The sequence below is a fragment of the Aristolochia californica genome, unplaced genomic scaffold, assembly GCF_029961685.1.
Source record: "Aristolochia californica isolate CCGP_79_NKW_82.1479 unplaced genomic scaffold, dmAriCali1.0.hap1 SCAF_16, whole genome shotgun sequence".
In the NCBI taxonomy this organism is placed as follows: Eukaryota; Viridiplantae; Streptophyta; class Magnoliopsida; order Piperales; family Aristolochiaceae; genus Aristolochia; species Aristolochia californica.
In genome coordinates this window covers 3688235-3756480 of record NW_027181837.1, presented here as the reverse complement: position 1 = coordinate 3756480, position 68246 = coordinate 3688235, and the positions used below count along the sequence as shown (strand labels likewise).

At 38.8% G+C, this 68246-nt stretch overlaps 7 protein-coding genes and 1 long non-coding RNA gene across 8 annotated transcripts; 5 read left to right on the top strand and 3 right to left on the bottom strand.

The window, feature by feature from the left end:
* Positions 1-12174: 12174 nt before the first annotated feature.
* LOC137953566 (cytochrome P450 81Q32-like) lies at positions 12175-13799 on the bottom strand. The gene is made up of 2 exons (XM_068800996.1): positions 12912-13799; positions 12175-12795 (listed from the first exon to the last, which is right to left on the bottom strand). The coding sequence occupies exons 1-2, from the start codon at positions 13797-13799 to the stop codon at positions 12175-12177; spliced, it is 1509 nt and encodes a 502-aa protein (XP_068657097.1).
* A 14489-nt stretch (positions 13800-28288) lies between these two features.
* Positions 28289-30220, top strand: LOC137953979 (cytochrome P450 81Q32-like). The gene is made up of 2 exons (XM_068801555.1): positions 28289-29377; positions 29479-30220. Exons 1-2 carry the CDS (start codon positions 28424-28426, stop codon positions 30097-30099), a joined length of 1575 nt encoding a protein of 524 aa, XP_068657656.1. The 5' UTR covers positions 28289-28423; the 3' UTR covers positions 30100-30220.
* A 592-nt stretch (positions 30221-30812) lies between these two features.
* Positions 30813-31772, top strand: LOC137953565 (cytosolic sulfotransferase 8-like). Its single transcript, XM_068800995.1, has one exon. The coding sequence runs from the start codon at positions 30813-30815 to the stop codon at positions 31770-31772; it is 960 nt and encodes a 319-aa protein (XP_068657096.1).
* Positions 31773-35942: 4170 nt separating this feature from the next.
* LOC137953980 (uncharacterized) lies at positions 35943-36811 on the bottom strand. Its single transcript, XR_011112460.1, has 2 exons — positions 36484-36811; positions 35943-36359 (listed from the first exon to the last, which is right to left on the bottom strand). It is a non-coding gene; the product is annotated as an uncharacterized lncRNA (long non-coding RNA).
* A 3361-nt stretch (positions 36812-40172) lies between these two features.
* On the top strand, positions 40173-41895 carry LOC137953562 (cytochrome P450 81Q32-like). Its single transcript, XM_068800992.1, has 2 exons — positions 40173-41060; positions 41162-41895. Exons 1-2 carry the CDS (start codon positions 40173-40175, stop codon positions 41780-41782), a joined length of 1509 nt encoding a protein of 502 aa, XP_068657093.1. The 3' UTR covers positions 41783-41895.
* An 11535-nt stretch (positions 41896-53430) lies between these two features.
* LOC137953560 (cytochrome P450 81Q32-like) lies at positions 53431-55285 on the top strand. The gene is made up of 2 exons (XM_068800990.1): positions 53431-54345; positions 54671-55285. The coding sequence occupies exons 1-2, from the start codon at positions 53431-53433 to the stop codon at positions 55283-55285; spliced, it is 1530 nt and encodes a 509-aa protein (XP_068657091.1).
* Positions 55286-56913: 1628 nt separating this feature from the next.
* Positions 56914-57669, bottom strand: LOC137953559 (uncharacterized). Its single transcript, XM_068800988.1, has 2 exons — positions 57646-57669; positions 56914-57465 (listed from the first exon to the last, which is right to left on the bottom strand). The coding sequence occupies exons 1-2, from the start codon at positions 57667-57669 to the stop codon at positions 56914-56916; spliced, it is 576 nt and encodes a 191-aa protein (XP_068657089.1).
* Positions 57670-60371: 2702 nt separating this feature from the next.
* Positions 60372-61178, top strand: LOC137953753 (uncharacterized). The gene has a single exon (XM_068801252.1). It carries the CDS (start codon positions 60389-60391, stop codon positions 61061-61063), a length of 675 nt encoding a protein of 224 aa, XP_068657353.1. The 5' UTR covers positions 60372-60388; the 3' UTR covers positions 61064-61178.
* The last annotated feature ends 7068 nt before the right edge of the window (positions 61179-68246 follow it).

Below are 68246 nucleotides of genomic sequence, written 5' to 3'. Positions count from 1 at the left end.
TTTTTTCACTACGACAAGGAGGATAGTTCACTTGGGGCAAGTTTGGGTTAAATATACAATCTCACAATGTTCAAAAAACTATTAGTCAGAGTTAGAAAATGATATTTTAGTCATCTAAAAAAATGGGTTAAAATAGTTCCAAAAAATATAAAAAACATGCATAAAACTATGTCACTGGCCAATTTTGGAGACCCACATCTTTTAGATTTGGGCTTAGAAGATTGGCCAACAATTTGAGTTTATGCATGAACGGGTTGGCTCATCTCCCTACGGTTGACTCCTTTTTCCTTTTCCCATTAGTTTATACATTTGTAGTGGTTGACTCGTATGCTATAGGGTTAACTCCTTATAATAGGGGTCAACTCCTTTTTTCCTTTTAAACTTTCTATTTGTTATGGTCAACTCCTTTTTCTCATCCATCTTGACAAAGAAGGTAACTCTTATACTATTGGGTCGACTCCTTTTCATCTTCAAAATTCTTTGTTTCTTTGTACTGAGCTCCTTTTCTCTCTCTACCCAAAGTGGTCAACGTCTTTTACTCATTTTTTCACCATATACTCGACTTTTTTTTTGTATTTTTACTTCAAGGTATTTTCTTTCTTACTAATGCGCTTGACTTCTATGCATGGGTTCAACTCTTTTCACCCTTGGTACTTCAACTCTTCAATGTAAACCGGAGTTGTCAAACTTCTTGCTATATAGTCAACTTCTATTGCCCATTGGATTCTTCTTGCCTCTTTTGAGCTGGCTGTTCATGTAAAAGTTTTTTGGCATGATCAACTAATTGTTTCCCTTTTTGTATTAACTGCTAGGGTGGATCATGGATGGTTAAACGAATATGCTATAAGAAAATACTTTTTAAGGGCTTTTTGAACTAGACAACATACTTAATGCACATCAATATTAACTTGAAGATTTAATAGCAATAATATAACCATCTTGTTGACACCGTTCCAAAGTAAACACATTAAGCAAGTATAAGTTTGAATTGTTCCAGAATGTTAAAAACAAGATAAAGAAAGCATTGAATGATAAAAACAAAATACCAAGGTCGTTTTTAATAGAACACCGAGAGTGACCTATGTTCAAGAAAGGTGAAATTGATGGCTTCTAAAAATTTTATATAGCTAGGCATTCCACGCTTTGATGGTCACTATGATCATTGGAGCATGCTCATGGAAAATTTTTTGAGGTCCAAAGAATATTGGACGGTTGTTGTTTCTGGAGTAGCAGAACCAGTAGTAGGAGTTGTGCTTAGAGATGTACAAAAGACAAAGCTTGAAGGGCTACAACTAAAGGATTTTAAAGCAAAAAATTATTATTCCAAGCTATTGATCGCTCAATCTTGGAAACCATTCTTTACAAAGACACAACCAAGCATATTTGGGATTCCATGAAGAAGAAGTACCAAGGTACAACAAGGGCTAAGAGGCAGCAACTTCAAGCACTTCTTTCGGAGTTCAAAATACTTCGAATGAAATCAGGAGAATCAGTTACTGACTATTTTTCAAGAATGTTGGCAATCGTTAACAAGTTGTAGATCCATGGCAACAAGACAGAGGATGTTCTCATTGTTGAGAAGATTCTTTGATCCTTAACACCATAATTTAGTTTTGTTGTTTAAGCTATAGAAGAAGCTAATGATGTTGATTTACTGTCAATTGATGAATTACAAGGTTCTTTGTTGGTTCATGAGCAAAAAATTAACCAGTAGAACAAAGAAGAACAAGCATTGAATACTTTATTAGAAAATCACTCTATATCCAGTAGAGCTGGTAGAGGACGAGGAAGAGGCAGAGGTTGTGGTAGAGGAGGCAAAAACAACAATGATCGTGGGAACCAACAACAAAATCATCATCACCAAGATAGTCAATTTCAAGGGAGAGCCAGAGGTCGTGGAGGTCACCTCTTAAGAGGCAGAGGACGTGGAGGTCACCACTTCAAAGGCAGAGGACGTGGAGGCAGTCCACAACTTATAGATCAAAGTCAGCAGACAAGTCCAATGTTGAATGTTTCAGATGTCATAGGTATGGCCATTATAAATCAGAATGTCAAACTAATTTGAATATCAACGTGGAGATCAAACTGACTTTGCAGAAAAGGAAGAAGAGGTGTCTCTTTTGATGGTGTGTCATGTGAAGGAGGAAACTCAACAAAACATGTGGTATTTAGACACTGGTTGCAGCAACCACATGTGTGGAGAGAAGGAGGTATTTTCTGACTTGGATGAATCCTTTCGTAGCTCTGTTAAGTTTGGTGACAACTCCACAATTTTTGTTAAGGGAAAAGAAAAGGTAACAATCCAAACCAAAGGAAATTCTACCCACACTATCGCTAATGTTCTTTTTGTGATAGACTTAGTATGGGTTAGTTATAAGAAAAAGGATACGAGATTGTTATCAAAGATGGAGTATGTCAGATTCAAGATGCAAAGTTGGCTTAATTGCTCAAGTGAACATGACGATGAATCGTATGTTCCCACTTTATCTCCACAACAAAGCTCATTCGTGCTTCTCAGCAAAATTAAAAGATGAGGCATGGCTATGGCACTTTCACTATGGGCATCTGAATTTTGGCGGATTGAAAACACTCCAACAAAAGCACTTGGTGATGGGGCTTCCTCAAATTACAGTCTCTTATTAAGTTTGTAAAGAATATGTTGTTAGAAAATAACACCGTAATCAATTTCCACAAGGAAAATCTTGGAGAGCGAAAAAAGCATTGGAGCTTGTTCATTCCAACATTTGTGGGCCAATAACACCACATTCTATTGGAGGAAAAAGATGACAGCGGTTAGCCAATATACCCAAAAGACCGATCTGTTAGGTGCGGAAAGCTACTACCTACAAGAGTGGACGGAACCACTCTGACACCCACCCCGCCCATTCTTGATTGCCTCTAACGGGATTCGAACGCGGGATGTGGCATGCCCAGCTCTGATACCATGATAGTGGCTAGCCAATACAACCAAAAGACTGATATGTTAGGGCGGAAAGCTACCGCCTACAAGAGTGGACGGAACCACTCTGACAAAAGATATAGCATTACTTTCATTGATGATTATAGTCGTAAGATATGGGTTTATTTTTTGCAAGAAAAATCTGAAGCCTTTGTAGCTTTTAAAAGCTATAAAGTTCTTGTTAAGAAAGAAGTTGGCAACCCAATAAAATTTCTTCACACGGATCACGGTGGAGAATATAACTCACATGAATTTGAAAATTTTTGTGAGAACCATGGAATCAGGAGACAACTTACAATAGCTTATACATCCCAACAGAATGGTGTATGAGAGAGGAAAAATCGTACAATTATAAATATGGTGTGAAACCTTTTGACTACAAGTGGCATTTCAAAAAGTTTCTGGCCTGAAGCAGTTAATTGGAGCATCCATATATTGAACAGAAGTCCCACCCTTGTTGTTCAAAATATGACACCAGAGGAAGCATGGAGCGAAGGAAACCTACTATAGATTATTTTTGGATTTTTGGGTGTATTACCTATGCCCATATTTCAGATGAGAATAGGAGGAAACTAGATAACAAAGGAAAAAAAATGCATTTTTCTTGGTGTTAGTGACAAGTCAAAAACCTATAAACTATAATCCTAGCACCATGAAAATTGTCATCAACCGTGATGTGGTATTTGATAAAAAAGACAGTTGGTCACGGAATCAACAAAATATTAAAGAAAGATTCTAATAGATTTTGATGATGATGAGAAAGGGCAGCAACCTATGGAGAATGAGCAAGAAGAGGAAGTCACTAAAAATGTTCCAACCGATCAAAACCCACTTGTAGCTGAATCACAAATGCCTCAACGTGTTCGAAGAAGACCAGCATGGATGACTGATTATGAAGTAACTGGATTTGACCAAGGTAATGACCAACTTACACATTTTTCTCTGTTTTCAGATTGTGATCCTACCAATTTTGAAGTGGCTGTCAAAGAATCAAAATGGAGAAAACCTATGGATGCTGAAATTACAATCATTGAAAAAAACGATACATGGGAGCTATGTGATCTTCCAAAAGTGCAGAAGACAATTGGTGTAAAGTGGGTTTACATTACAAAACTGAAGGAGAATGGTGAGGTTGACAAGCACAAGGCATGCTTGGTAGCTAAGGGCTACAAGCAAGAGTTTGGTATTGGTTATCAAGAAGTATTTGCTTCGGTTGCAAGGCATGATACAATCAGATTGGTGATTGCTATGGTAGCTCAAAACTCATGGTCTATCTTCCAGTTGGATGTGAAATCAACATTCCTCCATGGAGATTTGAAAGAAGAAGTATTTATCGATCAACCTCCTGGTTATGCAAAATTTGGCAACGAGCTTAAATTGTATAAGTTATAGAAAGCTCTATATGGATTAAAACAAACTCCATAGGCTTGGTATAATCATATAGAAACTTATTTTTTGAAGGAAGGATTTCAGAAATGTCCTTTTTAATATACACTTTTTATAAAAATTGAAGATGGAGGAAAGATGTGATAGAGATAGAGATAAACATAGTGATAGATATAAAGATAATGATAGAGATAAAGATAACTGGTGTTTAAATTAGAGATAGATTCAGATTGTAGAGTCCTAATCACTTACAATCTCTCTGTGTAATTCTATAAATTGTTTACACATGATCAATAATAAGAATGACAATATTATTCATCATTCCTATATTCTATATGGTATCAGAGCTTCCGATCGATTAATCAGAACCAGTCTGCCATCTCTGGAAATCCTTATCGGAAACGGCCTTCATAGCTCTAGCTCATTGCACCACCCATATATGGTATTTTATCTTCCATTTCTTCGTGCAATCTTGCCGGAGTAATTTAGAAAAAAAAAAAAAAACAGAGCCAGTCCCGGTGCCTGGCGTCGTGCCAACACCTCCCCCCCTGGCGCTTACTTAGCTTTGCTACCGCTGACACCATCCGCCGCTTCACTCTACTGTCTTCATCATCCGGCAACTCTCACGCCAATACCGCATAACCTCTCTTAGTCGACCCCGTTGCCGCTTGCTGCCATTCGACCCTCTGGCCACTCTGTGTATCTTTGTCCCTCTCTACAACCCCTCTAGTCCCACTGCTGTAGATAGTACCGAGCAACAGCCGCTGCAATCACTCGGTCACCACTCGTCGACTCTCTGTCCCACTCTATAGCCCCTCTGGTCTCGTTGCTGTAGACAGTACCGAGCTACCGCCGTCGCCGCACGCCATCACGGTGAGTCAGAGTTCCAACACTCTATTTTGACAGTCCTGTGCCCGTGTCGCCTTCAAAAATCATCGCGACAAGCTGCCGCACGCCGTTCACCCCGATGGCCATAGTGCTGACCGCCCAGTGTTCTCCCCTCCCCTTCCGCCCTCCCCGAGTGCTGAACCCGTCGTCTCTCCAACTCAATCTCCAGACACTGTCATCGTTGCGATTTAGTCTAACCGCCGCCATCACCGTCGCTGTCTTTCACCTCACCGGCCACAATGTCAACACCCCCCCCAGATGACCTAAGTTCAAGGGGGAAAAAATTATTTCCCCTTGGATGCGTCGTCCCGCGCACGCATGTGCGCAGCGTGTGAACTCGCACATGTGGAATTAAAAAAAAAAACTTCTTCATCCTATCTAGACGAAGCGATTCCGTCCGCCCTAGCCGCTGTCTTTCTACTAGACGATGCAATTATTTCCACCCCAGTCACTTGTCCACCCGCCTCCAGTTCACCTGACGATGAAATTTCGTCTGCACCAGCCGCCTCCAGTGCCGCTGCTCTTCCATCAGACGATGCAATTCTGTCCGCACCAGCCTCCTCCAGTGCCACCTGACAATGAAATTCCGTCCGCACCAACCGGCTCTAGTGCAACTGCTCTTCCCCCAAACGATGAGATTTCGTCCGCCCTAGCTGCCTTCAGTGCTGTTACTCTACCACTTAAAGATGAAATTCCGTTCGCACCAACCGCCTTGAGTGTCACTGCTCTCTCCAAACCACTTCCAAGAACATTCTTTTTGAAGATCAAGATTGGACTCTCATGTCAAAGCTCCATCTTGCAGGGGCATGATAGAGATAGAGATAAACATAGTGATAGATATAAAGATAATGATAGAGATAAAGATAACTAGTGTTTGTATTAGAGATAGACTCAGATTGTAGAGTCCTAATCACCTACAATCTCTATGTGTAATTCTATAAATAGTTTACACATGATCAATAATAAGAACGATAATATTATTCATCTTTCCTATATTCTATAAGATGCTTATTGTTTGCTTATATGTAGATGATTTAATCTACACTGGAAATAATACAACCATGTTTGGTAGTTTTAAGAAATCCATGATGGCTGAATTTGAGATGTCTGATCTTGGCTTGATGCATTATTTTCTTGGCATAGAAGTGGTGCAGTCTTCTATTGGAATTTTTATATCTCAAAAGAAGTATGTGCGAGAAATCTTGGACATGTTTTAGATGAAGGATTGTAATCCTATAAATACTCCATCTGAGTTTGGTATGAAACTACACAAAGATAATGGAGGAAAGAAGGTTGATGACACTCTTTACAAACAAATCGTGGGGAGTTTAATGTATTTGACAACAACAAGACCTAATATCATGCATGTTGTAAGTGTGATTAACAGGTACATGGAACGACCTACAGAGATTCATCTCTTGGTTGCAAAAAGAATTTTTTGTTACTTGCAAGGTACTAAGGAGTTTGGACTGTTCTACAAGAAAGGATAAAAGTCAAATCTGTTTGGCTTTAGAGATAGTGATTATGCAGAAGATTCAGATGATCGAAAAAACGCATCTGGGTATGTTTTCATGATGGGGACAGGAGTTGTTTCATGGTCATCAAAGAATCAACCTATTGTCACATTATCATCTACTGAAGTTGAATTTGTTGCTGCAACAACTTGTGCTTGTCAGATTTATTGTGACAACAGTTCAACAATAAAGCTTTCAAGAAATCCAGTTTTACATTATCGAAACAAACATATAGATGTGAAGTATCATTTCTTGAGGGATCTCATAAATGATGGAGTTAATCTTATTTTCTGTAGAAGTGAAGACCAGATTGTTGATATTCTAACCAAGCCTCTCAAGTTTCATGCATTTCAGAAGCTCAGAAGCTACTTGGTGTTAGCATTTCAAATGAATAAATTTGAGGGATGACGACTCTTATTAAATTGAATGTTATGTCTGGAACATTAGTTTAAAGGAGGAATTGTTGAGTAAATTAATAATTTCTAAATTAAAGCTAGTTGTCATAGTCTTTAAGAATGTTGTAAGTTATGATTCAATTTGTGTAGCACGTTGTATCGTGCCTTAAGTGGGAGTTTTGTTTTTGCATGTTGTATCGTGCCTATTTTTCATCAGTTATGTATCAGTGGTATCAGAGCTAGATTAGCGATTTGGAGAAAAATCCCGTTCGGAGACAATGCAGCCACATCCGCAGCTGTAGCCTTTGTCTTCCATTCGATTTCATGCGTCGCAACCGTAGAAAGAGAAAGTAGAGAGCGAGACCTCTCCAGAAAATTTATCCTCTACTTCAATGTCCCTTGGTATTTTGTTTTTATCATCCAATTGGCAGTAATAGCATTTCTCAAATCCAAACCGGTTCAATTACAATGACTTATTCCCAATTTTAAAATAAATATTACACCAATTCAATGCCTACATCGAGTGTTGTATCAGATAATACCACCCAAAATGTAATTCATCAAATCAAATTCGACGAAAACACATTCCATCTCTCACCTAAATAATCCTTAAACAGTCTTCCTCACCGGCGTACACAACAAGAGTCAGATCTCCCCATGACTTACGTTTTCACTCCACAAAATCCTCCAGCCGAATTGTCAAAGTCCCTGCTGTCGGCATTTGCTTGTCCAAATCGATGCTCCAGTAACACATTTTCATGCAAAGATGAAATTCCCTTCCAGGTGACGCCTCGATGGGGGGCACTCACACTCGAATAAAACAGCGATTGGGTAAGAATTTCGACTTTGGGAAACGATGACTTTGTGGAATCTGAATTAGGTACAAAGTCGGGGCAAAAACGGAGCAAGTTACTTGGCAGATACAGCCAAGCTAGGGGCCTAACAAAACCCTACCAACCTCTTCTCTGGTTCTGTTTCCCCATCGTAAGCTGGACGTCCAAAAGCCCTTTGAAGCTGCTCACTTACCCCTAACATCTCTTGCTTTTCCCTTCATCCATTTATAATGTTTTACAACGTCTCTGGTGTCTGCTGAGAGCTTCTTAATGGCTTGCATTGCACCGGAGTTTCAGGCATGCAGAAAGTTAACCATGGCGATTATTTGCTTCATCGTCTTCCTCGTTATCCTCTCTTCATCCTTTGTGGTGGAGGGTTCGAGACCGCTTGGCCATCTCCTTGTTGAGTTGAGGTCGCATAGAGTTTTCCCGGCAAGAAGGGCGTATGCTGGTCCCAGCAGAGGAGGTCCCGGACATTAGGTTCATTTAGTTTATGTCACACTGGTTTGTACAAATAATTCTTTGATGATGTTGCATGGTTCGCTATGGTTTAGGACGTCGATCTGGTTGTAGAATCTTCTCTGTCACGAATGCTTCAGTTGATAGGGAACAGTGAGATGTTGAGAGTGGCAGCCAACGGCTGACAATTCCATGAATGAATATATTTTTACAGATGAGATTGTTTGTTTGATGGGCCTCACCAGGACCCACGACCCTCATATTTATTTTATTTTATTTTTGTTTTTAATTCCCATTTTTTTAAAGATTTATCAAATAATGATATATCTTTTTTTTTTAAATTTCAATTTTTAATTTTTTTCCTATTTAAAGTATTGTAATTGGAATAGTGAGACATTTTTTGATGAATTAAAATTATCTTTCGTCTCTCCTTCCCAACCCTTCTCTTCTCTTTCTTCTTCTCCTCAATTCTTCTCCTCTTTCTCTTATTCTCCTCTATTCTTCCCAATTTCACCATCAACACTAATAAAAGCACACCGTTTCGCATCATCAAGCTTAGGATTTAGTACTCCCTGTGAATTCAATCCCACGAGTTTCTTATCCATTCTGATTCTATTATGGGGAGTAAGTGAAAATAGATTCGAACTGATGACTTTAATTATGGATCGAGTCGAGCTGAACTTAAACCTGCATATGTTCGAATTGGGTTTGATTTAAATATTTCAAACTTGATCTAGAGTCGAACCTAACCCCGGGCCTAAAATTGGAATTGAGCTCGAGCCTAATAATTTTAACTGAGTTCGAGCATTAATTTACATTTAAAACTTTGCATAAAATATATGTCAAATAAATTTTATATAAAATTATGCATAAATTTTATTTAAAATTGGGCATGACCACTACATAAAATTGCACACGACCTCTACATTAAACTGGGCATGAACTCTGTACATAAACCTTGCATAATATTATGCATAAACTTTATTCAATAATCAAACACAAAAATTTAAATGAGATATCAATATCAATATCAGATTTACAATCACCCAAATAAAAACGACAAATCTAGTATATTCAATAGTAACCAACAACCACGTGATACAATACACAACAACAACCAACTATCCATTGCCGAAACAAAATCCACACGAATAAAAGTTAACAAAAGATCCAAATGACCATACCCACGCAATATGTATCCGAAAGTGCATACAATTCACGAAAGTGCATAGAATTAAGATTCAACTATCACAGACTACACCATACATAATAGCCACCAAATGGAGACTTTACCATCGTCATAAAAGTATACTCATGTTAGCAGGTATTGTAATACAAATTCAGAAGTTGCAGATATATTCATGACCAACAAATGGTTCATAAATAAGACTCATCAAGGGAAAAAGAAAATCTTCAATTTCCACTTTTTTTCCTCCTTTTTCTTGTTTTCTGTATATAACTTTGCTTGAACAACATCTATTTTTGTTATCTCAGGAAATTTCTGGAGAAGATGCTCAACAGTCAAGACTTCGCCTGAGAAGAACAAGGTTTATCTGCTCCTAACCATGTGTTGGATATGTTTTTCCGGTGAAAATTAAGGAAGTGAGAGAGCAAGGAAAATGTTTTGTTGCAAACTTTGCAGCAAAAGTATCATAGGAACTGCTTGAAGCCTTGGGCCAAATATAGAGGTTTTAGCTACCTCCTTTTGCTGTCATCTTGTAAATTTGCAGATATCAGTGTTCTTCTTTGTTAAAAAATTTGAACCTACGATTCAGCGAGGTCGGGATCAGCCTTGCCCCTTTTGTTCTAGGCAAATCTCTCCTCAACTCACCTTAAATCCACCCATTAGAGTCAGAATTCCTAGCCTAACTTGGGTTTAATATGAAAAATCAGATAAATTGCTCAATTTGTTCTGAAATCCTTAAAAGCAGGGAAGGAAGTCAGGAATGAGAAATCAACATCCCTACTTTGACAAAACAAGGTTTAAAAAGAAAACCGAAAACGATAGATCAGGAGAGATAACAACAACTCATCATCAAGATTGAATAAATTACGAACAAAAATCAAGCAAAGTGCGATGAACAAACATACGCTGTTAGTCTTCCAGGCAACGGTTTGGGAAGAGAATTTCTGAGACTTTTCATGCGATCAGTCAAACATAACAGGCTTGAATTTCATGCGAGTATATATTCAATAAGATTACGTATATGGTTGAATATCTGTTATTGAAATGTTTTTTAAGATATTTCAACCCAAAGTTCATTAAATACTGAACACTAGGGTCTTCTCTCAGTAAAGAAAATGTGTATCTTTGAGTTTGACAGGGTAGGAGATAGCGTTTAGGGTTGTTTAAATAACGCCATTGAGGAGGAGTTTCAGTGGTTACTTCCTTTAATGTCAACCGAGTATCTTTCGAGACAAAGAGAAATGAATTCATGGAACATCAGAGCGATGAACATGACTGGAATTATATTAGTAATTACTCAAAATCTCTTTCTGGTACCCTGTCAAAACTGGAGATAAACATCGTTGTAATGAACTGTAACTGCTAGGAATTGGTCGAAGCTGGTCAGGTCCAGGGTTCTGGAACTTGGTATCTGTTCAAAACTTACGATAGAGTTTATCATATAATAGATAGGAAAACCACGTAACTGAGTATTTTATAATCTATATTCAGGCCAGGGTGTATGAAAGCTTGTTCAGAAACTTATTACAGAATAAAACACGAAAATGAAATAATCAAATAGCGCATAGGATGATCATAGTGTTGAAGTAACACAGAGATAATCAACTATCATTTTTTCGTTTTGAACCGCGTAAAATTAAAATAGAATCATTAGAGAAAACTGAACAAGCCACCTCCTATATAGATAGATAGATTTGGTTTACATGCCCTGATGCTGTTATTCAGGATTAGGTCCAATTGGAACTCGGATCCCGTCCAAGTATGCAGATGATCCGAACAAATCAAGTTCTTCTCCCTGTGAGAAGAGATGATGTAAATACGGTACCATTGATGTAATTCGTTTATGTTTTATGTCTCTTCTTTTCTCTTACTTGGGTGAAGGGTTTGGTCCATAACCCTAATTCTAATATTCTCCGGCCTCTTTCTCATTCTCCAAATTCATCACTCTTCTTCTCCTCTTAAACCTTTTCTCTACGACTCTTCTTCTTCTCCTCTTAAACCTTCACTCCGCAACTTTTCTTTTCTTCTCACCCATTTATCCTCTTCTACTTTTAATTATATATCATGTAATCTTAAGTTTTAATAATCCCTATTACATGAGTTTGGATCAACTCCGAATAGAGAGTGGGAGGGTTAAACTTAAAACTCTCTGTTCGGAGGTCTAAAGGGACCTGGTCCGGACTCTTGTTAAATGTCGCCTGTCTGGAAGCCAGAACACGATAATATTTTATGGCAGAATGATTGAGGAATCAGTCACCTTAAACCGTTTTGACTGTTAATTAATTTAATAGCTCTGTGTCGGCTTGATTTCGTTATTTCGAGAGGAACGCTTTTATTCGTGTTGAGCAGCGGAAATGAACCGTCAGGCCCGTCGTGTCGTTTTTTCTTGCCGGCTGAAAGAAAATCTGGTGTCTTTTTTTATAATTTTTGTGTGTTTGTTGCGAGATGGGATCTTTTGGACCTCTGCTGATTCAGAAAAGCTCTTTATTTGTCTCTGTAGGCAGTGACTATAACTACTAAATAACTAGTTACATGGAGATGGCAGACTAATGAATCAAAGCTTGGAGAGAACGTCAATCATGGGTTTGCGCGGTTCACATACTGCTACTAACGGATTGGCCCTGGGCATGAAGAACCCTGCATTCACATTCATGTCCATCTTCTTATCTCCAACGCTTTCCCATTCAAAGCAGTGAATCAGAGCTCCCAAAATCGTGGTCATCTCTCTTAAGGCCATGGCTGCCCCTGGGCAACTCCTCCTGCCATGTCCAAACACAAGCCACTTCAGCCGTCCCTTTGCCTCTGCATCAGCTTTGAATCTTTCAGGCTTGAAACTCCAAGGGTCCTCCCATAACTTTGGGTCCGTTTGGATGGCCAATATGTTGACCATAACCATCGTTCCTCGACGCACTTTGAACCCTCCTATGGTGCAGTCCTCTGCAGCTTCGTGGGGTATTGCCAATGGAGCTGGAGGGTACATTCGCAGAGTCTCATTGATGATGTCGTTGAGGAGGGAGAGTTTCGGAAGATCGGATTCCTGTATCATCCGATCATGGCCAACGTGGAAGTCGATCTCATCTCTGGCTTTTTTCATAATATTTGGATTGTTTATCAGGAGAGCCAATCCCCATTCCAAAGTGTAATAGACTGTATCAACTCCTGCAGCAAGCAGAGCCTGTACTGAAGTCATACGGACATGCATCGAAACGATGCATTCTTTTAGTTATTTTCTTTGTAAAGATGCGTAACCCTTACCGAATATATGTCATTTAGAAGTACTGGAAGACTTACCTCTATAATTCCTTTGATGGTTCTGTCAGTATAAAAATCTGGATCTTCAGATTGATTGGAAAGCAGAGCATCAAGCACACACTTCGCCTCGACGCCTCCATTCTCTTGCATCTTCCGACGTTCATCGATCAGTCTCTGCATAAAAGCATCCCTCTTCCTCGCTAAAGTCGTCATCTTCTTCCCAGTCCACTGACGATCGATCCACCTGAATAATGGTAAGTAGTCCCCCAAAGAAGGGGTTATAATAAAACGAAGCGACTCCTCAGTCAACTCCTGGAACAGCTTCGCATCCTCCGAACCCTCAACATCCTCGCCATAATACCGTTTTCCGAGCAACATGGCCAGCAAGCAGTTGGAGATAAGGTCCACGAACGCCTTCCTGAGATGTACCTCGCGATGACCTCCGACAGAGCGTCGAAACAAGTGTTTGACAAAGCTGTTAAACTCCGGCTCACGGACGGCCGCGTAGTAGTTGAGGCGACCGGTTGCGAAGAGCTCCGTATTGGCAGAGCGGCGAACGTTGCGCCAGTGGGATCCGTAGGGGGCCCATCCGAGGTAGGTGAAGTTATCACCAAGGCAGTTGCCGACGAGGAGTTGGGGACGGTTGGCCAACACAACATCATTCTTGGAAAAACACTCCTCGACGGCGGAGGGCGAGGAGACGACAACGGCGGGACGGGAGCCGAAGCGGAGGAAGATGACGGGACCATAGCGGTCGGCGAGTTTGGCGAGATCTATGGCGAAGGAACTGGTGATGAGGTGGAGGTGGCCAATGAAGGGAAGAGCAAATGGGCCGGGAGGCTTTCCCCTACTCTCCCACCATGTTGAAACTAGTTTTAACGTAATAAAAAAAGTGATGACCAGGAAGAACAAGTTAATGGTATCCATTAAAGCTTCGCTACTGTACTGTGATGGAAGTAGTTTCCAAGTGCTGGAGGTAGAAGATGAAATAGGATGGACTGGACTGCTGCTGAAGAGCTTAAATGATGAGTAGCAACAACTGATTAGTAACTGACGATTAGTACAGGTAATCTGGAAAGGGAGATTCGACGTTAAATAGCTGACGAGAGGGTTCAACCAGTGACTCTTTCCCTTGTAATGAACGCATAATTCAAACCATATCCCGGCACATCCTCATATCAAGCATATATAAAAGAGAGTCAAGGTTTGATGTCGCGATGGGACTTGGTCAAAATTGGAGAAGTTAGGTTCAAGCTCTTACGACGATGGATTAAGAGAGACGGGACAATCCATTTGAGATTCCAGTCCTTGCACGGAGGCCAAGACCATCCACAGATGAGTACAGATGTGGATTGCCTCATTTCATCTCCCTAAATTTCCAACTTTGACGGATTCCCGACTTATCGGTATAAATTATTTCTCTTCAAAGTTTTGACATGGTAAACAAAGGATTCACCACTTTTCCGGTCAATCTAGGGCGTTTTAAGACACTTGTAGTTCTCGATATAAGATGGCAATTAGAATGTCCATTGACATAGGTATCGTGCAAGAACTTGCTAGCATTTCAGCGACTTCTCCCCTTTGGAGTGATCTTTGGGGAGTCCAATCGTCTTCTTTAGTTTAGGCCCTGAACAAACGGCACTTCCGGTGAATATCGTGGCAGGATTGCCACTCGCAAGTGATGGCTTATCCTGAACTTCAGACATCGAGACTGACCCGCTTCCACAGATTCCTAGAAATTACAGTTCATTCTTTTTCTCCGGACATCGTCCCAGAATGAGACTACTGAATAAATTACTAATATGATTCCAGTTTCTCCAGTTAAGAACTCTTCCAACTTCCGTTTTACGCCGATGACTGGCTTATGATATTTGACTGGTAAAGATTTTCTGAAATGGTGAAGCTTCGTAAAGTAGTAAATGATATCCCAAGGTCAGGGTTTGCAAAAACCGCGAAGCTTCACACAGTAGTAAACGGTATTTCAAGTCAGCGTTATGGCACCGAGCATGGTCACCTATCCACAGTAGATTGGGTGAAACTAGGGATTGAAACAGGGATGACCCCATCCAGCTGCATAAATGGTTTCAAGATAAAAAAAAAAAAAAAAAAAGGGATGGTGTTAAGTGTATTTGATTAAAAAAAATTGTTCTTAAATTTAAGAACAACTTCACAACTTTCTATAATAAACTTGATTTTTCACCAAAATTGTCTAGGGGTGTCAATGAAACAAACATTCTTACACAATTCGATATTTGGTAATTTTACCTGATTATCCATTTCCTGTTTATTAAATGGAACATAAATGAGTACTAGTTATTCAGTACTCGATATATATAAGATAATCCGGTAATTTTTATTTGAATTCATATATATATTCAAGACTAAACATGATTCAAGTATCTTTTTTAAATATTTTTAATATTATCTTATATATATAATTATATATAATTATGTGATATTTTATCAATTTTCTAATTTTATAGATTTTAAGTTTTTTTTTATTTCATTTATTTACAAAATACCTATTCTACAGTTTGAAAATGGGTATTCAAATGGGTAAATAAATGGTATATGGGATAGTTTCTTTCATACTGTTCATATACCCTATACAATATATCAAATAAGTGATATATAGTTTACACCCCTAAAATTACCACCTCCTCTTTGATTTTTTTTCTTAAGGGTTGAATTTATTTTCAAAAAAATTATAAAATAATAAATTTAGTAAATTTTTTACAATAATTTTATATCCTAAAGTAAAACTTTAATACATTTATATTAAATTTATTGAAAGTACTAGTCATCCATATCAAATGTCTCTAGAAAAAAGTTATTAGTTATGTTAAAATTATAAAATGTTTCTTTTGCTAATGTATCTCAAATGTTATCAATTATTGGTTACCACCATCGGCTATAGGGTTTTTTTTCTACTAGTGCAAGTTAAAGCATCAATACCTACAATTTTCAAAATGGTCAATTATCAACATCCTATAAATAACTTCAATTGAGGGCTCGACTCCACCTAGCAAGGGGTCAGCTCCACTTTTTGAAATGGCTTTTGTATCGTTAATGTTTTTGCAAAAAATTCACTTATAGACTATAGTTAAGTAATTGAGTTTGTTATCATCAAATATAGGTTATTAGAGGAGCCTTAATTATCAACTCTCACATAAAGCACAAGTCAACCCTGACCATAGTCTCACTAAATCGATATTAATAGAGGTCATAACGACGTAGTAGTTTAATTGGTTTGATGAGTAACCATCTTTGTGCTCATGAAACATTTGATTTTTTGCCTTCTCATTTTATCTTGTGAGAAACATTTGATTTTCCTTGCAAAACTTCTACAAATGTTCTAGTTTTCTCTCTCGTTTTTTAATTTTTTTTGTTTAGTTGTAGGAAAAACCCATTGCACCAAAAAACTCAAAAGAACTACAATTTTCTTTTGTGTATACTAGACAGTATGATTTTTTTGTATGATCTTGCGAGGCTCGAATGTACTCCAATATTTGAGAGTATATTCAGTTGTATTGTGTCCATTGGTGGTTCCAAGTCTGGCAGATGAGTTACTTTGTGCATTGACCATCCCCATGATGACTATAGGGCTAACAATGTAACAAGATCGTATTCAAAAGTAAACAAAAGTAATTAGGAGGTATAAATTGCTTCCATATACTTGTATAATATATTGTAAGCGTTTAGTTTCATCTATATTCATTACATTTTTGTTGACATGATAGTCAAGAAGAAGAGTCTTCGCTTCTCCATCAAGACCGACTTTAATTAGTCCCCGACTCTAGTGTAGCAAAAGCCCAAGCCACTAATTAGGCATGGTAGGCTTTGTGAACTATTCCTTGGTCGTAGATGAACCTAGTTGTTCCTTTCGTGTACACTTGCGTTTCCTTAGCCAGTTAGTTACAAAAAATACTTCCCAAAGTCAATACCAAAAGAATGCAGTTAGAATAAGCTAGATTTTAAAAATGCGCTTCATCTAATCTGTTTGATTTCCTTAGTCATTTCAAAGATGAGCAAAAAAGGCAAGGGAATTTTTCATCTTAAAAGATGAACTAGACATGATGTCTATTGTGATTAATGGAAGATCTCATCTTTTCTCCTTCGTTTCATGAATTTGTCCCTTGTTTTAGATATGACAATGTTGTTTGTTGCTAAAAGTTGATTTTTGTTACCAATGACAGAAGCTACACATGATCGAAGGTATCATGTGTCTCATCAAATGATTTTCATGCAACTAGCATCAATGGCGGATGCCATGATGTTACCTGCTTGTACTCCCTCTCAACTATTCATGTTTGGGCTTGGAGTTAGCTACTTTAAATAGCATGCATGTCTCCCAATTCGCCAAGCAATAAAACTCTTTCCATAAGTGTATAAGTGGAGGCATGACTCCTCCTTCGCCAACACTAGATAAGGTGGCCACATCGAAGTATTTGTCCTCCTTTAATCTGGGGTGGGGTGGGACTGTCCTCTCACTAAGCCTTCACAAGACATCTTTCACGTTGACACGAAGGACAATAGGTTGAACACATTTTTTAGAAAATATCATATTGACATTCATAAATAAAATCAAAGATACTCCAAAAACATTGGGATCCATGATTGAAGATGGGAATTGACCCATTGACTTATAAAAGCTTCCAACATACCATAAAAAATTAAGGTAGTAAATGGGTCAGATATGTTTGGGGACCAAATGATTCGACTGTTTGTTGCATATTGAGCTTCAAAATTTTTAATGATACATTATTACAAATCATATTGGGTCAGGTCTGATCGGGTTAAATAATATTTTGTATCCATATGTGAATATTTTGATTGGATAAGCAATTTCAAAATCCATGTATGATTAGTTTAGATGTGGATTGGATCGGGTGCCAATTTTAGAGACTTATAATGTGAGTTAGAAAGAATTTTTTATGCTTTCTAGCTTGTCTGTATTGGATGAAAGTAATCTTAGATTTCAATTACAAAGTATTGGTTGATAATGTGCTTCAAAGCCATCGATGAAGAATGACAATGAGAGGCTATTTAGGAGGTGGGATCAAAGTTGTACCCGAGAAGAGGCAAATTGATAGGGAACGGTTTTAATATTTAAAATCTTGAGGTTTTAAAATGTGATTCTCATTCTCCTATGTGATGAACACTAAGTCAAATCAAATATTTTTCATAAGAAGGTTATTCTTCACCCTTCAATGAGCTGACAAGTTATTATAAGGGTTGCTATTAGATTTTTCCTAGATTGAAAGTTTTAACAATCAAGAACTATTAAACTTATTTTCCCTTCGCTTAATTAGAAATTATTTTATGCTTTGGAATACTATCCATGAGACCATTTTGAGGAGAAGGCAAATGAAATTAAATAGTAATTATCACAGAAAGCTAGAAGATTTATATATGGAATGAACAAGAAGCTTATTTCTGATGCCTTAAAGATGTAAAGAACTTGCAATTATAGATACTTGAAATTCACTTTCAAGGGAAAATAAAAGGAAACATTGATGTATTTTTTATCTTTTTGATGTGACTTTTGTCTTAACCTTTATGAGATTTAATAAAGCCTAATACCTAAGTTAATATGTATCGGTTTTTTAGTACACTGCTCCTATGATTAATTATTATTAGGTGGATTTGAGTCATGTCATAGGAAGAGGTAAAATGAGTTTATGAAGTGTTTGAAAAGAACAAAGACAATTAGGATTTAATTGTGATGTTTATGTTTGATGAAGTAATATTTTTCTCAAAATGACAAGATGATCTAGAAGATTGAAGGTTTCTTTTAATTTTATTATGCATCTTTAAGAAAATGATAGGTCATATGATGGAGACAAAGTATTGTTCTTATAGTTTAAGGCTCAAGAAGTGAATTTGGTTAAAATTGTGGGGAAAATGAATTTTATGAAGAACCCAGTTATACGAATTGCACATGATTTGACTTAGGTCTCTCAATTTTATTTGTGAGTAGAACACATTGATGAAAACTCTAACCTCAAAAGGAAACCAACTGGTGATTTAAAGGAAAACTTTGTGTAGTGGTTGTTGATCCCTTTATCTAAGGGATTAGGTGTTAAAAGTATTTGTTGAATATTTGAATAATACGGGCATTTTGATCTATAATCCTTGTTTTGATTGGGCCAAGTGGGAGATTGGTAGCATTGTTGGTATGTGACCGTACTCAAAAAACTTTCACACCAATTTGTATATACTATTTCATTGTACGAACTTTTATCACTTTGGTGGTTAATCATTGGGAGGTGGGCATTTATTAACATTGTCTTGGAACATAGTTCTTAAACTTTCATTGAGGTTGATAATAGTGAAAATTGGGACAATTCACTTAGAACTATGTATGTTTAGATGGCCACGTATGGCGTGTTGGATGTAAGACCACACACTAACTTGATGCACATAACTCTACAATATCGTGTGTATATAGCACAGAGGACAAGTCGCCACTTGATCGAGTAATTGAGCCTGGAGCCCATTAATCCAATCACTTCCTAATCTTACTTCTTTTGTGTTTAGGAATAGGCCAAACTTTTTTGTGAGATATGTAATTCTTTTATAGTAACGATTGTATAAATCATTTATTTGATGCATATAACAACTTTGGATTTTTATTTGTTGGTCTCAGGATCCCCATTGAGATAATTTTGATGATAACAAATAAGTACTAATGATGTGTGCTAAAGTATATTGTATAGTTCAATAAGCCCCAAAAGGAAATTTTCAACAACATATCCATTTGAGTGGCAAAAGAATGACTAAATGACTCCATACATCAAAATGGAACAAATAACTCATGTCAAGAAGTACACCATCCAAAAAACCCACAACACCTTTTTCCCAAACAAGAGGAAAAGAATCATTTTTTACTAAAAATGGAATAAGCTAGCCAAGAAAACTCAAAACATGTAAAAGAATACTATTAAATGAAGTGTTAAAGGCTGATGGAGTCAAAATCATGCGTAGAGGTCAAACATGTTAAGTTGTGGAGCCTAATTAACGCCCGACACTGAGTTGTTCGTGGATCGCTATCATTAAGAGCAGTTTGGGAATTTCACTCTTGTAATGCGGTTGCCCTAATTTTCTCTTTATAATTGAGGGGTGCTGCTATTAGGGTTTTAATCATCTTAATCAAAGGAGCATCTCGAGATACAGCCCGAGAGGTTAGAGAGAAACACCTGTAAATGTGTGATTTCTCTTGTAAAGTATTTCATCTTTATAGTGGTTTACTGCAGTGGCGGAAGACATGACGTTGAGGTGAACCTGTATAAATCTTGTTGTCCTTTTTTGTGCTTGTTTTTTTTCTTTCGTGTTTATTATTATTGCTCTCGTTAGTCTAGAATTAGGGCGTCAAATTCCTAACAAATGACATTATTAAAAAATGAAATATCAAAGTGAAAAATAAAATGATTTGAACATATGGTGAAAAAGGAACAAAAAGAATTGGCCCATATGGATGGATTCAAACCCTTATCATGACAGAGAAAGTAAAAAAGTTACTTATAGAGAAATAGAAAGTTCAAAAGAAGAAGAGAAATAGAACCGACTAGGAGTTGTAGAACCAGTACAAGGATTCGAACCCACATGGGTGGATTCAAACCCATGGGAGGATTCTAACCCCAGTGATAGGATACAATCCCCAAGCAAGTAGAGAAAAAAAATAGAATGTGAAGCCAAGTTCGAGAAACTTTTGAAATTAAAATAGGATTAAAATCCATGGGAGGGTTTGAATGGATTGGAGCAAGAGGAGTTGAACCCATGGGAGAATTTGACCCCATATAGAAAAATGAGTCGAACCCTACTTACAAAAAAATTTAAAATTGAAAAACGAGTTGAATCCATCATGAGGATTTGTGCATAGGATTCAAACTCTTTATTTAGAGATTAAAACCTACAATGTTTAAGGCTCAGTTTCAAGAGTTGTAGGTCTCCAAAATTTCAACATAAAAAATGGGATTTAATTCATTTTTTTTTTATTTTAACCTAGTTTTGACCCAATTTTTCTTGAAGTCAAAAACATAAGGTTCCAATTGTAACGACTAGTTTTTTTTAATGTTGGAGAACTTTTTATTTACGCCAACTCGACCTAAAAGGATTCTCTCTTTGCCAAAGATTTTCCCGAGTCTCTTAAGTCTTCACACACGATTTCAGAAGATATTTCACAGTCTCTAGCTCCAAAGGAAGTCAAAATTTATAGTTCTCTCCATTGAGCTAAGTATTCCAACACTTGATTTTTCAACTCTTGATTGAATACTTAGATATTTTTTTGTTGAACATGTGCTTAATGATTTTAAAATCATGTTTCATTCAACAATTATGACATGACTAAATTGTGTTTTGAGTGTTTGTGATTAGCATCCATATGAAATGAACTTGTTTGATCTTTTACTTTCAAATCATTTCATATATGCAACTATTCTAATTCGGTATGGCATTTGAAAGGGGAGTTACAAAAAAAATTAAATTTTGGGATAATTTTTCAAATCTAAGTATGTACAAGCATATAATTTGAAACTTATTGACTATATTTGGTAGAGTACACTGAACTAGTGATATTACTTATTAGAATAATTGAAAAAGGTTCAGGTTATTTCAAATCTTGGGTTGTACTTTGAATCAACCATTACATTGATTTTTCATCAATTTGAAAAATCGATTACTTCTTTACATTATGAATATATTTCAAATCTAGGCCTTGGGGACTTTTTGGAGATGTTGATTACTTGGATAGGTGCTTAGGAACTAGATTAGTTATTTTCTTGAGCATAGATTGTTAAATTTATTATTGAAAGGTAACTTACATCGAGCTATATTTCAAGCAAGTAAACCTTATAAACTAGGTCATGCCTTGGGTAGGCAAGACCTTCCTTAAAATTAAATTCATTCGAAGTTGTGGTTGAAGTATAGAAGTTGAGAAGTTGCAGTCGTCGTGGTGTTGAGATTGAGAAAGTGTATAAGTTGCTGCCAATTGTGTATGAGCATTTGTTTGACATAAGGTGTAGATATTGGCAAGTGGTTGTGGCTAAAGAATAGAAGTAGACAACTAGCATTAGCTGTTATAAGCTATAAGACCATGAGTAGCCTAGTTAATTGCTGAAAAATCCCTTTTTGGGTCTAGTGGGGTGTCTCGTGTGTTGTTGTACTAGGTGAGGATGTGTTATTGTAATATGGCTAGTATGCTCAATCGAGTGGCATAAGTCCCTCTGTGGATAGCATTATAATTACCCTTAGAAGAAATTTGTTGTAGATATCGCAAGGCAACAAAAGTTTAATAGAGCATCAAGGTGCTAAAACATCTTGGACGGTGGACTACAAATCTGCAAAAGGATTGTGAGCCAACACCTAAACATCCCATTTGTACTTGATATGTGATTGCTTTTGCTTATACTTTGATTATTGTGCATGGCATAAATTGTAAGACTGACCTTACACTTATATTAACTGAAAAGATCAATACCCACACAAGGAAGTGTTAAGATTTACTCTAATATTTCTTCCCTTAAGGAGAAATCATGTAAATATTCTGTAAATCCGTTGATTGGGTAATCCCGTTAATAACTCATAATTCTTCCATGTATATTCTGTAAAACGGTTATTTAAGCCGATGATGTGAATGAGAAAATATGACAGAAATTGAAGTATTATTTTTGACTTGGTATCAGAGCAGGAGAATCCTTTTCTTCTCCTTCTCCTCGCCGAAGAACAGAGTGAAAGCTCTGTCCCGTAGTCTCTTGTCGCCAAAGAACAGAGTCGAAAGTTCTGTTCCGTAATCTCAGTCACCGGAGAAACCAGAGCGGCAACAGCGTTGTTCAAAAATTCCGCCAGCCGCCGACGATTGCAATCGAGCCACCGCTCAACCTTCCATCAGAAAGCGTCGCTGACCAACGATGAACCTCACCAGCGCCGCACCAGCGTGCGTCTCGACGAAACAAACCTTCTGAAAGTCACCCATGACACCAGCCCAATCGGCGCCAGTGAAGAGGAAGAGATGCACCGTCTCGAGTAAATTGTCGGCCCAATCGGCACTGGCGAAGAGGAAGAAAAGTACCGTCTCGAGGAAGGTACAAATTTTTTTTTTTGGCTTCCATTAACTTAGGTCCCGATTTTATTTTTTTCTGGCGGGTCGCCAAACCAGACAACTTCTTGAACTGAACAAGAAACAAAGACCCAGACCATTTGTAGGACCGAACAGAAAATAGATACCCAACCCTGGTCAACTCATTGGCAAACCGGACCGAACAAGTTCTCGGACCGGAACAGTTCTTTGACCGGACAGAAAACAGATACCCAAACCGGGTCAACCCAACGAACAGAAAGCGGACCGCAGGACCAGTAGTTTTTGGGTGATCATCACCGATCTACTGATCTTCTTGCATCATGTCGAATGCATCAAAACCAGAGCGTATTTGTACTTATTGTGGTGAGACTTGGCATACAAAGTCAAGATGTTATGAACGTATTGGGTATCCAAAATGGTGGGATCCTACTAAAGCGCCTCGCAAACGGAACAATAAACCAAATAATCATGTTTTCGTTGCAGTAGCAGAACCCTCCACCTCCGCTACATCCGGTAAGGTTCTTAATACTTCCACTCCTATTAGAAATAGTGAATGGATAATTGATTCTGGTGCTACTGATCATATGACCTTTGACAATCATCATGTTGAAAGTATGAAACTATCTGAACAACATATCGTATCTACAGCAAATGGTACTCCCTCTCACAATATTGGAGAAGGTTCCATCATCCTCACTGAAAATCTGAGTTTTGATTCTGTATTAGTTGTTCCAACCCTCAATCATAATTTATTGTCAGTGACTCAAATAACTTGCACTTTGCATTGTATTGTGATTTTTGGGCCTAACCATTGTGTGTTTAAGGCATTCGAACTCGGAAGACAATTGGTTTTGGTACTAGAAGGGGAAAACTTTATTACCTTTATCTGAAGCCTGAGAGTTTTCATCAGTTAGCTCAAGTATTCTCCGTGAATAAATCTGCAGAAAATAAGATTTGGTTATGACATAAAAGGTTGGGTCACTCATCTTTTGGTTATTTAAAGAAATTGTTTCCAAAACTATTTGCTAGATTATCTGTTTCAGATTTTAAGTGTGAGGTATGTGAATTGGCTAAATGCCATCGTGTTCCATTTCAAATGAGCATGAATAGAAGTCCAACACCTTTTATGATTATCCACTCTGATGTATGGGGTCCAACAAATATATCTACTCTGAGTGATAAACGGTGGTTTGTTTCCTTTATTGATAATCACACCCGGATGACTTGGATTTGCTTAATGAAATCCAAAAGTGAAGTTAGTTCACTGTTTAAACAATTTCACAAAATGATAGCTACTCAGTACCATTCTACAATACAAACTCTCCGTAGTGACAATGGTGGAGAATTTGTTAATCAAGGTTTGAAAGAATATCTAGATGATCATGGTATTAGTCATCAAACTAATATGAAGGCTAGTTATTGGGGTGAAGCCATCACAACTGCAACATATCTTATTAATCAAATAACATCGAGTGCGTTACAATTTAAGACTCCCTTGAGTGTTCTTCATGAAGCTATAAGTTCACCTGCAATGCCGAATCTGCCACCTAAAGTTTTTGGGTGTATAGCCTTTGTTCATCTCCATAAGCCATTGAGAAATAAATTGGAACCCCGAGCTCTCAAGTGTGTCTTTGTTGGTTATGCTCAACATCAGAAAGGTTATCGATGTTATCATCCTCCCTCTCACAGATTGTATGTCACTCGTGATGTGGTATTTCATGAAGATCACATGTATTATTCTACTCCCGAATCTTCAATTCAGGGGGAGAACAAGATTGAATTGCAGACCCTTAATCATCATTTGGATATCTTGGATACTACAAGTGGTAAGTATTCGGATTGCAGCAGTGAGCATCAACATGATACAAATGAGCATGATTCATAGGATGGAGACAGACAAGACCAGATAGAAGTGATGCAACCAGAGCCTCAACCGACTTTTTCACAGGATGGAGACAGACAAGACCAGAAGGAAGTGATGCAACCAGAGTCTCAGTCCACATCTTCACCCCTTCATAATGTACCAATGGATCAATTGCCTTCTGAGTCCGAGTCCATGTCTGAGCTTCAGGTAAGTTCTGAAACTCAACTAAGAGTGTTACCTCATCGAACCACAAGAGGAAAACCTATAGTCAATTATGAACCTCTTCTTACTTCTAAATCTCAGTATCCCATGCATAATTTTGTCTTATCATAAATTGTCAAAGGCAAATGAAGTATTTGTGAATCAATTATCTGATATATCTATTCCTAATAGTGTGCAGGAAGCCTTGAAAGATCCTAAGTGGAAAGAAGCCATGAATGAAGAAATGAGGTCCGTCCAAAAGAATTCAACATGGGAAGTGGTTGACCTACCTGTAGGAAAGACACCAGTTGGATGCAGGTGGGTATTTACCATTAAATATAAAGCCGATGGCACCATTGAAAGGTTCAAAGGAAGACTTATCGCCAAAGGATATACTCAAACCTACGGGATCGATTATATGGAGACATTTGCACTAGTGGCCAAAATCAACACTGTTCGGATTCTACTATCTCTGGCTGTGAATCTTGACTGGCCCTTATATCAGTTTGATGTTAAAAATGCATTTTTGCATGGAGATCTCCAAAAAGAAATATATATGGAATTACCTCCTGGATGTATTATGCAAAACAAAGGATGCAGACAAGTATGTAAACTGAGGAAATCCCTATATGGTTTGAAACTGTCCCCGAGGGCGTGGTTTGGAATGTTCACAAATTTTATGAAATCTATCGGATACAAGCAAAGTAACTCAGATCATACTCTCTTCCTGAAATATAACAAGGAGGCCATCACAGGTCTTATAGTGTACGTTGATGATATGATAGTAACTGAGAATGATCCAGAAGAAAAGAAATCATTGCAAAGTCATCTTGCTAGAGAATTTGAAATGAAAGATCTTAGCTACTTAAAATATTTTCTTGGTATTGAAGTGTCAAGATCCATGGAAGGAATTTTTCTATCTCAACGAAATATGCTTTGGATTTATTGAAGGAAACTGGTATGACAACATGTAGTCCAGTTAGTACTCCTATGGATGAAAATTTGAAAGTGGGAACACATTCAGATCAAGTCCCTACTAACAAGGAGCGTTATCAGAGACTAGTTGGGAGGTTAATATATCTTGCACATACCAAACCATGCTTAGCTTGTGTACTAAGTGTGGTTAGTCAATTTATGCACTCTCCAAGTGAAGAATATATGAATGTTGTCAACCGTATCCTGCGCTACTAGAAATCATCTCCAGGGAAAGGAATCTTATTTAAAAAGGGAGGTGACTTGAAAATTGAAGGTTATACCGATGCCGATTGGGCTGGGTCAATAGATGATCGACGATCTACATCTGGATATTTTACATTTGTAGGTGGAAATTTGGTCACTTGGAGAAGTAAGAAACAAGAGGTGGTAGCTAGATCGTCAGCTGAAGCCGAATACAGGGGAATGTCCAAGGCAATATGTGAATTATTATGGATCAAAAATCTGATACAAGAATTACATATTGAGTAGACAAGTCCTATGAATTTATACTGTGACAATAAGGCAGCATGTGATATTGCCCACAACCCAGTCCAGCATGATAGAACTAAACATGTTGAAGTTGATAGACACTTTATTAAAGAAAAGTTAGAAGCAAGAATCATTGAAGTCCCTCATGTTCGATCCGAGGATCAACTTGCCGATGTGCTAACCAAGGCAGTGTCTTACTGAGCTTTTAACAATTGTCTTGACAAGTTGGGCATGAGTGATATCTATGCACCAACTTGAGGGGGAGTGTTAAGATTTACTCTGATATTTCTTCTTTTAAGAAGAAATCATGTAAATATTCTATAAATCCGGTGATTGTGTAATCCTGTTAATCACTCATAATTCTTCCATGTATATTCTATAAAACGGCTATTTAAGTCGATGATGTGAATGAGAAAATATGACGGAAATTGAAGGATTATTTTTTATTGGAAGAACTCAAAGAATGTAAAATTAGAAGAAAAATTTAACACACCTATTCACCCTCCCTCTACGTATATTCCTCACCTGACCATACAATATTTTCTACGAAGTTGTGAAATTTTTATTCCAAGAGAAACTCATATCAGGGCAAAATTAGTATCTTAAAAAAATCATTAAACCCTGGAAGCTATTGATTATTCTAAAAGTTATGGATATTTTGATTCTTATAAATAGTTTTGTAAATATCTACTTTAAAATTACTTTATAAAAATTATTTTAAATTTTGTGGGAATTGGACCCAATAGACCCCAATTGTTGGATGTCATCTTTGGGATCAAACTCAATTGTTGAGGGATGCCTCATTTAGTTAGAGTTTGGGTTTGACTGAGAAGTTTGAGATGAAGGAGGAATTCTCGCTAGAGTTAAATAGGTAAATAGGTAAATAGGTCATTAGGCTCTATATAAGCACACGTTGAGCAGGTCACATTAATCCTCAAATAAACTGCATCAAAGAACAATCATCAAAGAGGATTGTGGACTTCTAGAAAATGAGAATTTTTTGCGTATAAGCATAGGCTAAGGAGGTCACACTAATCCTCGAATAAACTATAAGAGGGATCCACCATCAAAGAGAAATCGTTAAAGAGGATTGTGGACTTCAAGAAAATGAGAAATTTTTGCATATATCTAAGTATATTTTCACAATTTTTATTTTTTTAAAATCTAGAAATTTTAATTAATTCTTTAAATTTAGAATTAATTTTTGGGACAACCAAATTTTGTTGTGAGTCTCTCCTATAATAACTCCCTAGAATGAAAAAAAAAAAAAAGAGTCTAGTCTCTATTGTCATATAATGCCAAAGGATAAATTGAAATTATCATAAGAGTCCTTAGATCTTATTGCTTTTGATCAAGAAAAATAGATGTACAAGTAATGGGATCTTCTCTCAGGAGAAAAAACTAAGTCCAATAGGAAAATATTTCTATAATGGAGTAAAAACCTAACCCTAAAAAGGAAACCATCAAAGTTGGTAAAAATAATTTAAAAAAAAAAAAAAGCTAAATGATTACTCACAAGATTTACAAATTAGGGTAGTAGGGCATTTCAATGTAAATAATTTTCAAAAGAAAGATTTGAAATAGAATGGTTGCAAGTCTAGGCCTAACAAAGAGAAGAAAGGACTAAACAAATTAATCAAATCAAAAGAGACAAATAATGTAGATGATTTTTTAAGTAGGGAAAAGTTTATGCACGAAGAGCGTTGACGAGGAGTAAAAAAAAAATCATTGGCATCTCCCCACATGATCAGTGACCCCGGCTTCAATAATACAAGCTCTGATTCAGAATGAAATCCAAGGTGGAAAGCACTGGATCTGATAAAATCCTGCAAAGAAGACGCTTATATTGACTCATTTCTCTTAGTTGTGCTATCTTGACTGTTGACGGACTGAAAGGGATAACAATGACGGAATTTGTGACGTCTTGAATCAATCGGCTATTTGATGCCGCCTCCCCCTTTCCGCATCCCTGGTCTGTCTTCCACCTCAAATTCTTCTGTGAATTCAGCAATGGATAACATGAATTTGTTCTTCCTGGCGATCACCTTTCTGATTACGATAAAACTATTTTCAACATGGTGGGGGAGTAGGGGAAAGCCTCCAGGCCCCTTTGCTCTTCCCTTCATCGGTCACCTCCACCTTATCACCAGTTCCTTCGCCAGAGATCTCGCCAAACTCGCCGATTGCTATGGTCCCGTCATCTTCCTCCGCTTCGGCTCCCGTCCCGTCGTTGTCGTCTCCTCGCCCTCCGCTGTCGAGGAGTGCTTCTCCAAGAATGATGTTGTGTTGGCCAACCGTCCCCAACTCCTCGTCGGCAAGTGCCTCGGTGATAACTTCGACAATCTCGGATGGGCCCCCTATGGATCCCACTGGCGCAACGCTCGTCGCTTTGCCAACACGGAGCTCTTTGCCTCTGGCCGTCTCAACTACTACGCCAACGTCCGTGAGCTGGAGATTTACAGCTTCGTCAAACACTTGTTTCGACGCTCTGTCGGAGGTCACCGGGAGGTAAAACTCAGGAAGGAATTCGTGGACATTGTCTCAAACTGCTTGCTGGCCATGTTGATCGGAAAACGGTATTACGGGGAGGATGTTACGGGTTTGGAGGATTCGAAGCAGTTCAGGGAGAACATTGAGGAGATGGTCCATTTTATAACGACCCCTGCTTTGGGCGACTTCTTACCAATATTCCGGTGGATCGATTCTCAGTGGCTTGGTAGAAAGATGAAGGCGTTGGCAAGGAAAAAGGATACCTTTATGCAGAGACTGATCGATGAACGCCGGAAGATGCACGAGAATGGAGGCGTGGAGACAAAGTGTGTGCTTGATGCTCTGCTTTCCAATCAATCCGCAGATCCAGATTTTTACTCAGACAAAAACATCAAAGGAATTATAGATGTAAGTAATCCAATACTTCTCGATGAACTTCAGTAAGGCAATTTACATATTTACAGTGGAAAAGACACTAAAGGATGCCTCGTTTGCATGTCCCTTTACAGGCTCTGATAGCTGCGGGAGTTGACACTGTCTATTACACCTTGGAATGGGCATTGGCTCTCCTCATGAACAATCCAGATATTATGAAAAAAGCCAGAGATGAGATTGACCTCTACGTTGGCCATGATCGGATGATACAGGAATCCGATCTTCCGAAACTCTCTATGCTTAACGACATCATCAATGAGACTCTTCGAATGTACCCTCCGGCTCCATTGGCAATACCCCATGAAGCTGCAGAGGACTGCACCATTGGAGGGTTCAAAGTGCGTCGTGGAACGATGATTATGGTCAACATATTCGCCGTCCAAACGGACCCAAAGTTATGGGAGGACCCCTGGAGTTTCAAGCCGGAAAGGTTCAAAGAGGTGGAAGAGGCAAAGGGAGGGCTGAAGTGGATTGTGTTTGGACACGGGAGGAGGAGTTGCCCAGGGGCAGGGATGGCCGTAAGAGAGTTAGCCATGGTTTTGGGAGCCTTGATTCAGTGCTTTGAATGGGCGACTGTTGGAGATGAGAAATTGGACATGAAGGTGAATGCAGGGTTTTTCATGCCTAGGGAGAATCCATTAGTGGCAGTCTGTGAACCACGCAAATCCATGATCGATGTTCTATCCAAGCTTTGATTCACTGGTCTCCATGTAACTAATTGTGTATGTTGTCACTCGTATAGGGACAAAAAAAAGAGCTTTTCTGAGTATGTGATTATGTTAAAACTTTATTCAGAAATAAAGAGTACTTCTTTCAGCCGGCCAGAAAATACTATCCCCCATCGAAGCAAAAACAGCAGAAAAGATTTTTAAGGAATAATCGAGTCTCAGTCGATCTCGGAACTTCTGTGTGAGGAAGCTTTGTTACTCTTCACACAAGGGGCTCATAGAAATGGAATCTTGATATCTGAAGTAGGACAGGAGGCAGATGGTTCGTCGGTAGGGAAGATAAAAATTGGATTCCCCTCCTCCACCAAGAACACGAGCGACTGTTACATGAAATATTCTAACATTAGATGCTCTAACGTTAGTACGAGTCTTTATTTGCAGCGAATCTGGACAAACACTCGTTTAATCTCAAAGTTTATCCTCTGGTATGTGACATCCACGGACGAATAAAATATATAAATGTACCCATCCCGATATAATCACAATAGTCGTTGGTGAATTTCTTGTTACTCAATTCAATAATGCATGTTCATCGTTTAGTAGCGGAGGAATCCAAATCTTGGTCGTCTTTTATTGATGATTGGCTCTGTGAATCGAATCCAAAATTCTAATATCTATACAATTAATGGAACCTTGTTTCTCTTAATTAGGAGAAGTTGCAGGCAAGCAGCAGAAATTCCATGGCCGCTCCTGAAAATCCAGATCAAGAAAGCAAATGGTTAGAGGACCTTCCCAAGGCGATCTCGTGCGGTATGACCCTACGGCTATGGAAAGGCTTCTGGCTGCCAGAACCGGGAATGAACGCTTTGAGGAGGATGGACGCCCACTTCCTGCCCCTCCCTGACGATATACTTGTCACTTCATTCCCAAGAACTGGTACAACATGGCTCATGGCCCTTACTTACGCCATTCTCCACCGCAGATCGCAGCTCAGGAAAACCCATGACGGAGAGAACATCGACCTGAATGATGATGACCCGTTGCTCACACAAAATCCCCACGAACTCATACTCAGCTTGGAATACAGACTCTACCGCGAAAGTGCAAATCTTGATCTTGAGCATCCCTTCTCATCCCCTAGAATTTTTCAGACCCACCTGTCCTACACTCAGTTGTCCGTATCGGTCAAGCAGTCTGGTTGCAGGATCATATACATCGCCCGCAATCCTAAGGATACTCTGGTTTCATTCTGGCATTACTGGAACACGAACCCCCGTAGACCCAATGTTTCATTAGGGGAGTTGTTTGATGCGTTCTGCAAAGGAACTGTGGTTCATGGGGATTTCCATGACCATGTTCTGGATTACTGGAAAGAGAGGGACAAGGTCTTCTTCATCACATATGAGGAATTGACGGAGGATCCGTTCAAGCATGTAAAGAGATTAGCAGAGTTCTTGGGATATTCTCTAACATCGGAGGAGGTCAAGGGCATTGTGTGGAGGTGTAGCTTTCAGAGATTGAGCACAGCAGAGGGCAACAATGGGGGCCGTGTTGATTACTTTGGCTTTCCATTCAGTTCTTACTTTAGAAAAGGGAAGATGGGTGATTGGAAAAACCATCTGACTCCCGAGATGGTAGAGATGCTTGATGAAATTACCCAAAGGAAGCTCATGGGTACTGGATTAGAGTTGAGTAGTTAAAGAAAGCGTTGGTAAATCTGGGATGTGGATAATTATCAAACATCAGCTGGACGACTAACTTGAGAATCCATTTCACCCATGGGAGGGTATGCATTCAAATTTACTGAAGTCTGTAATTCTTAGAGTAAGCTTATAAAAGCTGGGCCAGACTGAATGTTTGCTATTATGGCAGTTCTGTGGAGGTATGATTCTACCGGTTGAATTCATCACTGTACGTTGAGAACGAGAAGAGTGATGGAAATGAAAAAGAAAAATAAAAAGCTATAAGAAAGCTGAATTACAAAACCTAGATGCTAAAGGGTGTACTAGTCCTCTGTCTCATTAAGGCGACTTTATTTATTGAGACATTAGCTCAGGTGACTGAAAGAGTGTATATAAACTATGGCAAACTTTGCATCATAAATATGCCATTCAAAGAACTACTGAGCTTTTCAGCTAAAGATGTAGCTAGAAAGCTCAAAGTATGTGCATTCAACAATAGATTGTAGGTGAAGTTGTTTCTACTTTGGATAAGGTTTTTTTACTTTCTCAATGGTTTAAAGGAAGATTATCCTAACTTTCTTAATACTTTTATAACCCACTTTTTTTACTGTCACAACTTCCCACTTATGAGATGTTGTTACTTGCAGAGGAATTTGTGGTCTTGATAATGATAGGAACCCCAAAATTCTAAAAAAAAAAAAAAAAAAAAAAACAAGGAAGAAGGAAGAAGAAGCAAGAGAAAAAGCGGTACACATGTGGACCCATGCACATGTATGGGGGTGTAGGAGCTCAAAGGCAAAAGAGAAAAAATGATACTCAAGGGCAAAAGTGGAAATAAGGTTAGAAGTCAAGGTTAGAAATGAGAATTTATACTTCCTTTTTTTTTATGGATTCTTAGTATTTTTACTTTTCTTTGTTAAAGAATCTATAGAAGATAATGTAATTAAGGAGCCTAATTGATTGAGGAGTTTTCCTAAATATGTAATGAAAAAAATATAAATAGGGGTCTTAGTTGAAGTAAAAACCAATCAAGTGTATTCCTCAAGTCTCTCTCTTGCCTTGCTCTCCTCTCCCTCTTCTAAAGCTCATTGCTCTCTCTCTCTCTCTCTCTCTCTCTCTCTCTCTCTCTCTCTATCTTTATCTATCTATCTATCTTTCTATCCTTCTATCTATCTATCTCTCTCTCTATCTATCTATCTATCTATATCTATCTCTCCCTTGCCTAGAAAAGATAGCCTTAATTCTTTCTTTGGAAGCCGAGAAGATAGCCTTGAAAAGTTTTTTATCAAAGTAGTATCAGAGCGGTTTTTTGAGGCCTCTATCATCTACATGGTAAATACAAGAAATATGAAGCTCCAATTACAAGAGGTAGTTGTTGTCCAAGAGTCCAACCAAGAAAATTTGAGTGATAAAATCTCAAGACAAATACAACATTTGACCACCATGTTTCAAGCTTTTTAGGAAGAAAGGAATGTGAGACCTTCTTCCCCTCCTCAGCAAGCTAAGGATCATGAAACTTCACACAAACCTATTTTTGGTAAGTTATACTCCCCTCCCCCACCAATCCTACCTACCTCTTATCTTCCAAATATTCCCCCTCATCACGACTCTACCTTCCATCATCCTCCCCATTACATGACCACTCCAACCACATCCCTTCCCACTTACCCTCAGCCACCATATCTCATTTCCTATCCTCTTGATCACCCTCATGCTACAAATCTAAGCCCCATAGACTTTTTTCCCATTTCTCTAACTCACCTTCCTTTGACCACCACTCAATTTTAATGATTAAGTTCATGCACCATGATCAATAGTTCTCATGGAATCAATTACATATAAAGTACACATAAGTTTTAAGTGGTTCACATATCTTCTCCCTCTCTCTCTCATACACACACACGCACACAAAAGATGTTTTAGCACTTTGAGAATCCACTAAGTTGGGGTTTTCGTATGACATTCACAGTAAATCACCTTTAAGACCAACTATAGTGCTACCCATATAGGAACTTATGTCACTCAATTAACTACAACAATCATTTTATAGTAGTACTCTCTCACTTTCATTTATAGACGCTAACTAGGCATAATAATTTAAACCCAAAAAGGGACTTTCTAGTAATTCACTAGGCTACATAAGCCTAGACCCACATAAGGATTTTCAATAGCTCACCCGGCACACCGGCTTACACCTACAAAAGAATTTTTAGCTCCTCATGTCTACATAGTCTTATGGCTCACATAACAACAAAGATAACTTCCCAACTTTTCCTCAGCCATAACAACTTTTCTCAAACAATTTTGGCGTGAGGGCAATCTTATCTACTCGAGACTTGACCCAATTGCAAAGGTTATTTAGTTACAATATGACCCAATATAATTTTCCTCTCAAGAGACAAATTTTAACAATCTAATCGCAAACAAATAGGTACACTGATCCTAAGTACTTACCGAAGGTAATAAAAAATTAAGATAATCCTTAATGATTTGATTTAAAATGAAGACAAGTCATAATAGTTGTTAATGACTTAATTTAAAAATAAAGTTAGCTCAAAATGAGTTGCTTTAAAATATAAGTTCAATAAAAATCTGAGATTGGCTTTTCAAGTTGGGAAATGAACATAATGCAACTTAATGTAATAATTGATTTCAAACTATAACCCACAAGTAGTAGTATATGCTTTAGTGAATGATTTCAAGTGTGTTTAGTGCTGCTTCGTTATACTTGACCAAGTATCATTGATACATCTCAAAATATATGCATGTAAATACCTAGTTTTGAAATCTTATCCCCAAATTTAAATACTTCATAAATCACTTTTAACAAGTAATAAAAACAACATATAGGCATGTATAGATATGATTTAAAAATAAAAGATCCCCATTAATATAATTTTTCTGATAAAACATACTCAAGTAAAAATTATGTACATTAAAGTATATTGTGCAATTGAATAAGACTCAAAAGAAATTTTTTGGTAGTATATCTAGGGGTGGCATCGAGCCGAGTAGAACCCGAACCTGCCTATGTTTGAACCGAGTTTGATTTAAATATTTCGAACTCGAGCTCGAGCCGAACCTAGCCTCGAGTCTAAAATTGTTATCTAGTTCGAGCCCAAAAATTTTAACCGAGTTCGAGGTGAGCTTCGAGCCGAGCTCGAGCTTCAACATACATTTAAAACTTTTCAAAAAATATATATCAAATAAATTGCATATAAAATTATGCATATATTTTACATAAAATTGGGCATAACCTTTACATAAAAGTGGACATAACCTATATATATAACCTATATATTTATATAATACCTGTATAAGATTGGGCATAACCTCTACTTAAAATTGGGCATAATCTATATATATAATACCTGTACAAGATTGGGCATGACCTCTACTTAAAATTGGGCATAATCTATATATATAATACCTGTATAAAATTCGACATGACCTCCACTTAAAATTGGGCATAATCTATATATATATATAATACCTGTATAAAATTCGGCATGACCTCTACTTAAAATTGGGCATAATCTATATACATAATACCTACATAAAATTATCTATAAACACTCCATAAAATTATTTATACACTCCATAATCTCCATAAAATAATCTAAACACTCCATACACTGCATAACATTATGAATAAAAATAAAAATAACACAAATATAACTCATTCAAATATTTAATAAAAAAACCTCGACTTGTTTTTTTTTTTGCGAGCCAGCTAGGTTCGAAGCCACCCCTAGCATTAAGCATGAGTACGAATATCAAAAAGACAATTCACCCAATGAACGGAAAGATGAGTACGAATATAAAAAAGACAAATGCAGCGAGGCTCGCAGAGGGATTGAGGACTGCGACAGGGGCGACATTAGTAGTGCGGTGGATGAGAAGAAAGGAATTAATCAAAGTCATGTATCTGCTAGAGAAAAAATGTTTCGGCAGATCTTTATGTGATTACTCATAGGAATAATATTGCGATAAAAAAATTAAAAGAAAAAAAGATTGAAGCGATTCGGATTTGCTTAAAGCAAAAGAAAGCATGCTCTAATATGTGTAATTTGTTGAGATGGTTTTATTCGCCAATTATAGATGCCATAGATTACAGATTCGTTTTTGTTATTTGAGTCAAGGGATCCATTTTCTGTAAGTTCCGTGATCTGGGCGAAAATATCGTGGTTAGCAACAGCTAATGTGCTCTTCTCGATAGATGGCAGAAAAGAAAAAGGGTTTTTAGTGTTTTACACGCAAAGTTGAAGCAGGGTTGACAACTTCCAAGAGAGGATTGAAAACATAGGAACAATTTATCGATCAATAAAACTTAACATAAAACTAAACCATAAATGTCGCGTAAAGAGGAAGAAAGAAATAAATACCTGAGACCATGTTGCTGGGAATCAGCGACCCGCCAAGAAGAAGGGAAACGAAAAAGAGGAGAAATACAACCGTCCCCATTGTTCTTGTTGTTTTCCGAGTTGAGACTATTGTGGGAGAGAAATAGACAAAAAGAGAGTGAGCAGGCAACGCCGAATGGACCTGCAAAGACCAGGCCGCGCCGTTGGAGCACATAAATGTAGTAATGGGCAAGTCGGCGAGCTGCAAAGACGAAGGCCAGAAATGTAGGGCAATTTCCGGATTAAATTTCTGTCAGAGGAGGAGAGAGGCAGATTTGCCCGAACGAGAGGGCAAAACACAAGAAAGAAACACGTATGAGACTCACATCCAGAAGCAGCAGGTCTTGGATCTTCTCGTCGCCTTCGCCGCTCAGAATTGCGGCCTGAACAACGACACCATAAGCCACGACCTCATCAGTGGAAACGACAGAGAAGCATGGGAAATGGCAGAGAAGGGCATGGGAATCGCGAATCGCAGAGACGGAATGGAAGACGACTCTCTTCCGGTTCTGAGACCGAGAATCCCGAAAATTTCCCAAACCCCCCGAGACCGAGAATCCCGAAAATTTCCCAAACCTCGATGAATCCGCCGCTCGGTGAATTAACGAGCCGTATGCATTAATTTAAACAAGCCGATTCCGGAGCTCGAGCCGATCTCCGGCTCTAACGGTTAGAGTTCGAAAGATAGAACTGAGCTGGCACATAACTGAATTTGAGCCGGCTAAGTTTGAAGCTACCCCTAAGTATATCTATTCAACCCATCATGGTTCATCAGAATAGTTTACACAAGAATGGAACAAGTTGCTCATGTAAGAAAAAACACCATACAAACACCCTAGTAGCAACATCTGTCCAAATAAGAGGAAGAAGAATTATTTTTACAAGAGAAGGAAGCAAGCTAACCCAAAGAAGAGTAAAAGTGGTAAAAAAGACAATCAAATGAAGTGTCAAAGGTTGAATGAGTCAATCCTTGAAGTAAATTGAAAAAAAAAAGGGGGGAGTAAGCATATTGTTAAAAAGTTGCAAAAGGATTCAAACCTACTTGGAAGTATTCGAATCCATGGGAGGATCTGAACCCAAGTTTTAGGAGTCGAACCCTCAAGATAAGTAGAAAAGAAAAAAAAGTTTAAACTTAGTTACAAAAACTTTGGAATTAAATGTGGATTTGAACCCTGTACTGAAGTAGGTTATAGGAGTCAAACCCATGGGTGAATTCTGCCCCATGTGGGTGAAAAATAACAAAAAGGATGTGAACCCAACCTACATAAAGTTTTGGCACATAGAATGGATTCAACCCCTATAGGGAGCTGAAGTACAAGAGTTAAATCTAAGGGAGCATTTGACTCTAAAACCATACCATCGGAAGGAATGGTGATTTGAATCCATGGCACAAGTTTCAAGCTCTTACTGCAAAATTTTGACTTTTCAAATTGTCTGAGCCAGATTCGAAGGGTTCTAAGTCTCTAAGTTTTGTAAATGACCTACTAACACAACAAAAATAGAACGTATTGATTATTTTTAATATTTTTGGAGCTGATTTTCACCTATTTTTTTAAAATTATTTACATGTTCTTTGTATTAAGGTTAGAAAAAATTTAGCAGTCTTGTTGAAGGAGTGCAGATATTAAAAAAAAATAACGAGCCAAATTAAAGAAAACTACCTCTTTAATAGCATGGTGTGTTTGTAGGGGTGACATCAAACTGAGGTGGTTCGTAAATAGCTTGAGCCCGACTCAAACCCTACTCGGTTTGGCTCGATTCACGAGCTGGCTCGATTAATAAATAAAACCCCTTTACCTTTCGGGACTCGGGAGCTTCATTTCGACTTTTCGTTTCGATTTCCAAGTCATGCCTAGGGTGTGTCAAACGCCTAGCCAATAGGACTTCCTAGGAGGTCACCCGTCCTAGTACTACTCTTGCCCAAGCTTGCTTAACTTCAGAGTTCTAAGTCAGACGCCTAGCCAATACAACTCAACAGACCAGTCTGTTAAGTGCGGAAAACCAAGTACCGAACTCAAGTGGACCGGAACCACTTAGCTCTGACACCCACTATTCCTGTTCCCTACCTCTTCCGTCGGGATTTGAATGCGGAACGTGGTGCCCAACACTGATACCATTGATACGATGTTAAATGCCTAGCCAATAGGACTTCCTAGGAGGTCACCCATCCTAGTACTACTCTCGCCCAAGCTCGCTTAACTTCAGAGTTCTGAGTCAGACGCCTAGCCAATACAATTCAATAGACAAGTTTGTTAAGTGCGAAAAGCCAAGTACCTAACCCAGGTGGACTAGGGGTGGACGGAACCTAACCCAGGTGGACCAGGGGTGGACAGAACCTAACCCAGGTGGACCGGAACCACCTAGTTCTGACAGTTTGATTTTTTCGCGCTAGATAAAACTAGAAATGGTAAGCTCTGCTTTTCCTCATAGTTCATAGTTCACTTGTAGGTACAAGACGAAAAATATCAATAGAAAAGGAAAGAGTCGTTCCCTAATAGAATAGTAGGGGGTTGTGGCACTCTGCCTTTTGGTTCCAAGTTAGCGAGTTGACGAGAAAGTGAGTGGAGTTGAAACAGTGAATTGTGGAGAGAGAAGAGGGTGGGGACACTGAAGAGTGGAAGGTGTAGGCAAGTTGTGGTTTGTCTTTATCAGGGAACAGGAAGTCTACCGACCGGCAATGTTTGGTCCACACGACCAGCCTTCCCGTATAAAACGGGAGATAACAGAGAAGGAATTTGGAGTTTGGCCTATCCAAACCAACAACACAACCCATGTGAATCACGGTATGATTTTGTGAAATTTTTTTTTCTTGTATCTTCTATTTCGGTTTTGTTTCCAATGCTTGGTAAAAATTGGTAAGTGACAACCTGTGTTAGCTCTTCTGTGGTTATTTCTTGTCGCATATGTTTTTCGATATGTTACTGATGAGCAATTTTGTGGTTATGCGTGTTAAAAATGGGTAAGTGACGGACTGCAAATAAAATGTGTCAACCTATTGTATTTGTTAAATATTTGGTTGAAGTAAACTATTATATGGTGTTTGATTATTGAATAAAGTTTATACATACTATTACATGGTGTTTATGAACAATTTTATGTAAAGTTTATGTACAAAGATCATACCCAATTTTATGTAGAGGTCATGCTTAATTTTAAGTAAATTTTATGTATATTTTATCTTTTAAGTATTTTATGTAAAGTTTTAAATGTAGGTTGGAGTTTGAACCCAACTCAAGCTCAAGTTCAAACTCGGTTAAAATTATTAGGCTTTAGGTTAGGGTTAGCTCGAGCTCAAGTTTAAAGTATTTAAATCAAACCCAACTCAAACATATGCAAGTTCAAGCTCATCTTAACTTGATGCCACCCCTATGTGTTTGTAAAATTTTCAAGAATAAGACTCACTACCTTTGTTTAGGTTATATGAGTAAAAGACTTGAGGAAAACATAAAATCAGGTTGGTCCTGCCAAATTTAAAATTTCAACCTATGACCCAATTGACTTTGTTACTAGGGTTGTATAAGTTGAGAAATTTTTTACCATATGAAAAAGAAAAAAAAAGGGAAAAACTCAACCTTCCCATTTATTTGAATTTGTCAAGGTAGGAGCTCTGGCAACTCTTACTATTTTTAATTTTTTTATTAAAAATTACATCATTTGAGCCAACTAACGGTCAAAATCAATTGAAGAAAGCTTAAATACATACCAAACCTACTACCTGAGGGCGATTGAGTCAGTTTTTTTTATCACTATTTGAATAGAGTAATCTATTTTCTCATTAACAAATGTTGGTGCGTAATAAAATCATGGCACGAAGACGCCAATAGACTCATTGGTCATAGTTGTGCTATATTGACTTTGACCAACTGACATTATGAAACCGATGACGAAATATTTGACGTCTTAAAGTGGGTTTGAATAAATCTCCCAATCGATCCTCATCGGCTATTTAGTGTCGCCGCCCCCTTCCACCATCCATCGTCTGTCTTCTATCTCAAATTCTTCTGTGAATTCAGCAATGGATACCATGAATTTTTTCTTCCTGGCGATCACCTTTCTAATTACGATAAAAATAGTTTCAACATGGTGGGGGAGTAGGGGAAAGCCTCCTGGCCCCTTTGCTCTTCCCTTCATCGGCCACCTCCACCTCATCACCAGTTCCTTCGCCAGAGATCTCGCCAAACTCGCCGACCGCTATGGTCCTGTCATCTTCCTCCGCTTCGGCTCCCGTCCCGTCGTTGTCGTCTCCTCGCCCTCCGCCGTCGAGGAGTGCTTCTCCAAGAATGATGTTGTGTTAGCCAACCGTCCCAAACTCCTCGTCGGCAAGTGCCTCGGTGATAACTTCGACAATCTCGGATGGGCCCCCTATGGATCCCACTGGCGCAACGCTCGTCGCTTTGCCAACACGGAGCTCTTTGCCTCCGGCCGTCTCAACTACTACGCCAACGTCCGTGAGCTGGAGATTTACAGCTTCGTCAAACACTTGTTTCGACGCTCTGTCGGAGGTCACCGGGAGGTAAAACTCAGGAAGGAATTCGTGGACATTGTCTCAAACTGCTTGCTGGCCATGTTGATCGGAAAACGGTATTACGGGGAGGATGTTACGGGTTTGGAGGAGTCGAAGCAGTTCAGGGAGAACGTTGAGGAGTTGATCCATTTTATAACGACCCCTGCTTTGGGCGACTTCTTACCAATATTCCGGTGGATCGATTCTCAAAGGCTTGGTAGGAAGATGAAGGCGTTGGCAAGGAAAAAGGATACCTTTATGCAGAGACTGATCGATGAACGTCGGAAGATGCACGAGAATGGAGGCGTGGAGACAAAGTGTGTGCTTGATGCTCTGCTTTCCAATCAATCCACAGATCCAGATTTTTACTCAGACAAAAACATCAAAGGAATTATAGATGTAAGTAATCCAATACTTCTCGATGAACTTCAGTAAGGCAATTTACATATTTACAGTGGAAAAGACACTAAAGGATGCATCGTTTGCATGTCCCTTTACAGGCTCTGATAGCTGCGGGAGTTGACACTGTCTATTACACCTTGGAATGGGCATTGGCTCTCCTCATGAACAATCCAGATATTATGAAAAAAGCCAGAGATGAGATTGACTTCTACGTTGGCCATGATCGGATGATACAGGAATCCGATCTTCCGAAACTCTCTATGCTTAACGACATCATCAATGAGACTCTGCGAATGTACCCTCCGGCTCCATTGGCAATACCCCATGAAGCTGCAGAGGACTGCACCATAGGAGGGTTCAAAGTGCGTCGTGGAACGATGATTATGGTCAACATATTCGCCGTCCAAACGGACCCTAAGTTATGGGAGGACCCCTGGAGTTTCAAGCCGGAAAGGTTCAAAGAGGTTGAAGAGGCAAAGGGAGGGCTGAAGTGGATTGTGTTTGGACACGGGAGGAGGAGTTGCCCGGGGGCAGGGATGGCCGTAAGAGAGTTAGCCATGGTTTTGGGAGCCTTGATTCAGTGCTTCGAATGGGCGACTGTTGGAGATGAGAAATTGGACATGAAGGTGAATGCAGGGTTTTTCATGCCCAGGGAGAATCCATTAGTGGCAGTCTGTGAACCACGCAAATCCATGATCGATGTTCTATCCAAGCTTTGATTCACTGGTCTCCATGTAACTAATTGTGTATGTTGTCACTCGTATAGAGACAAATAAAGAGCTTTTCCGAGTATGTAAGTATGTTAAAACTTTATTCAGAAATAAAGAGCTCTTCTTTCAACCGACAAGAAAGCACGACAGAGACCGGCGGCCGGACCAGTTCCGTTGCCTCACTCCAATTTTTGAAATTATCCCCTATCGAATCAAAATCCACAAAACAGATTTTAAGTCGCGTCTCAGTCTCGGAACTTCTGCAAGAGGAAGCTCTGTCACTCTTCACACAAGGGTCTCATGGACATGGAATCTTGATATCTGAAATCGGACTGGAGCCAGCAGGCTCGTCGGTAGGGAAGATAAAAATTGATTGCTCCTCCGTCGACAAAAACACGAGTAGTATTTTCAGATTTTGTTGAAAGCTCCAAAAGGAAACAAAAACAAGATATAACCAATACCTATTTCTCTATCTATCTATTTCTCTATCTATCTATTTATCTATTTATCTATCTATCTATCTATTTATCTATCTATCTATCTATCTATCTATCTATATATATATATATATAACGGAGGGGCAGTTTTGGGTTCTCTTTTATACAGGATAAGGAAGTACCAAATAAGCGCAAATTTTAAAGACTTGTAATCTCTACAGAGTCACCGTTGTAATTCTATAAATATTGTCGGCTCATCAATGAAAATCACTTATTATCAATTACTAAATTCTATATGCTATCAGAACTCTCGATCAACCTTTGTTGTTGTATCCTGTCTCCCACTGTCGTCTTTGGTTCGATTCTTTTCCCATCGTTGCCACCACCTTTCGATTTTGCCTCAAACAGGGTTTATTGAGCATTACCAGATATTATTTCAAGAACGTCTTGCCTAAGCTAGTCAGTTTGTGCGTCAAAGCCAATATATCCACTTGTTTACCGCCGACCTGGTTGAGGCACTTCTTCTAGAGGTGGAATTACATGACCCCCCATCTTTAGCACATGCTATGAACTTGGCATGTACACTGGACACCAAACAACGAATATTGAAAGAATCATTGGGGCGTAGACCCCTTGGCCAGGTTGAGTGACACCTGGTGCCCCACCAAACCACAACACACCACTACACCAAGGAATACCTCCTTCCAATACAATAGAGACTACCACATCCACACCCCCAACACAATATATTAAACGCCTTTCCAAATCAAAAATGGACCAGAGAAGGGCTCAAGGGTTGTGTTTTAATTGTGATGAAAAATACTGAACGGGGCATGTTTGCAAAATGTTGTTTTGGTTAGAGGTGGAGGATCCAGAAGATAGTACCCCACCAGTGGATGAGGAAGACACCGAAGTGGAGGAACCAGCAATTTCCATCCACGCCATGACTGGGTTGCACAACACCAATACTATGCAGGTCCACGCTATCATCCAAAATCTCATGTTACTTGCACTGGTCGACTCGGGCAACACCCATAATTTCCTCAACCAACCAGTAGCACAACAGTTGGGCTTGCCACTTCAGCACAATTCTGGCATTTCAGTCTATGTGACTAATGGGGACAAGGTTACCAATGTGGGGTTATGCTCAGCTATTACCTTTGTTATTGAAGGACACACCTTTGTGGCAGATTTCTTGGTCATTCTACTTGTTGGGTTTGATTTGGTTTTGGGGATTAAATGGTTGCAACAGTTGGATCCGATTTTATGGGATTTCTAGTCCCTTACTATGAGTTTTACGCAAGCTCAACACCAGCTCACACTCCATAGCACCCATGCACAGTTATCGTGCACTATCCAGAATATCAAAGTTATGGACTCAGATCACTGTCAATTAAACTCCCTCTTGACAGAATTCGTTGTCTTATTTCAAGAGCCAGCTGTACTTCCGTCCATACGAGCTTGTGATCATCGAATTCGGTTAAAGTTGGGCACTGAGCCAGTAGTAGTGCGTTCATACCGTTACTCGCATGTACAAAAAGATGAGATAGAATGACAATGTCAGCAGATGTTAGCTCATGGAATTATTCAGCCTAGCCACTCACCATTTTCTTCACTTGTGTTGTTGGTAAAAAAACATGATAACTTTTGGCGATTTTGTGTGAAATACAGAGAGTTCAGTGCTCCTACAGTAAAGGATAAATTTCCAATCCCGATGGTGGATGAACTATTGGACGAGTTACAAGGGACACTATTATTTACTAAGCTAAACTTGAAATCCGGCTGCCATCAGATTCGGGTACACCCTGACGATGTAGAGAAAACTGCATTCCGAACGCATCATGGTCATTTTGAGTTCTTGGTTATGCCATTTGGGCTTTCCAACGCCCCTTCCACCTTCCAGGCACTGACGAACAAGGTATTTCGTCCATTCTTACGTAAATATGTCCTGGTCTTCTTTGATGATATATTGATTTATAACAAGAATTGGCAAGACCATCTACAACATTTGAGACAAATCTTCACACTCATGCGTGATCATCATATCTTCCTCAACCAATCCAAATGCGCTATGGGTACTTCAGAGGTTGCTTATCTGGGTCATGTAATCTCAGCCTCCGGAGTTAAAGTGGACACTAGCAAAATATAGGCAGTTATTGACTGTCCTACACCACAGTTAGTCACGGCCTTAAGGGGATTTTTAGGCCTCACGGGGTATTACAGGAAGTTCATTCGCGAGTATGGCCAAATTGTCACCCCTTGTAGCAACTTACTCAAGCGTAATGCCTTCCATTGGTCCGAGACTGCCACTTCATCTTTTCAGCAATTGAAACAAGTATTAGCCTCTGCCCCAGTTCTCCAACTACCCAACTTTGAGGACCCATTTGTGATTGAATGTGATGCTTCCGGGGGAGGCATTGGCGCGGTCTTACAGCAACAGGGCCACCCCATTGCCTATTTCAGCCTCCACCTTGCCTCGCACCACCAAAGTTAGCTGCATATGAAAGAGAAGTTATCGGCCTAGCAAAATCCATTCAGCATTGGAGGCCTTATTTGTGGGATCGACCTTTTGTGATACGGACGACCACTGCAGTCTGAAATACTTGTTGGAGTAACGCCTCACTACTTCACCGCAACAACATTGGCTGAGTAAATTAATGAGTTTTGATTTTCAAGTGGAGTACAAGCCTGGACATCTTAACCGTGGGGCTGATGCCTTGTCCAGTAGGGACATAGTGGAATCACAGCTACACGCCATTAGTCAACCCTGATCACTTTTGCTCGATTCCATCTGTGATGACATTCAGCAACATCCTGAGCTTCTACAATTGTATGACAAAATCGAGCAACATACTATGGACAACAACTGGGAAATTCAGGACCGCCTCATATTATATAAGTGTCGCATCTATCTCCATCACACTTCCGCACTCCTTAGCAGCATTATCTCTTCCTTTCACGACAGCACTCATGAAGGCCAGTAGAAGATATTTCCGTCTTAGTCGTGACTTCTATTGGAGGGGCATGAAAAGGATGATAGTTGAGTATGTAGTTGTGTGCCAAGTTTGCCAATGGAACAAATCAGAATCTTTAAACCCAGTAGGCCTGCTGCAACCTCTTCAGCTACCTTCACAAGTATGGGCAGATATTTTCATGGACTTTATCGGTGGCCTCCCAAAATCTTCCGACAAATCCATTATTCTGGTAGTGGTAGATAGGTTCTCTAAATATGTGCACTTCATGGCCTTGGCACATCCATATACAGCGACCCATGTCACTCAGATTTTCATGGACCAGATTTTTCGCCTTCATGGCTTACCAAAGTCCATCACCAGTGACTATGATGCAGTCTTCACCAGTAACTTCTGGACCAAACTATTCAAATTGCATGACACCAAGTTAGCCTTCTCCTCCACCTACCACCCTCAGACCGATGGGCAAACAGAGGTGGTCAACCACACCCTGGAGATGTATTTGCGGTGTTTCGTTGGTGACTCTCCACACAGTTGGGTCCGATGGTTGGCCTGGGCCGAGTATTTTTATAACACCTCTTACCACACAGCGCTGGCAACCACACCGTTCAAGGTGGTCTATGGGTGAGACCCCTCTCGTCTCTTATCTTCTGAACCTGGGTCGTCTCGGGTTGCGGCGCTAGACCAGGCTTTAGAGGAACGGGATACCATGCTCGCCAAGGTTAAAGCTCACTTGCAGCGCGCTCAGGACACTATGAAGCAAATCTATGATAAGCGTCATTGTCCTCTTTCATTTGCTCCGAGAGATTATGTATGGCTTAAACTCCAACCCTACCGCCAGCTTTCCATTGCCATATCCAAAAGGCACAAACTTTCTCCCAAATTTTATGGTCCCTTTGAGGTGTTGCAACGTATTGACAATGTGGCTTACAACTTCCACCATATGCCAAGATCCATGATGTCTTCCAAGTCTCTCTCTTGAAGCCCTTCAAGGGTGACTCTCCGCTGCTGCACACCCCTTTGCCATCGGTAAAAGATGAACGACCTCTTCCTACTCCAGCGCAGGTCCTGAATGCTCGCCGTGTCCAGGGAGCATGGGAGGTTTTAGTTCAGTGGGCTGACGAAGACCTGGTTGAAGCTTCCTGGGAGCCACTCGAGTCCTTCCAGGCCCTATACCCCCCTTTCGAGCTTGAGGACAAGTTCTTTCTCCAAGAAGGGGTGATGTTATGGACTCCATAGCATCTAGAGTAACTAGTCGACGCAGAGGGTAGACTACGTAATTTGCAGTTTTATTTCATTAGCAGGTTTTAATGTAATATCTTTCAAAACTGATGGCATTTTGTTTGGCCTATGTTGGCGTCGTTCCCTAATTCTTTTATAGGGACGTCTAGTTATGAAATGAAATAAGCATTGATCAAAATTAGTGTAGTGAGATCGGATAATTCTTTTATAGGGACGTCTAGTTATGAAATGAAATAAGCATTGATCAAAATTAGTGTAGTGAGATCGGATTCTCTCAGACGAGGTCCAAGGCCGAGTCTCCTTTGAAGGCTCATTCTACCCCAATCATTGGGCGTTCGAAGCATTCCAAATCCCTCTCAACCTCAGTATTCAATCTGTAAGCCAGAGGAGATCGCTAGGTGACTCGATCCATGGTCACGGAACCTAACAGACGATGTGATTCCATTCGCCCCAACCACTACTAGTGTCGTTGTTCTTCCACATCTTTCCTCCGGACGATGTAATTTCGTCCGCCCCTACTGCTACCAATGCCATTGCACTTCCAGTCTTTTAGCTTCCACGAACATGATTCCTCTTTTTAAAGATCAAGATTGGAATCTCCGTTCGGAGCTCCATCTTTGGGGGGCATGATAAAGATAAGGATAAGCAAATACGAATAACCGTTTCATCAGCAATGAAAACCACGGGAAACATATACTCAAATCCAAAATTCTAAACTCTTTTTGCATCTGTCGTTCATAAGTCAAAATCGGGGGCCTGGAGCTGAGATGGCATTGACTAACAATGCCCACCAACTCCCATTGCCTCCCTTCCCTTCCGCTCCGGGACCTACATCGTCCAGGTCCCCAAGTAACATTTTTACTGCACTCCTTCGACAAAGAACGCCGAGTAGGTCAAGCGGCATGGTCGGACGCCTCCATAGCCCCTACCTAGCTTGCTTCTCTGGACTCTTCGGTCTCTTCTTCTGCTTCTCCCTCCTCATCGCCATCGTCGGAATCGCCTTGCACATCACCATCAGGCCCTGACTCCCGTCTTTCTCCGTCCAGAAGCTGGTCGTCAAGCACCCTGCCGATAATCTCACAAACCAGAACCACTAGATGTAGATTTGTAAGAAGACAATCTCATAGTCCATATTACCTGGTAAATCTATTATTTAGCTCTTTAGTTTCAGTAACTTATTTTGGATTATTCTCATAATTGCACAGAATTAATTTAAGTGGAAAAGTTGGATCGAGGTTTATTTTATAAATCAGGATCCACTAGAGACTCCTCAGTTTGATGTGGCAATCCACATCAAAGCAAGTAACACCCTTGACCATCTGCAAAAAAAAATAAGATCTTTGGCAGTCTCAGCTTACTCCATGTCATAAATGTACTGAGACTTGGTAGAGTCGGTTGACGCCAAAGGAAACAGTCCAGAAGTCGCCACTGAAAGTCTGAAATGGCGGGATTTAAATAATCGGAACGTTATCTTTATCTCCGACCATGTCAAATTGCATGAGAAATATCTTCGTTTTATACGGGAGGCATGCGTAGACTAAAATAGTAGAAAGGGAAAGCTGCAGTTTTAAAGAGTATTCACGGATATTTAGGGTATGTTTCGAACACAGAAAGTCCAGAGAAGCGGCTCGAGTTCAGCTCAGTGCCGGCTTAGCTTAGTTCGATTCGGTATCTTTCGAGCTCGAGTTGAACTCGAGATCCGGAATCGTTAAACGAGCCGAACTCGACCGAAGTCAGGCTCATTAATTTAACGAGTTACGGATTCAGGGAAATTTTCGGGAGTCTCGGTCTCGAGGGGTTTGGGAAATTTTCGGGATTCTCGGTCTCGGAACCGGAAGAGAGTCGTCTTCCATTCTGTCTCTGCGATTCCACAATTCCCATGCCCTTCTCTGCCATTTCCCATGCTTCTCTGCCGTTTCCACTGATGAGGTCGTGGCTTATAGTGCCGTTGTTCAGGCCGCAATTCTGAGCTGCGAAGGCGACGAGAAGGTCTAAGACCTGCTGCTTCTGGATGTGAGTCTCATACGTGTTTCTTTCGTTCGGGCAAATCTGCCTCTCTCCTCCTCCTCTGACAGAAATTTAATCCGGAAATTGCCCTACATTTCTGGCCTTCGTCTTTGGAGCTCGCCGACTTGCCATTACTGCATTTATGTGCTCCAACGGCGCGGCCTGGTCTTTGCAGCTCCGTTCGGCTTTGCCTGCTCACTCTCTTTTTGTCTATTTCTCTCCCACAATAGTCTCAACTCGGAAAACAACAAGAACGATGGGAACGGTTGTACTTCTCCTCTTCTTCGCTTCCATTCTTCTCGGCGGGTCGCTGATTCCCAGCAACATGGTCTCAGGTATTTATTTATTTCTTTCTCTTTATGCGACATTTATGGTTTAGTTTTATGTTAAGTTTTATTGATCGATAAATTGTTCCTTTTGTTTTCAATCCTCTCTCGGAAGTTGTCAACCCTGCTTCAATTTTGCCTGTAAAACACTAAAAACCCTTTTTCTTTTCTGCCATCTATCGAGAAGAGCACAGTAGTTGTTGCTAACCACGATACTTTCGCCCAGATCACCGGAACTTACAGAAAATGGATCCCTAGACTCAAAGAACAAAAACGAATCTGTAATCTATGGCATCTATAATTGGAGAATAAAACCATCTCAACAAATTACACATATTAGAGCATGCTTTCTTTTGTTTTAAGCAAATCCGAATCGCTTCTATCTTTTTTCTTTTAATTTTTTTATCGCAATATTATTCCTATGAGTAATCACATAAAGATCTGCTGAAACATTTTTTCTCTAGCAGATACATGACTTTGATTAATTCCTTTCTTCTCATCCACCGCACTACTAATGCCGCCCCGAGCCTCGCTGCATTTGTCTTTTTTATAATCGTACTCATCTTTCCGTTCATTGGGTGAATTGGAAACTTGGAATCCCCTTTTTAGCTGGGTGAGATAAAAACTCGTGTGCTCCAGAAGAATCTCTTTGATGAAGATGAGAATCGACGAGATGCTTAATGCTAGGGGTGGCTTCGAACCTAGCTGGCTCTTGAAAAAAAAAAAAGTTATATATTTGAATGAGTTATATTTGTGTTATTTTTATTTTTATTCGTAATGTTATGTAGTGTATAGAGTGTTTAGATTATTTTATGGAGTGTATGGAGTGTATAAACAATTTTATGGAGTGTTTATGGATAATTTTATGTAGGTATTATGTATATAGATTATGCCCAATTTTAAGTAGAGGTTATGCCACATTTTATACAGGTATTATATATATAGATTATGCCCAATTTTAAGTAGAGGTCATGTTCAATCTTAAACAACTACTATATATAGGTTATGTCTAATTTTATGTAAAGGTTATGCCCAAATTTATGTAAAATATATGCATAATTTTATATATAATTTATTTGATATATATTTTTTGAAAAATTTTAAATGTATGTTGAAGCTCGAGCTCGGCTCGAAGCTCAGCTCGAATTCGGTTAAAAATTTTGGGCTCGAGCTCGATAACAATTTTAGGCTCGAGTTCGAGTTCGAAATATTTAAATCAAGCTCGACTCGAACATAGGTAGGTTCGGGTTCAGCTCGGCTCGAAGCTCAGCTCGAACTCGGTTAAAATTTTTGGGCTCGAGCTCGATAACAATTTTAGGCTCGAGTTCGAGTTCGAAATATTTAAATCAAGCTCGACTCGAACGTAGGTGGGTTCGGCTCGGCTCGATGCCACCCCTACCCTTAAGTAACAAATATTTAAATCTTGTTGAACCAAGCCGGGTTTGGGTTTAGGGAAATCTGAATCCTATTCACTTACTTGCCCTATTAATCCGTCCATGTAAACTCTATTAGGTCCCCATAAACCCTATACCATCCTAGTTTGTCACCTATTACACCCAATTAATTCCCCCCTGTTACAAGTCTCTATAAAATTTTAATTAAAATCATAAATAAAAACAAAAAAAACCCATAAATTATAAAATGATTGTATATTAATAAAAATAGTTACTTAAAGAGGCCGATCTTTCTTGGTGTTTTGAGGAATCTCCTTATAAGGTGACAAAAGTAGAAGATAAAGTCAAGCTTTTCTTGTTTTTCATTAATATCTTCCCAATTTTTTAATATTTTATTTTTTGTAATCTCTTATATTGTCAATTACACTAAGACAGAGGTATATTTGTACAAATAAATATATACTAAATTATACTCAAATTGAGTTGGGTCACTAGGACTAGAACCATCCTTGACCCAACCCCACTCTGTAGGTTTTTTAGGTAACCCATTTCAGCCTACAATAGTTAGGTCAATGCCATATGAGTGATGAATATATTTTATGTTTTGTGCAATTCTAAGTAATGAGATTTGAACAATTATAAGTGCTAGCTAACTTAAACTTAATCGATTTTTTTTTTTTAAGATTGTAGGTATTTTAAACTTGTCAAACTCGAAAATCTAGGGAAATCCACATTTTTTACTTAAGATGACTTGAACTCCATGCTTTTGTCACTTTTTAACTTAATTTAATTAAGTTGAGTTGGGCTATGCATGTAGTTTAAAATTTTATTTAAGCAAAAATACCCTCATTTTATTTCTTGATTACTAAAATATGTCAATATATTTTAAAAAAAATCTGATCGCCTTGTTATAGTCAATAAGTGGAAATTTTACGATTATCCCTAACTCGGTGTAGCAAATAGTCTAACACATTTAAATATGAGGGGATTTTGTCATAGTACCCGTTTTAAAATAATTTTATTAATTAAATACCTAAAAAATCTTCAAAATATCCAAATTCAAACTTAGTAAATGGTTAATTTATTTTAAAAACCTTTTTTATTTACTTGAATTAATCTCCAATTAACCTACTCAAATTGAGTAAAAGTAAAACCACCCATTCTCCGGTTTAATAATTGATTCAATATTTAAATTATTAAAATTTATTATTTAAAGTATTTAATTTTATATTTTATTACAATTTCTAACTCTTATTGTATATTTTTAAGGTTGCACTTGTAATGAAGAATTGTTTTGACATAATAATCACTATATAAACTGATTAAGTGTATTAAGAAAGTTTATGAACATTTAAAAGTATTAATAAAATACGAATTATTTTATAAAATTTAAATTTAATATTCTAAAGTTTTAAATATATTAAATTTAATGTTTTATGGTATTATTAATAAAATTTAAAATTTTTATTACGGTAAATTTATTATATGTTTAAAATAATATAATTTAAATATAGCAACATAATTTTAAATTTTATAAAAATATAATGTTCATATATTTAATATTTAAAAGTTCAAAAACTGCCTTAATTCACCTAATCAGTTCACATATTAATTAATGTACCAAAAACATTTTTCAATGCAAGAGCAACCTTACAAATATACAATGTGCTTAAAAAAGAATATTAAAAAAAATGAAATACTTTAAATAATAATTTTAAAAACATTAAATCAATTACTAAATTAGGACATGAGTGGCTTTAATTTAACCCAATTTTAGAAGGTTAATATAGAAGGTTAATGTAAATGAAACTTTTAGGCTTGGACTTGGATTCTTCTTTCCCACATTGGGAATTGAAACTTTCTTTGAAGTAGATGTTGAGTGATATGGCACATTGACCAACTCATCACAATTGGCCATTGATTAAGTTTGAATTTTGGGATTTTGATAAAAAAAATATATTTTTAGGTATTTAGTTAATAAAATTTTAAAATGGGTATTATGATGCAATTCTCTAAATATAAAATTATTTATTTTTAAAAATTACAATATAAACCAAATCATATATTATTAATTCAAAATGTTTTAATTTTAAACATTACAATATAGAAATTAGAAAATATTTACTACAAATGTTTATATATTTAATATTAAAAAATATTTTGTGAGAAGCAATGTTGTAAAAATTAATTTTCATAGGAGTGAGGAGGAGGATAGTATTGATTGTCAGGACTTCATTGATTATCTCATGGAGAAAAAAAGAGACTACATATTTGGGAGAAAACAAGAGGAAGAAAAGGGTAATAGACTTGTTCTCCAACCTTCCCCTGGAAACTCAATTTATAAATGAATAAGATTATAATACTATAATAATACTCCTAAAACTTAAACTAATTACATCAATGTCATCTTTATGAGATGACTATTTATTTATCATCATGCTACCACTATGTAGGTGTGTGAGCTTTCTCCTCTGTCTATGGGTTGGAACCCATCTTCTACCTCTCTTGGATGTGTGGGCGGTCTAATGGGTTTGAGCCCATCTTCCACACACTTGGACGTATAAGTCTTCATTGGTCTTATAGGCTTGAGCCCATTGTATTTATCCAATAATGTAATTATCTTCTCATATAAAACTTATCGTTTCTATTCCAAATTATATAAATACCAGGTTCGAACTCGGTTCAACTTAGCAGGCGTGGAGCTCTCCATAGCTCCCCTAGGCGTCGATCAATCGCATGTGCGTAAGAGTGGCAAACTAGATGCAATATTCATCCTATTTTGACTTAGAGAGTTCTGGACAGCCACCTAGGGGCTTGCTGCAGCATCTCCAGGGAGATGTTCCAGAGTTGCTTGCGTGCTGCCCTGTTTCGAGGGAACAAATAAAATAGATACCTTAAAAGTCAATGGCTACAAAGGTGATCCTCAAATACTGGACGGGCAATTCATGAATCTGTAAGGTCAACCGCAATATTTAACTTCATTTGAAAGGAAAAGGACAGCTTATCAGTGTGGTCAGAGATGCTAAAATGTCAAGTTCTCATAGTTTAAACGAAAAAAATCGATATCTTAAGAAATTATATACCATCAAGATTGTATCATACTTTGGGAACCACAGATCATCTTGGTCGATGATCAGTAGAACAAACAACAGGGCGTCACTGCCGCCGCTCCCACCGCCGGTGCAGGTGGTAATGTAGTTGAGCAAGTACTTGTTAATGGATTAACAAGGTTACACTGGTAAGGACTGTGATGGGGGCTCGTTATAAAGGTCAGAGCTCATGGAGCTCTCTATTGAGAGAAAGATGGAGAGCTTTCACTATTTTATCGTATTTGTTTGCTTCGTCTTCATCTACAAACTTCTTCAGAAAAGAAGAAGAAATTTACCTCCGAGTCCGATTGCTCTTCCCATTGTTGGCCATCTCTACCTTCTAAAGAAACCAATACACAGAACACTGAGCAAGCTCTCTGAGAAATATGGAGACATCTTTTTCCTGCAGTTGGGTTCCCGCCCTGCGCTTGTGATCACCTCTTCCTCTGCCTTTGAAGAATGCTTCGGCAAGAACGATGAAATATTCGCCAACCGCCCTCCCCTCATGATCGGCAAGTACATTTCCTACAACAACACCACCATAGGAATGTCTCCTTATGGTCCCCTTTGGCGCAACCTCCGCCGCATCGCGGCCATCGAGATCCTCTCCTCCAGCCGCGTCAACATGTTCTCCTCCGTCCGAGTGCAAGAGGTCCATTCACTCGTCAGACACTTGTTCAGAGGTTCAAGTTCAAGTTTTAAAAAGGTGGAACTGCGGTCGAGGTTATCTGCCGCGGCATACAACATCATGACGGGGATGATTGCTGATCAGCGATACTATGGAGAGGATCTGGAGGATTTTGAAGAGGCCAAGCGGTTCCGGGAACTGACTGAAGAGATATTTTCCCTTGGCTTGACATCCAACTTGGGAGACTCTTTTCCTTGGCTAGCGTGGATGGATTTGCAGGGAGTGGTGAAGAGGATGAAGAAGTCAGCGAGAAAGCGAGACGCTATGTTGCAGAAAATGATCGATAAACGCAGAAGAATTGCTGATGTAGAGGACACAGGCCGAGAAGAAAGGAAGACGATGATAGATGTGCTCTTGTCACTGCAGAAAACTGACCCAGATTACTACACCGATGAAATTCTAATGGGATTAATATGGGTAAGTATCACAGATTTCTTGTTTGGGATATTTACCAAAATACCGGATTTCAAAATCCAATTTACCAATATATCGAATTCCAAAACTTATCCCTTCTTGTTTTTAATTCATCCCGTGGAATACTTAATTCTGAGAAAGATCAATTCTATGGACTATCCCCATAGTTTCGATAAGTTTATGGGTGATGAAGATGCCAAAACTACCTTGAATCCTTGTCAAGAAATCTTGTCTGGACGTCTTCATTCAAAGCTTTTTGCCGAATAGAATAGCTTTAATCAAAGTTGTTCCAGTAGAGAACGATTTACATCAGAAACCGTGTGACCAGGGGCTGCTGAGTGGAGCAACAGAAACATCCACCACGACTCTGGAATGGGGCATGACACTTCTCCTTATGTATCCTGATACCTTGAAGAAAGCCAGAAGCCAGTTAGATGACATTGTCGGACATGACCGCGTGCTGGACGAGTCTGATCTCCCCAAACTACCATTCCTCCGCTGCATCATCAATGAGACTCTTCGATTATATCCTCCAACGCCAGTTCTCCTTCACAGCTCCTCCCAAGACTGCATTGTAAGAGGCTACAATATCCCGGCTGGAACTATGTTGTTAGCCAATCTTTGGTCCGTCCACAGGGATCCTGAGCTGTGGGAGGATGCCGCCAGTTTCAGGCCGGAGAGGTTCCTGAGTATGGAAGCAGACAGGGAAGGGTTTAAGTGGATCCCATTTGGAGCAGGGAGGAGGGTTTGCCCTGGTTCCGCCGTTGGGACAAAAATAACGTGTTTAGTACTGGGGGCTCTCATCCAGTGCTTCGACTGGCGAAGGTTGGGGGAGGAGGTGGACATGTCTGAGAGACCAGGCCTGGCCATGTTCAGAGCTCAAAAGTTGGAGGCCTTCTATGCCCCTCGTCAGGAAATGTTCCACACCATCTCCAAACTTTAATGGACTTCGGATTTTATCAGAAATCGGTCATCGTTTGTGTTCCATTTTGTTGGCTATTTATGTCACATGCCATTGTCTTATCTAACTTGTCTTTCTTGAACTTTAGATCACGTTAACGTCCATGCATCTTAAATGTCTCGATTAAATGGTAAATATATATATATATATCTAGAGAGAGAACCCCGATATGAAAAGTCATTTGGTATGAAACATGGGAAATGGCTGAGATAACCATTGATTGAACGGTTGTTATAGTCGTTGATTGGACGATTGAGATAACTGTTGATCATAATCGGATGGCTGAGATAGCCTTTCACATATTTCACACCAAATGACTTTTTGTGTTAGATCAACTGTGTGTATATATATATCATGATTCCCAATGTTCAAAAAAATTGTTGATGTGAATATATAAGGCTATTTTTTATATTTTGAAAGTAGGTAAAAAATTATGACAAATAATCGATCAATCCTACTTTTTTCTATTGAATATGTTGGTAGCTCACTGACAAAATTTTAAGACCTACAACTTCCACTTCTATGTCTGACATTCAAAAACTTTGAATTTCTACAGCATGGGGTCAAATCTTGTGCTTAGGTTAGATTCCCTTTTCTTCTAGTAGCTTGATTCTAAAGTCGAATCTCCCCTTTGTTTGAGTCCTTCTTTGTACACCATACAGGGGTGGACTCCTTTTTGTGTTTCGAAATCTTCTAGTAGGTGGATTTGAATCTTTTTTATTTTTTTTCACTCATATGGGGTCGACTCCTACTATATGCTTTTCTGTACAGGGGTCAACTCCTTTTTTTTATTTCAAATCATTTTGTAACTAGGGTTTGATTTTTTTTTTCTTTTTTACTTGCCTTATGACTTCTACTCCTATGTTTGGGATCAACTCCTTTCTTCATTTCAAGACTCTTTTCTTATTAGGAGTTGACTCCTTTCATGGGTTTAAGTCCTTTTTTTATTTCAAAATTCAATATAATTGGGATTCGACTCCTTTTTTATTTCAAAATTCACTGTAATTAGGATTCAGACTCTTTTCTTACTAGGAGTTGACTCCTTTCATGGGTTTAAGTCCTTTTTTTTATTTCAAAATTCAATATAATTGGGATTCGACTCCTTTTTTATTTCAAAATTCACTGTAATTAGGATTCGACTCCTTTTGCTCTTCCTTCATGTTGGAGGAATCAAAATTGCTTGAAGACCCTTTCTTTTCTACAAAAATATTACCTATAGGCTAATGTTAAGTGCCTGAATTTGTTACCATCAAAATTTAGGTGCTTAGAGGAATCTTGACCTTTAATGAGATTTTTGTTGGAGGAACAAAATCTGTGCAACTAGAACGAGTGAACTTTTATTTGAAGTGCAGCTTTGGACGGTAAAGCAAAGATTTACATGAAAACCTCAGTTTTCTGAAAGTGGAGCTTAAGAAAGCACCCCCTCCCCTTCCACCGTTTTCCACCGGGGGTGACCTCCCCCATCCCCTGCCTTCTGCTGTTTAGGTTTGTCATTAACACAGGGAATAAGGGCCTCTTCATTGTCTTAGATTGCTTTAACAATACATTTATTTTATGAAAACCTGAAATGACATCTAATCATATTGTACTTCTTCTACCATGAACTCAGCTCAGCCACCGAACTGAGCCTTGTAGTCACTCCACAGCTGATCAACACTCTTTCCCAGTAACTCCACAAAGAGGTTATCACTGTAGCCATCTCTCATCTTGCGATTGAGATCAGCTACAAACCCGTCTTTGATCCCATTCAGATAGTCAAGAAACCGTGCCGTGACATCGGACTGTTGATCCCAATTCTTACCCTCGCCGGCTCGCAGCCAGTGCGGAGGCGCGTAGTCCGCCTTCAACCTCACAAAGTCAGCAATCCCCTCGATCAATGGTCCCGGCGTCTGACCATTTCCGTTCCATTGCCATATGTGTGTCATCTCGTGGTACAGGACTCCTGTGATCTCAGTCTTCACGTTGCCGGAGTAGCGCCCGATGTAGTTTGCGCTTACGTGGATGTCGTTGTTGCTAGCATAGGCAACTCCGTCCATGTTGTCGATGTACAGGCGCACCCGTTGGACGTTCTTCCGATCAGTCTCACCTTGTCTGAAAGTTTGCCATATGAAGGTGGAAGCGCTTTGGAGTGTCTGCAAGCTGTAGGGAACACCGATCTCGTTCTCGAACCGGGATCATCCTTGCAGGAACAAGTGTAAGGTAATGTCTATTTATTCCCGAAGACCCAAAACGAAGCTAAGACTTGTTGTGTAGACGAAGATCTTTTCCCAGGCTCAGGGGTAAGCGGGTGTAAATCTTTTGCAAGAAAAAAATAACCTAGTGATCGTGTCTAGCATTCATACCTTGAAAATCCTCTTTTTGTTCATCTGTTTTGATTTTGGTATTAATAATGTAGATCTGTTACCATGTTACTGGTTTTTACTTATCCTAGCTCGACATAGATACACTTGTATCATCCAAACCATAGACCTTAGTTTATAGGGAATTTCACTTAAATACCCATTTAAAATAAAATATTTTAAAAAATACCGACGTCATCAAAATATTTCTAAAATTACCTAACTTTGACCGGTCAAATGCCTATGTGTGCAGTCAAAACCAACACATAAGCTTTGACTGCTTATGTGTCGCCACGGTATCTATGCAATAAACATAGATCGACACGTCGTCTGCCACGTCATTATTTTACCATGTCATCTGCCACGTAAGCTGACATGTCATTAAATAAAAATTAAATATTTTTTTTAAAAATCAGATACATTTTTTTATTACCTAATATCTACAATATTGGACATTCATCTTTGGGAAACGTAATAAATGTTATGACTCGAAGCCTAAAAATTATTTTAGAGTTTAAAAATATAATTTATTTGTATAATTTTTATCATATTATTTACAAAATAATAAATTATTAAAAATATATATTAGTTAATTAAAAATCTTACAATACCTTTTATTATCAATTAAAAATATTTATTAACTGAAAAAATATAAAATTTTTACTTGAGTTTAAAAAATAAATGTACCGGTACACTTTTTATTACCTTATATTTAAAATAATAAGTTATAAAAAATCTTACTCTTACCATTTTAACACCTTTTTATTATCGATTTAAAATTTATTTTAATAAAAAATTTTGAAAATTTTAGTTTTGAGTTTAAAAATCAAATTTATCAATACGTTTTTTTTCAAATTTATTTTTACCTTATATTTAAAATAAATATATAATTAATTAAAAAAATTTACTCTTACTAATTTAACATATTTTATTATCGATTTAAAATATTTTTTAATTTTTTAATTTTTTGAGAGGGAGTCTTCGAGGGCGAAGTCTGAGGCCGAGCGGTGGGGAGCGGCGGCAGCAGGCATTGCGAGAGGGGAGAGGGGGAAGGGGGGGGGGGGGGGGGGGGGGGGGGTGGGGAGGGGAGAGGAGAGGAGAGGAGAGGAGGCCGAGGCTGAGCGACGGCAGCGAGAGGAGAGAGGGCGAGGCCAGAGGAGGCTGAGGCCAAGCGACGACAACGATAGGAGAGACGGCAAGGCCAGAGGAGGCCGAGGCAAAGCGGCGGCGAGAGGGGGCGAGAGGAGAGGAGAGGAGGCCGAGCGACGACGAGAAGGCAAGAGGAGAGGAGAGGAGGCCGAGCGACGGCGAGAAGGCGAGAGGAGAGGGGGCAAGAGGAGAGGAGAGGAGGCCGAGCGGCGGCAGCGGCAACGAGAGGGCGAGAGGAGAGGGGGCGAGAGGGCGAGAGGAGAGAGAAAGATGGTAGGGGACACATAAGGCATTTAAAATAACTTATTTTGAAATACAATGCGGTGGAATACAGTGAGGATTATTTAATTTTTATTTAATGACGTGTCAGCTTACGTGGCAGATGACATGGTAAAATAATGATGTGGCAGACGATGTGTTGATCTATGTTTATTGCACAGATGATGTGGCGACACATAAGCAGTCAAAGCTTATGTGTCGCTTTTGACTGCACACCTAGGCATTTGACCGGTCAAAGTTGGGTAGTTTTAGAAATATTTTGATGATGTCGGTATTTTTAAAAATATTTTATTTTAAATGGGTATTTAAGTGAAATTCCCTAGTTTATATCCACCATTAATCCATTGGCCTTTTCTTAGTCTAATTCGGTGATCCTATTTGGTGAAACCCCACTGAGTTACTAACCTTACCCGTTTCTTAACGAGTTTTCTCGTCAACTAGTTAAGCATAATATCAGGTTCCATTAGGAACCCATTAAGCAATTGGGTTTCAATTAAGAACCGAATAAGCTACTGGAGTTCATGGGGTTCTTAATGAAATATCAGAATGGGTTCTATTAGCCGGAAAATGTTATGGGACATCGATTTTTAGGCAATTGTTACAACATCTATTCTGTTCGAAGAGGTCGCTTCCGTTCCAAAATCCAGTTCCCACCATTAGAGTGGTCATAAAGCTCACTGACATAGATAAGCTTCTCCCTCACTAGCCAATAGACGAAGGGAACTTGCAGGCTAGGTTCTGATGGCCTATCCATTCACAGCCCCGACCTGATGCCCATCCTGATATGCTGAGAAAAATGGCTAGTCTTGGAGCATATAGACTTCCAAATAGCAGAAGTTTCTTCGACACAGCGTGCCCACTTCAAAGTTGAAAAGTATTTGTATTGACCATGGCCGACTCGTCGTGATCATGACTTGACCTGGGGCTTAATTCCGGTGTTAATTTATTTTCTAGAATGAGACGCAACAGGAAGGCAGCTGGTTTGTTTAATTCTTGCTGCTATGTGTCTTACTCGGTTTGAGAAATTTATGGCTAACATCTAAACAGAAGAATACAAAGGAAACTTTCCAAAAGCTGCTGAGGAAACGTGTTCTATGGTCCCATTTAATTATTTCACATGAATTTTGGGGCAATTGGTACTGTTAAGCCCCAGGTCAAGTCATGATCATGACGAGTCGGCCATGGTCAATACAAATACTTTTCAAAACTTTGAAGTGGGGCACGCATTGTCGAAGAAAGCGCGTTTCTTCATCTATATTAAGAAGTGGAACTGGACGAGTTTTTTCAGAGCTTCAGCTTAGAGCAGAACGAAACAAAGATGAAGCTCCTAGCATTGCTCCTTGCCTCTCTCATGGCTTCAACAGCCATCATGCAAATCCATGCCGTCGACTACGAAGCGTTCAACAACGCAATTGGGTCAGCAGGCTCCACCCGTTTCGAAAACGAGATCGGAAATCCTTATAGCTTGCAGGCACTCCAAAGTGCTTCCACCTTCATATGGCAAGCTTTCAGACAAGGCGAGACTGATCGGAAGAACGTCCAACGGGTGCGCCTGTACATCGACAACATGGACGGAGTCGCCTATGCTAGCAACAATGATATCCACGTAAGCGCCAACTACATCGGGAGCTTCTCCGGCGACGTGAAGACTGAGATCACCGGAGTTCTGTACCACGAGATGACACACATATGGCAATGGAACGGAAATGGCCAGGCACCGGGAGGCTTGATAGAGGGGGTTGCTGACTTCGTGAGGTTGAAGGCCAACTACGCTCCGTCTCACTGGGTGCGACCCGGTGCAGGAGATCGATGGGATCAGGGATACGATGTCACGGCACGGTTTCTTGATTATCTGAATGGGATCAAAGACGGGTTTGTGGCCGATCTCAATCGCAAGATGAGAGATGGTTACAGTGATAACTTCTTTGTGGAGTTGCTGGGAAAGAGTGTTGATCAGCTGTGGAGTGACTACAAGGCCCAGTTTGGTGGCTGACCTGGTTGTTCTTGGTAAACCAGAAGTGGGGTACTGTAATATTAGAATCTTATAGCTTGTTCTAAGTTAATAAAAGGCATTTTATGTTGTCGATCATTGTTAGTCCTTTCAAATGACATGGGAACTACCTCCCCAATAAATGGATTTCTTTCATCTTTCCCATGTGTTTAGAAAGAAGTAACCCTAATTCTAATCCATGGACTCATCACAGATCCCATAGTAGAAAAATCATGGGAGAATAGCGTCTAAGGAGTTTGGGTATGCTAGCCTAGCAACTCACTTAAGGGTCAATTGGTGTCTTTCAGTAGGGATTTATTGGACGTCTTGTGAAGGGATGGAGACCCTTTCTTTGACCCATATCTCATCTGACTATGCTCTCATCATGTGGCAAGTGGCAACCCCTCCCATCAATAGAAGAGCAGGAGCTCCACCCCTTGATAGGAGCTTCAGTCATAGGAAATGACATAGAGGAGGTCCGTCGATGATGCAGTAGCTCCTGCTAGTAAAAAGGAAAAAAGAAAAAAAATCAGCAGCTTGCCAAGCTACATGGGATAAAAGATGAGTTGTCAATGGGTTGGACAAGAAATCTGGTAATCCGGTAGAATTATGGTTATCAATGAGTTGATTTACCCATTCGTAAACGCAACTCAACCTAATAAGAAACCCTGATATTTCATTAAGAACCCCATAAAATCCAGTGGCTCATTCGGTTCATAATTGAAACCCAATTGCTTAATGGGTTCTTAATGAAACCTGTTAAGAAAATAACCTATACCATAAGCTTTTGATAATGCCCATTTTGTTTAATTTGGATATAAAATAAACATTACATTCGGTGTGTGTGTGTATAAGTGTATAGAGATAACACTCTTATTACCTGATTAAGATAATAACTTCTTTGGCTCAATTATTACTTTGTTTTGTACTAAATCAAGCAATCAACTATGCTTTAACTAGTTGATGAGAAAACTAGTTAAGAAACGGGGTATGGTTAGTAACTTAGTGGGGTGATTTAAACAGAAACAGACTCCAATTGTAAGTGATTGAATTAGAGACAAACTCAAATTGTAGAGTTGTAATCACTTACAGTCTCTGTTGTAATTCTATAAATACTGTACACCTGATCAATGATAATTACAACAAATATTATTCTACATTCTTAAATTCAACATGGTATCAGAGCTTCGATTAATTAATCAAAGCCAACTCGTCATCATTGGAAATGGCCATCTATTGTCATCGTTGTTGCCACTCCCTGTCGCCGGCAAAGACCTTGTGTCCCCTTCTGCGCCTTTGTCTCCCCATCATTTCTTTCTGTCATTAAAAATCACCAAAGCTGAACCTCGGGCCAGACCTCCGCAACATCTCTCCCCGAAACCCTCCACCGGTGCGCTGGAGCCAACACAGAAAACTTTGTCTTCCTTCAATGTTCCCATTGCCATCACCACTGAGCCATTCCCTTCACCCGGCGCTGCACACCTATGCCGTGCTGAGACATCGCCACCACCTTTCGTCCCTCCGGTGCCAAGCCATAAAACTTCTCCCTCGTCTATTTCGACTTCCCCCGAGCCATCACCCCCGTCAGCTAGAGCCTCCGCCCATCGTTTTTCTCCCATCATCGATTTTCGACAGAAATCCCTCAACCCCGCTGTCGTCTGTTGTCCGTAGCCGTCGACTCCCGTAACCATGACTCGCCCTCGCCCCACTGCTTTCGTCTTCTCTACCGACAATCGAGACCCCAACGTCGTCTCAAAGAGTGACCTAAGTCCAAGGGGAAAATAATTTTCCCCCTTGACGCCCCGTTCCTCACAGCGTGCGAACTTGCATGTGTAGTTCACACGTTTGACAAATAATATATATATGGCAAAAAAAATTCTCACTACAGAACCTCTTCTTCCCATCTGAACGACGTGATTCTATCTGCTCCAATCGCTACCAGTTCCGCTGATCTACCTCATCTCTTCATCGGACGATACAATTTTGTCCGCCCTAGCCGCTACCAGTGGTGTTGCTCTTCTCAGCCACTACTAGTGTTGTTGCTCTTCTCAGCCGCTACTTGTGTCGTTTCTCTTCCCCAAACAATGCAATTTCGTCTGCTCTTGCTGCTACCTAAGTTAAATGGTCGTGATCATGACTTGACCTGGGGCTTAATTCCAGTGTTAATTTATTTTCTAGAAGGCTACAGGAAGGCAGCTCCTTTGTTTTCTTTCTTTAAATCTTTCCACACAATGACCCTATGCTCTCTTTTTCTTATTCAGCTTCAGTCAATCAGTTCTCAAAGTCCTTTAATTTACTGCTTTTTGAAACACCATGAATTTACTGAAGCGGAAACACCATATCCTCAAGAGGAAAGAGTGCATCGTGTCCACAAATATCCGAGCTTAGTTAGTGCATCAGTAATCTACGAGCCCTACAACTTCACATAAGATTTTCAATTTTATTTTTGGAGCAAACACATTATGTGCGCAACTCGCGAAGCCCTATAACCTCACTATGTTCTATTCCTCCTGCTTTTCTGAGAATTGGACCTTGTCATCTAGCTTGCAGATGTAAACCTTTGTGATTTATTGATACCATTAATATACCAAATTTGATCTAGTTTGTGCTCCAAGAGTCGTGCCAAAAGTTACCCTTGTCAATTACTTGATCAGGTGTGGTCATATTCGGATATCATCCATCAAGCACACTCGAACAATCAAACTTCGACTCAATCATTCTTTTGCTATGATACCTATGTTGGAATACGACGATCACTCTTTTTCTCTCTGTCTCATTCTCTGTCGTATCTGCATCATTCAAGAATTTTGCACACAGAAACGGAAGAAGAAGACTATCTATTGAAAGCATAACTCTCTGTATTTTATTTTCTTCTTCTTATCATTTTACATAATTATACATATATTTATAGTGATTAAGGGTGAATAATCAATACACAATTCTTTATTACATAGAAAATTCATTGCCACACACATTGCTATTTCTCTTGCTTCTTCTCCAATCTTCTTGCCAATACAACGAACTTATCTTCAAGAAACCGACTTAAGTTACCAACTCATCTCTTAATCACAAATCTTCATTTGGGCTTGAATCATGGATCATGGATCAAGTTCATAATCCAACACCCCCCTTAAACTTGATCTTGTGACTCCAAGTAGGTTCCTTAATCTTGTGAAGTCTTTGTTTCCTTTTGTGCTTTTCTTCATAGGCTTGCAATGTTCCTTTGAGTTGCTTGAACATCATTTCTTCCAAAATCAATCATTAGGATGATGTGCAGAGTATCTTCTCTATACATCTTCTAACTTTTCACTATTTCTTTTTTTAATTGATTACAGACAGTTGCTAGACTCAGATTCTTTTATATGTAAGGATTCGAATTCACCTCTTAATGATTGGAGACAGACCTTCTTCACCTTCTCGACTCCTTTGTAAGAGGTTTGCAACTTCTTGTACACTTCTCTGGCGGAGGTTGCACTTGAAATCTTTTCAAAACCATCATCATCTAATACTTGATAGATGAGGTAGAGAGTTTTCTTGTCACTCTTTCTTGAATCCATTAAAGTTGTCTTTTGCTCTTGTGTAAGAGCATATTCTCTTTCTGGTTCGCTAAAGCTTTTTTCAACGATATCCCAGACATCGTGTGCTCCAAGAATAGTCTTCATCTTGATACTCAAGTTGTCACAAGTTGTCATAATTATTGTTGTTGAGTGTCAGAACTTGGAAGGATGTCACACTATTTGCCATATTTTTTAATAAAGAAAAGTTTGAAAATTTGTTTCAAAGTTTATACCTTATCAAATTGAAGCTCTCAACGAGACAAATCCAACACCACCAAAATCACCCTGATAGGAAGTCGGACAAGCTGCCACGAGCCACCAGAATGTTGCTAAGTCAACTCACCGAGTTGACCACGTTGGAACCAATTTTTTTTAATGAATCCGGAAAGAATTCATTAACTTGGTCGGATAAACCTGAAAAACCAGAACCAAAAAGGAGGAGAAAACCAAAACCAGAATTGATCATCTTCTCTTTTTCTCTATCGAAAAACTAGAGAGTGTCTTCTCTATTTCTCTCTACCGAAAAAAATAATGGAACATCTTCTCTGTTCCTGCCGAAAAATCCCCCACCGACTCCGGGGAAGACAACAAAAGCATCATTCGACCTTGCTCTGATACCAATGTTCGAATACGACGATCTCTTTTCCTCTCTGACTCGTTCTCTATCGTCTCTTCATCATTTTGGAATTTCACACACAGAAACAAAAGAAGAAGACTGTCTACTAAAAGCATAACTCTCTGTATTTATTTTCTTCTTCTTATCGTTTTACATAGTTATACAAGTATTTATAGTGATTAAGGGTGAATAATCACCACACAAGTCTCTGTTACATGGCAAATTCATTGCCACACATGTTGTTGTTTCTCTTGCTTCTTCTTCAATCTTCTTGCCAGCACAATGAGCATATCTTCAAGAAACCAACTTAAGTTGCCAGCTCATCTCTTAATCACGAAGCTTTATTTGGGCTTGTTTCGCCGGCAATGAAAAACCACAAAGTGTTGTTCATAAATGTTCACTTTCATTTATAACACCTCAGTTTCCAAGAGAGCGCAAGGATACTCTTAAGAATGATGCAGCTTGGACGATTGCCTCTATTTGCAACACTCTGGAACAAAGTTTTGATAATGTGCATTTATGCTCGAGTGTAGCAGTCAAATTGCATCCAAGCTTAAACCCTCATACGAATGCCTAATCTCTCAAACTGATGAAGGAAAGCTAGTCGAAAGCTATCAACCTTTTGAGCAAATGCAAAACCAGAGAGATATTTCATGGTCTTCCACTGTCTTTGTGCAGGCTGGCCATAGCAACTACTCATAAGCCATTCAACTATTCATGGATATGATGAAGTCAGGTTCAATGTTAAACGATAACTAATTAATTGGCCTTCTAAAGGTAAATTCAAACCTTGAAATCCGTGTTAGTAAGCAATTGCATGCATGGCCTATCAGCACCGGCTATGTTGCTGAAGATAGAGTCTTCTCATTGTCTTCATCCTTGTAGGTGTTTCTTCAAGAGATGTTCTTAAATTGTGCTTTAGGTTTTCATTTTGGCATTGTAGCTTTAAAAGTTGAGATGTTCTTGAAGGTAAAGTATCTGAAATACTTTACATTTGCAAGTTATTAGTTCAATTAAGTTTTGTTATAATCAAAAGCAACATGGGAGTAACCTATGGTCAACACAACCTTCTTAACATCTCCCTTCCAAATCTTCCTTGCACTTTCAAGAAAATATAAAGACCTCTCAAAAGTGATGTTACTATCAATTGGTATCAAGGTAGTACTTCTTTGGGACCTTCTCTGTCTCAACCATTAACCAAATAGAAGATCAGTTCAGCCAGAGTGCAGATTTGACAAATGACCAAATTATTTGATTCACAAGAAGCATACTTTATTTGGAAATGTTATGCTTGAAGGAAAGATATTCAAGTCTAATTCGGAAGAAACAACTTTCAAGTCAATCTGATCTCTCTATAAAATATATCCCCATTGGAGTCAATTGATATTTATAGAACAAATCATTGAACAACTAGAAAAGATTAAAGGTGACAACGTTATATTTAGAAATATATACCAAATTAAAGATCTTAGAGTCTATTTTCTGGAGCAACAAGTTGTTTAGTATTTTAAGCTATTTTATGTGAGATATCATAATTTGAAGCCATAAAGGTTAGTCTTGTAAAAAATTTCTTCTTTATTCTTTAAGCCCATTTGACTTAGCCCTCTCTGTTCCTTCTTCCATTACCTAAAAAATGTTAAAATTTATTTATTTTACCAAACTCCATGTGTTTCACCTCATTATAGAGTCTCATTAGGTCTACACCTATCCATCAAATAAATCCATATCAATACATCTTAGGAGAATCAAACTCATCCCCCCTATTTTCTCACCTAATCTCCTATTTTCTCTCCTAACCTCCTAACTTCTCTCCCTATTTGCTTCCACCCAAACCCACAACCCTAGGCCTTACTAAATCAAGTCCCAACCACAACAACAAAATAGACTTCAGCCAACAAAAAATAACCTTCTACTAGAGAAAGTTTTGCTGGCAAATTTCACTGACTAATTTCCACATGTAGAGGGTTTTGCTAGCACATTTCAATTTTAATTGACAGAAAACTTTCCCAACAAAAATCAAAATTCACTAGGAAAGAGCTCTACCGATGAAAAATAAATAAAAAAAATCAAAAATTAACTTTTCAGTTGCCAGCAAAATTTGATTTGCGGGCTGAAATAATCTCAGCTAATGAAATTATTTCATTCATAGCATTGGTTGGATTAAAAATTTTTACCAGTGAAATTCCATTTCATTTGCAGAGATAATTTTTGCCAATGAATTTTATTTTCGCTGGCATAAATAATTTATTTTTGAAATATATTTTTTATTTTTTCCTTTTTAAATAATCATAAAAAATAAATTAAAATAAATCATGTATAATCAAATAACTATATTATTAAATATAAAATATTAAAATTTTAATTAAAATTAAAAAAATTAAAAAATACTCAAATGTAATGCAAAACTAAAGTCCATCTATGGAGGAGATCTAGTAGCTGCATTTGCTAAAAGAACCCTTGATTTGAAACTCTAACTTCTTCATCTTACTTTCTTGCTCCTCAATACAACATTTTCCATTTCTCAGCTCTTCCTGAATTACCTGCAACTCCTGCTCTAACTGTGTAGGCGGCTGGGACAAAGATGGTCGGTCCGTCTTCGGTAGAGGCAGTTGAGACAAACCCAACTCCTTAATTTAGCCAGACCAATATCCATGAACCCATCTCACATTGGCACTCTCATCAACAAGCCCACCAGCCACTTGTGCCTCTCGAACCAATAATATTTACATATTTTTCTTCAAATCTATTAGTCCATCCACCTTCATCAGATCGATGACTACGCCAAAATTGCTCAAAATCAAAGCAATTTGCACCCTACATATCTATAAGGACAAATGAATGTCGATATGTTAGAATAATAGTATATTTGAAATAATATATAATCCAAATTAAACATACATACCATCTCCTCTCTAAGATTTTGATCCAGTGGTATGTTGTATATTTTGTTAACATTTTCGACATTTACTCGGGAAGGTCTGTAAATGAGGATTAGACATTACTAAAATAAAAA

Coding starts and splice junctions, on each gene's coding strand:
- LOC137953566 (XM_068800996.1), bottom strand. CDS start 13,799: ATGGATACCATTAACTTGTTCTTCCTGGTCATCACTTTTTTTATTACG. Junction 12,796..12,911: donor CCATCAAAGGAATTATAGAG/GTAAGTCTTCCA, acceptor ACTTCAGTACAG/GCTCTGCTTGCTGCAGGAGT.
- LOC137953979 (XM_068801555.1), top strand. CDS start 28,424: ATGCCGCCTCCCCCTTTCCGCATCCCTGGTCTGTCTTCCACCTCAAAT. Junction 29,378..29,478: donor ACATCAAAGGAATTATAGAT/GTAAGTAATCCA, acceptor GTCCCTTTACAG/GCTCTGATAGCTGCGGGAGT.
- LOC137953565 (XM_068800995.1), top strand. CDS start 30,813: ATGGCCGCTCCTGAAAATCCAGATCAAGAAAGCAAATGGTTAGAGGAC.
- LOC137953562 (XM_068800992.1), top strand. CDS start 40,173: ATGGATACCATGAATTTTTTCTTCCTGGCGATCACCTTTCTAATTACG. Junction 41,061..41,161: donor ACATCAAAGGAATTATAGAT/GTAAGTAATCCA, acceptor GTCCCTTTACAG/GCTCTGATAGCTGCGGGAGT.
- LOC137953560 (XM_068800990.1), top strand. CDS start 53,431: ATGGAGCTCTCTATTGAGAGAAAGATGGAGAGCTTTCACTATTTTATC. Junction 54,346..54,670: donor TTCTAATGGGATTAATATGG/GTAAGTATCACA, acceptor CCGTGTGACCAG/GGGCTGCTGAGTGGAGCAAC.
- LOC137953559 (XM_068800988.1), bottom strand. CDS start 57,669: ATGAACAAAAAGAGGATTTTCAAG. Junction 57,466..57,645: donor ACAAAAAGAGGATTTTCAAG/GTATGAATGCTA, acceptor TCCCGGTTCGAG/AACGAGATCGGTGTTCCCTA.
- LOC137953753 (XM_068801252.1), top strand. CDS start 60,389: ATGAAGCTCCTAGCATTGCTCCTTGCCTCTCTCATGGCTTCAACAGCC.